At 46.1% G+C, this 72,089-nt stretch overlaps 2 protein-coding genes across 7 annotated transcripts in view; both read left to right on the top strand.

Moving 5' to 3' along the window:
- The window catches only part of LOC126546972 (cytochrome P450 4c3-like), a 70,688-nt gene extending 65,419 nt beyond the window's left edge, over nt 1-5,269 (top strand). For both annotated transcript variants that reach the window (XM_055062928.2, XM_050194709.3), the window contains one exon: nt 4,476-5,269. In XM_055062928.2, the coding sequence (XP_054918903.1) occupies nt 4,476-4,639 (164 nt within the window). In that variant the 3' untranslated portion in view covers nt 4,640-5,269. The remainder of the gene's footprint in view (nt 1-4,475) is intronic.
- A 12,367-nt stretch (nt 5,270-17,636) lies between these two features.
- On the top strand, nt 17,637-59,924 carry LOC126546970 (cytochrome P450 4c3-like). Of its 5 annotated transcripts, XM_072288713.1 has the most exons (13): nt 18,285-18,374; nt 19,948-20,239; nt 21,238-21,430; nt 23,067-23,179; nt 25,321-25,406; nt 38,747-38,940; nt 47,981-48,050; nt 52,054-52,180; nt 53,995-54,189; nt 55,704-55,877; nt 55,983-56,049; nt 56,161-56,340; nt 58,998-59,924. In XM_072288713.1, the coding sequence occupies exons 4-13, from the start codon at nt 23,117-23,119 to the stop codon at nt 59,153-59,155; spliced, it is 1,314 nt and encodes a 437-aa protein (XP_072144814.1). In that variant the 5' UTR covers nt 18,285-18,374; nt 19,948-20,239; nt 21,238-21,430; nt 23,067-23,116; the 3' UTR covers nt 59,156-59,924. The 5 variants fall into 5 exon arrangements, with proteins under 5 accessions (XP_050050660.1, XP_072144814.1, XP_050050661.1 ...); XM_050194704.3 differs by lacking the exon at nt 21,238-21,430; XM_050194706.2 differs by lacking the exon at nt 21,238-21,430 and having other exon boundaries at nt 19,951-20,239.
- The last annotated feature ends 12,165 nt before the right edge of the window (nt 59,925-72,089 follow it).

Below are 72,089 nucleotides of genomic sequence, written 5' to 3' on the forward strand. Positions count from 1 at the left end.
CCGGCAGTATAATTCTTGCTTCTGCCCATAATCTCGATGCCCCGAAGCTGCAGACTGCACATGCAAGCTCGACAATGCGCACGCAAATACGCAATATCGTTGTTTCCTATCGAAAGACCACGTTCCCTTGCATGATCATTAACGCAGCGGCTAATTTGCTCGATATGTGACTACCCACAGTACAGTGGAATTTCTGAAACAACACGAATCGCGCATTTCACAAACGCCTGAACTTGTTTATTGTAACAGGCACTCGTTTTTTTCCACCATCAGAGGCAATTCTGGGGCACAGGCCAGTAAGCTTGCGCGAGGCGGGAAAAAAGGACAGGCACATTGTACCCACACGGGGCTATCTTCTTGATAGTGTGGGAATTCCGACGCATATAAGGCACCACTTCAGGCCGACACCTGCTTTGGAGCAATCCAGGATGCTTCTTACGGACACCTTTTGATTTCTGCAGAAGCATTTCCGCGACCGCCGTCAATGAGGTGCAAGGAAAGCCGGCCGGCAACAAACGGCCTACCTGATAATTGAAACTTTTCTGCATAGCACGTGGGCACGTCTTGAGAGCAGATTCCAAGCAAAGCTTAGCGATTCTTCGTTTAACTAGGACTTCGCACTCCAGGTATACGCTACGAGTATCGCATTTCAATCACTTAACACCAGAAGCCTGAGCGCTATTTTGGAGACGAAGGCTTGATTAAAGCTCGTAACAGAAAGCTCATAACAGAAAGCGCGTAGTTTCCAAGACAATATCCTGGGCTTCTGTGCATAGATCTATATGCTCCAGCTGCCTCCGTGACACAAGGACCATTTATCCTGTGAGATTCTACACTGGTTCGAAAGAAAAAAACATTCAGCCTGCAACACAAAAGCTGGCTAAAACAGGAATTACAGGGTCTGCTTGATGTGAAAATCATCCGCCCATCAACCTAAACGTTCGCGTGGCCAATACAATAGGGTCAAAAGAATACTGAACATTTAGAATGTGCAATGATTACAGCCTCATTAATGGCCAAACTGGTTTATTTCCGCACCCAATGCCACGCACTGACATAACCAACTAAAGAGGGGACTATTCGTAGTTTTCACACATCGATCTTTGCAAGGGCTACTGGCAGATGGAGCTTCAGGAAGAATACAAATATATTATGGCCTTTCTCACACCTTTCGTTTTTTTAATACAACCGATTGCCCTTCGGTTGGATGAATTCCGGGGCATTGTTTCAAAGTATGATGGACAATGCACTTGTCGATTTCAAAGAACATCTCTGCGATGTATAAGTCAATGACCTTATTATCTACTCGAGATCACGGGATGACTACATTTCACATCTGTCACAAGTGCTAGATGCATTGCATAGAGCTAACTTGAAGATAAACACAAAGAAAATGAATTCTGCAATAACGCGGTTGTCTTCCTTGGGGAAGTGTTCGACGGACATACATGGAGTACAAAGTAAGAATCGGTCAAACGCATTTCCCACCCAGTCTTATCATATACTACGCACTGAAAAGCAAATGTCTAATGCGACAAATTCAAAACGATCTTCCATTCACATGGATGGCGGAGTCTGAGTAAGCCAACTAAGCCTTAGTCAACATAATATAACTAGACCCAGCTTTGCTATCCCGGACTTCACGAAACCCTTCGAACTCAATACTGATGCTTCACACTACAGAGGGGGAGCAGTCCTCTACCAGAGGGTTGAAAATGAGCTTCCAGAACCACAAATGAAAGTCATTGGCTAATATTCATATACTTCCGCGAAAAAGCAGAGGTAAGTTATACTACTACAGAAAAAGAAGCATTAGCAGTTGTCATGGCCCTCCGTTACCTCCGTACCTATCTGGAAGGCCGGCACTTCAAGGTATTCATTAACGACCAAGCGTGGACACCCATCCTAAACCTTACTCAACCAAAAAGACGACTAGCTAGGTGGTAGAGTGAAATACAACAGTTCACCTTCGAAGTCACACACAAGCCTGGCGGGAACATACCAGATGGTGATGCAATGTCAAGGCTACACCTGCCGTGGGGAGACTCTGACGAGCATGTGACGCACGTAATATGTGATGGAACGAGAAAGATGGTACGTAAAGATGGAAGATTGCAAGTACCGAATGCACGTATTTCTCGTATTCTCGGACTTTACCATTAGTCTCTCTATTCTTGAAGACATTATGGTTTCCGGAGAATGCATTTGAATATTAAACATAGGTTCTGCTGGGACAACACGAAGAAAGATATTTCGGAGTACGTCCGCACGTGCCACGCGTGTAAGCTCTGCAATGCAAGGTTGGAACCATGTGGTAGCCCTATTATAATAAAGAACACTCGAAGAAACTACTTTCTGTAGTTCATCTCGATTTCGCTTAGCTAAAAGAGAAAGGGGCGGTTGTGCGGATCACTCAGGCCTTCCTCTTAGCTACTGACGAATGCACACGAATGGCAGCGTATCAGCCGAGAAGGCAAGACCCGCAGAACGTATTTCCACTCCTGAGTCAAGAGATATTCGGCTATTTCGAAGTCATAGTTGCACATAATGTGCTTGCATTCCAAAGCGAGCATTTGAGCCGTTCCGACGAAAGGAAGATTGAATTAAAATTTGCCGTATATCATACGACCCAGAAGCAAATGGACTCTCTGAAAGGCTATCCATGATATGAAGCAATTGATCGTCCTCTACCGAAAGTTTCGCGGGGGCTGGAATGCTCGTTACAAGCTGCGGTTAATCAGCACAACCGTTCCCACATGACCGGGCTCGGCTGCAGTGCTTAGTTTGCTTTGCATGGAAATGATTATGGTTGCCGGCTGATCTACTCTTGAGCATTATGAATGTAATACTGTTAGCATAATGGAAAAAAGTGAAACGCAGCAGGAAAAATACAAGTTGACCATGAAAAATAGCCATGACCGCCGCCACTCAACGAAGACACCTGTCATTGAAGTGGGAACCCTTTGCACCATGTGCTGGTGCGAAGGGTAATACAGGAATCGAAAGTTCTTTTCTCCGGAGTATACATAGTCGTCCTGACAAGCTGACAACAAGGAATATTGAAGGCAGTGTGGCACACGGACCCAATGGTGTCGTGGAAACTGCATCGGTGCAGAACATCGTGCCATATCAACCCAGGAGGTTTGAAAATACGCGTACATGGTTGGCCTCTCTAACGTCACCGCGAAATTGGGTTCAAGAAGACAAGGATTAAGTACAAAAACCCTTGCAAGCGATCTTGCGCGTGACAGCCGCAAGCGATACGATGGAGATGACTGTCGTGTTCCCTCGTCGCTACGAGTCGAACCTCACGCGAGCGACAACTTTGAGCGACGCCTCCCCAGTGGTGCCTTTATGAGGGCAGCAAAGACGCGCCGAAACTGGCGCGACGCGTACTTCATTAATTTAAGTTGATGAGTTTTGCTTTAAAGAGCAGCATAAAATATTTCTAAAGGTCTTGCAGTAGGTTCTTATCCATGCATGTATCAAAATTTGGTCGTTTGCTCATTTCGTGCGAGGATCGGTAGTATTTTACTGATGTATATCAAGTTCCGCCTTCGCAGTATTGACTAGTCGCCCATGGCACTTCCGGGCGACCAGCGGCGAATAATAGGTTTCCAGAACTGAGCGATCGAGCGACAAGAACGAGTCATCTGTTCGCGCGACGGCCTGTTCCGTCGCTCGAAGCCGTCGGTCGTCGCCGTCGTGCACAGAATCGCTTTCATGGGCTTTGGACTTTATCAATGGCAACAACAGTCCTTACTGAAAAATGGACAGGGAAGTTATACGGGGTGATCATTTGTAAGTTCTACGGAATTTTTAAAAATAGCCTGTTGTAGATAAAATAATTCTAGTCTGTTTCGTCCCACGCTTCGGGAAATATCTCGAAACTGATTTCACCCTGGAAATTGATTTCAAGTGAATAGTCTTTCAAATTCATCAGCTACAACTCGTAAATAGTATTAGTTGGCATGAAGTAATTAATTATGAAGTTAATTGATAATTTCTTGGCCATTAGTTGAATATGCGTTTCGATTTCTCGTGCTAGTAATGTCCGGGTCTTCGAATTATCCATCTCAAGGACAAGAAAAGGCTAACGGGCACGAGCTATCTTTAAAAAGATATATAAAACTTAGAAATGATCGCCCATATGTATGAATACCTTTGGCCTGGACAAGTGAACGATATTCATGCGCTTTGTTGATTACCATAATTTGCATTAAGGCATCACATGAAAAAAATACTTCTACTTTAAGAAAAGCCACCACAGTGTCAAATGCACCCTAGTGTGCTAAAAAAAAATTCAACAGAAGATTATTTTACTTAAGCACTGGTAGTGATAAAAACACGCCATGTATTCGGTTCTTGCTGGCTGCAGGTTTTTGTCTTATGTCTAATGCCACCTAATGATCTTTGCATGGACTATGTTTTTGTAAATACAATTCAACAAAAGTTCTTTTTTCATGTGTTCACAGGACAAAGATTTGCACTCGCCGAAGAAAAGATCGTTATTGCCAACATTCTGCGACGCTTCACAATCAAGTCACTGGACCAGCGTGACCAAGTCGAGCTTGTCAGTGAAATGGTGCTCAGACCCAGAAGTGGTCTCCGAATTCAATTCACTCCTCGCTACAGTTAGCAACTTCACTGATGTGCAGAAACCTGACGATCGAGTTCTTATCCTACCAAGATGGATGCGTGTGTCCCGAAATGTTTGCAGAGCGTCCGAACGGGGATAGCAAGAAAACCGACAAGCAACGTCCCCCATCCCGTACCCGTCCTGCATGACGCACTACGAAGCTTGCATAATGTGCACCGCCAACTAGCCCAGCGCTCCACTATGCGTGTGTTGTGGGATCTACGAACGCTCAAGATATATTTTCTAATAATCTGACTTCTTCGTTCTGTAATTTCTAGTGGACTTGGAATCACGCTGTCTGGTAGACATAGCTGGTTCACTGTTAGGAAACAACGATGTGCGCGAACTTGAGGTCACTCTGTATACGTAGAGTGTGGCCTCCGAGATCGTGATGGCACACTTGTTACTTTGTGCGTCAATGGCCTGCAATCCACAAGAAGGAAGATGTGGACTGCACTGACGGTCGTCCACAGCAGCCTCGAAAACGTCGCCACCGCCATTAATTCCTGCAGCTCTCCCCTTCCTATTACAGGCTCATTATCGTATCTCCGGGAAGAACGCCGAGGCTCCCTTCCTGCTCAAGCCCGTTCCTTTTTCAAGAAGTTCAAATAAAGCTGCTCTGCTTGGCCATCCTCCTTTCTCGATTTTGTTTCGCCGCTACAGTAAACCTCTTTCGTGTGAAGAAGTAGTTTAATGACTGGAAAATGTAGAGAGGTCGGCCGGAAAATGGAGCGTCTGGCCTGCTAATCTACATAAGTGAAGGGGAAGAAGGGAAGAAAGAGGGTCACAATGGGGGATGATAATGGGAGGAACGAGGTGAAGGACACATTGCATAACTGGTATCACAAGCGTGAGTCCAGGCCCATGTCGCCTGTCTCTTTCGTGTGGATATGTTATGGGCGGGTTCGGTTAGGTCTCCGCTAGCGATGAAAGCACAAGGATAGACCTAACCGGCACGTTGGACCTCACCGGTAAGAGATCCAACCGGCAGGTTAGATTCGATGGGCAGTCGAATTATTGCCAGCTTTTAATAAGACAGCGGCTAAAAGATGGAAACTAGATTTGCTTTGTCTCGTCGGTCTGTGTCCTTTGCATTGCGCTGTCGAGGACGGTGATGGCCGTCATCATTACGTCATCTTCGTAGTTATTGTGCCGTCGTAAGGTCACCTCCTTACCTCAACCTTCAAAGTTATAAAATGGTGAAGAAAAAAATTCGGCAGAACCCATCTCACGATGACTGTCGACGATAATGCGTTTAGCATTAAATCAATACAACCACACGACGTATTGTCACCATCGAAACAAGTTATGTGTGTGTACTGCAACGGGACTCCTCTTTCACGCTTCCTCAAGGACACTCGGCGCCATCTAGTGGCGTCGCCACGAAGCCTGCGCATGGCCTTCGAAATCTAGTGCGCGGCTGTGCGCGCGAACGCTGAAGAATTTGTCACGCGGCAACCCTAGGGCGTTTCTCTCGCGCTTCTTTCTACACACGCTGCGCCATCTAGTGGTGCTGCCGAGAAGTCCGCGCGTGGCCTTCGAGACGAGAAGCGTGGCGCGCCGTTGCGTGCGAATGCTGAGAATTGTTTCCTCGCTTGCCGCACACTCAATGGAGCATACACGGTGACACAGATTGGCGAGAGGTTCATTGCGGAGCGGCACACACGCAGTGTATTCCTGACGCAGCTCGCCAAAGCGCTGGCGTGAGGGACATTCACTGAAAAGCGGCACATTCCCACCGAATTTGTGGCGCAGCCTGCTAAATCACCGGGTTGTTTATTAAAACCCATTTGACTTCGGTTCGATTCCGCCCAGCATCGGAGAAATATAAAGGGTCTTTTTTTTTTTCATTGTAGAATGGTAGGCACCTACTGGCACATACCCCAGTGACCCAAGTTGCCATTAAAGTGGTTCGTTGAAGATCAGCATGGACCAACTCGCACATATGTAGTGCTTCAAGACGGCGTTTCATTTCAAAGAGTTTCATTGAAAAGCGGTACGTAGCCAGTGAGCGAATCTGTTCTGCGTAATTGAGCAATAAATGACGATAAATTACCGGACACTACATAGTAAGTCCATGGGTATTTTGAAAGCGCTCTTGCTGATGATTTACAACATGATATTCAATTGATGTCATTTTAAAAGTGTAATACCTAATTCTCTGAGAGGGATGGTGCCTTTGTATGTATAGGTCAGAGGCAAGAGAAGGCGATACTATAGCGGACGAGGACGACATTGTGCACATCGCTAAGGAGACGTTCTTAAGAGGAAGCTTTAGCTCGGGCCAAACTCCGACGCGGCCTATTCAAATACATGTAAAACGCAAAAACATTTTTATGAGATAACTTCTGGATGGATTTTGATGAAATTTGTTGCATTTGAAAGCGAAAGTTAAATTCTAGTGACTGTTGGAAGCGGAATTTCGATTTAGGGCTTGAATTTTCTTAAAACAATTTTAAAATATTTGACCGTCTGAAAAAAATAGAAGCACGAAGTTTACAAATTCATAGCTCTGCATCAAGAACTGATATCGCGGTTCTGTAAACGGCATCCATTAGATCATTCAAAGCGGACAAATTCAATATGTAATTTTACATCTTACGTGAATTGGTTACGTTGGTTACGATGATTAATTTTTTTTATATTCATGTGTAACATATCAATTTTGTCCGCTTTAGATGTACTATCAGATTCAATTCACAGAATTGTATTATCATTTTTAATGGTTGAGTTACAGAGTTGTAAACTTGATAGTTTCGTTTATTGAAAATTTTCGATTTTTGCCAATTTTTCATGAAAAATTGACAACCTAACTCAAAAATTTGAAACCAACAGTGACTAGATTTTTAGTTTGTCTTTTAAATGCAACAAACCTCGTCAAATTTGGTGCAGGGGTTGCCGAGAAAAACGAATTCTCTTTTTACATGTATTTAGATAGGAGCACTCGAGCTAAAGCTTCCTCTTAAGAACAATGTCAGCTGTGAGGGCTGTACGTCCTTATAACGCCTATGACTACAAAAGTTGCAGCTAATTCCTGCCGTTGTCGACGATGATTGGCTCTGTTCTAATCGAGAAGCGTACTCAAAATATAACTACGGTGGAACATTATCTGCTGGCCCATCTTTTTCACCAATAAAAAATTGGAGGACGCTTGAGCTTCTCCTTCAAGAGTGGAACGCGACAGCGTTCCCGTCGACCCGCCAAGGGGTGTAAGACAATGCGCTACGGCGCAGCGATCACTTACGGAGCGCCCCGCATCGGACTTTGCACCCACCAATCACGCGGTGAGCGTCGAGCAACGCAGCGTTCGGCGCGGCAACGAAACGTGCGCCTGAGCAAGCGGAACGAACCAAAGAACTCGGTGTCTCGGAGGGGAAACGATCTACGCCAGCCAAACGTCATGATCGGCACGGGCAGAGAGATAGACAGATAGTGATCTAAAGAAAGGAAGGACGTTTGATTCTGCAACCCGTGGGGGAGCACGGCGAAGCGTCGTCAGGGGAGAGGGAGTCCGGGCCGCGACGCGCCTCGCACCGATCCCCGCACAGCCCCAATGCGCGCGTGGCGCGCCACCTGTCGGGGCAGCGCTGTACATTGAGAGGAGGGGGTCTTCTGTGATTGCCGCAAGGTGGCTCTGCGTGTGCGGAAAGCGCAGAAGAAATGTAGCGGAAACGCACTTCACTACTCGTGTAACTGCGACTTCTGTAAGTTACATGTTCATAATTACCGATATACACCGCAGTATAACTTTCTACGGCTCGTTTTTAAGGCAACACCGCATTCACTAGAGGCGCTTTTGTACCGCTTTGAAGCATCGAACTCGTGGCTGAGTGGTAGCGTCTCCGTCTCACTCTCCGGAGGCCGTGGTTCGATTCCCACCCAGCCCATCTTGCAAGTTCTTTATTCTTCATGAAGTGCCTCCCGGGATTTATCGCTCACGGCCAACGCCGCCGACACCGACGACACCGGCTTTTCTGCGACACGAGCTCCTTAACGCTGTCGCGTTAAAACGGATTTCGTCGTCGACAGGCATCTCGCGACTCAGTAGAATAGTAAACAAGTATCAAAAAACACTACAAGCGTATCTGAGGCCCATTTTTTTCTTGTTCGCATTCTAACCAGACAGCAGACACCCTCACGAGGGCGTCCTCAACCTCATCTGTCATCACCCTCACTTGATGAGATGAAGGTGAGGTGAAGACTGGCTTCTTAAAATTGGTTAGGTGGCCGAGGGCGGGCGTTGTGAAGTGAGAATGAGGGAGGGGGATAGTGATGATGTGAGGCTAAATGAGGAAAAGGAGATTCATAGTGCTGAGCTGCAGAGAAGTCGCATATAGATTGTGTGCGCTATGGGTTTGAGGTCCGAAGTTTTGAAACGCACTGGCAGGAAGTCTCTCGAGCTCACATGTACGTCGAAGCCCACTTATCACTAACCTCAGTCAGAAATAGCAGTTGATGTTAGCTGTAGCTTAATTTAGCGACTGGAAGCTGTAACAGCAACGACAGTGGAAACATTGACGGTGACTTTTTGGTGTGTCTCCGACGTTTCCTGCTTTTTTCCACAGTTAAGCACACTCCTTTATCCGAAATAAACATCCTGGAATTCACCTTTTCTTGTTCTTATTAGAGAGTGACAAAAACATGAGGCTTGAGGCTTTTGCAAGCATTGATAGCGTTTGCAGACTAGTGAAGGCAACGTCAAAAAGAAGAAAGAACATGATGTTAATTTAGAGAAAGCTCGACTACAGCACGACTAGAACTGATTTGTTTTTTGCTTCGGCTGGCGCATGGCAACAGCGCTCGAGGGATTTTATTCACACTTAGCAAGCAACTTAAGTGTTTTAGCTTAACCATCATAACGTTGGGCTGTTGCGCTGATTCCGTCAACTTAACACAACAGGGTAGTTCATTAATATAATAGGTTGTTGGTTAATATCTAATGACTAATTCTAATAACTGGAGATCGAACCCAACCAAGTACCCCATTCTCAGCTGCCTGGCGAAAAAGTCCTTCACCCAACAGGCATCATCCGGCGATACAGAGAGGCTGTTCTCAACCGCCTGAGCTCTGCAAAAGGCTCGCTGGTCAAGTTTGAAGGTCGACAAAGGGACTAAAATGCTCATGTATCGGGAGTCGCGTCTGAACCAGCTTTTGAAAATAAAGGAGGGACGCATGCTCGAGCTCCTACTGCCATCTCATGCATGAGTGAAATTTTAGTCGTTCAAAAAATAGCGAACAGGTGGTGTTTGTCAATCATATTGAGACACAGGGCAACGTATACGGGATGATAATGTTTAAATTTACCGGCATTTTATAAATTCGCCTATCACAGGTAACATAATTCTTGTCCAAGAGCTGCACTATTCAGAGGTGCACATTACGATAAATCGAAACACATGTTCAACTATTTAACAAAAAATCACAAATTCGTTCTTCATTGATTTTTTACGCGAGATATTGCAATTTACGAATTGTTGCCGGTGAGTTTCCAAGACTTATCCGCTTGTAATGAATCGCCAGGATGACACCCGTTTCGAGATGTTCGCCATCAAACTCGCCGTAAAAATGCACTGTTGTTTCACTTACTTTTTTTAACAAAACGCTCTTTTATACATTGGAGCACGAAAGTAACTGGAACGCCCTCCTATTTAGTCCATTTTTTGGGAAATAATATCTGGTGTCACCCTGGAGATTCATTTCAATTTGTATAATACGTCTTGCAAACTCACCGGCTACAATTTGTAAATTGCAATATATGCCGTAAAGTAATTAAGAAATTAAATGAGGAATTTTTGTTCGTTAATTGAATACGTTTTTCGATTTCTCGTGCTAGCAACGTCCGCCTCTTCGAATTGTTAAGTTCAAGGAAAACATTTATTCTATCGGTGACAGGTGATTTTTAAACATTCCGGAAGATTAAAAAAAAAAATTTCACTCCTCATCTTTTAAGAGGTTCAATACATACAAGCATTTGTCTAGCAAACCAGATTTTTTTCAAGGGAATTTTCCACGTCTCAGTAATTTCTCTCGTCGTATTCGAGTGCTGATTGCCGTGTTATAGTTTGTTAACGAAGCTTTCCCTCAAGTCTAAACATTTTAAGGCAGTTTTTCTAGCCTCTAAAGCCGCTCGAGTTCGCTCTTCTCCTTGAGCGGCCATTTTTCCTAGAAAGTATGCCTTCCAACCGACTATCGCGGACAACATGAGTCTCTTTCCACGTAAGTGTGAGGCTCGGAGGAGGAGCTGTGGCGCTTGAAAGTAGCCTGGGGCCTGACGAACCAACCGACTGAGCTATCTTTCCGGGCAACATCGAAGGGTCACGAGTTCAAATGACCTGTTATGTTCCTTTTTCTTTTTTTTTTTCCGCCCCTTTTTCTTTTTTTTTTCTTTCTTTTAATGTCTTTTCCTTTATTTTATCACTGTACGGGAACCCTCCTAAAAAGAAAAAGAAAAGAAAGATATATATCTTCAAATATGTATGGCCTCACACTCACATGTGCAGGTCATAAATACCAGGTTCTCTAGCCGAGTGCCATCCATGCGGTATAACCGAGCTCAGATTGGTCCACCTTGACTGACCAAGTAGGGCACCACTGTAGGTTAAATGAGGCGTACAACTCCTGCGGGACCCGCCGTGGTTGCTCAGTGGTTATGGTGTTAGACTGCTGAGCACGAGGTCGCGGGATCGGACCCCGACCACGGCGGCCGCATTTCGATGGGGGCGAAATGCGAAAACACCCGTGTACTTAGAATTAAGTGCACGTTAAAGAACCCCAGGTGGTCGAAATTTTCGGAGTCCTCCACTACGGCGTGCATAATCAGAAAGTGGTTTTGTCACGTAAAACCCCATAAATTAATTTTTAATTTAACTCCTACGGGGACGGTAGAGTATCCGTCTCCAGTGCAAGAGGACCGTGATTCAAATCCCGGTGCCGCGCTATTCTCCACCGGAAAATACAAAAAAAAAAAACCGTGTGTTGAGAAAATTGCACAAACAGGCCTGGAGTGCGACCTGATCCCGGTGACCAGAACCGGTAACGCACTCTCTCACCAGAGCAGGATTGGCCACCCTGGTGCAGTACTTGGCCACAACCTCCTATATGAATACAACAATCGAACCCCGGCCCTCAGTCCCCAGCAGCCGCGAAGCAACTGACCACGGCGGCGGTCAGATCTGTGACGCTGCAGAGGGTGCTAAGAATACCTGGCTCCGGACAGGCCGCCATTGGAATCTGAACCTGGCAACGTTTAACGTTAGAACGCTATCTAGTGAGGCGAGTCTAGCAGTGTTATTGGAGGAATTAGAGGGTAGTAAATGGGATATAATAGGGCTCAGTGAGGTTAGGAGGACAAAAGAAGCATATACAGTGCTAAAAAGCGGGCATGTACTGTGTTACCGGGGCTTAGCGGAGAGACGAGAACTAGGAGTCGGATTCCTGATTAATAAGGAAATAGCTGGTAACATACAGGAATTCTATAGCATTAACGAGAGGGTGGCATGTCTTGTTGTGAAACTTAATAAGAGGTACAAAATGAAGGTTGTACAGGTCTACGCTCCTACATCTAGTCATGATGACCAGGAAGTCGAAAGCTTTTATGAAGACGTAGAATCGGCGATGGGTAAAGTCAAAACAAAATACACTATACTGATGGGCGACTTCAATGCCAGGGTAGGCAAGAAGCAGGCTGGAGACAAGTCAGTGGGGGAATATGGCATAGGCTCTAGGAATAGCAGAGGAGAATTATTAGTAGAGTTTGCAGAACAGAATAATATGCGTATAATGAATACCTTTTTCCGCAAGCGGGTTAGCCGAAAGTGGACGTGGAGGAGCCCGAATGGTGAGACTAGAAATGAAATCGACTTCATACTCTGCGCGAACCCTGGCATCATTCAAGATGTAGACGTGCTCGGCAAGGTACGCTGCAGTGACCACAGGATGGTAAGAACTCGAATTAGCCTAGACTTGAGGAGGGAACGAAAGAAACTGGTACACAAGAAGCCAGTCAATGAGTTAGCGGTAAGAGGGAAACTAGAGGAATTCCGGATCAAACTACAGAACAGGTATTCGGCTTTAACTCAGGAAGAGGACCTTAGTGTTGAAGCAATGAACGACAATCTCATGGGCATCATCAAGGAGTGCGCAATAGAAGTCGGTGGTAACGCCGTTAGACAGGAAACCAGTAAGCTATCGCAGGAGACGAAAGATCTGATCAAGAAACGCCAATGTATGAAAGCCTCTAATCCTACAGCTAGAATAGAACTGGCAGAACTTTCTAAGTTAATCAACAAGCGTAAGACAGCAGACATCAGGAACTATAATATGGATAGAATTGAACAGGCTCTCAGGAAAGGAGGAAGCCTAAAAACAGTGAAGAAGAAACTAGGAATAGGCAAGAATCAGATGTGTGCGTTAAGAGACAAAGTCGGCAATATCGTTACTAATATGGACGAGATAGTTCAAGTGGCTGAGGAGTTCTATAGAGATTTATACAGTACCAGTGGCACCCACGACGATAGTGGAAGAGAGAATAGACTAGAGGAATTCGAAATCCCACAGGTAACGCCAGAAGAAGTAAAGAAAGCCTTAGGAGCTATGCAAAGGGGGAAGGCAGCTGGGGAGGATCAGGTAACAGCAGATTTGTTGAAGGATGGTGGTCAGATTGTTCTAGAGAAACTGGCCACCCTGTATACGCAATGCCTCATAACCTCGAGCGTACCGGAATCTTGGAAGAACGCTAACATAATCCTAATCCATAAGAAAGGGGACGCCAAAGACTTGAAAAATTATAGACCGATCAGCTTACTGTCCGTTGCCTACAAAGTATTTACTAAGGTAATCGCAAATAGAATCAGGAACACCTTAGACTTCTGTCAACCAAAGGACCAGGCAGGATTCCGTAAAGGCTACTCAACAATAGACCATATTCACACTATCAATCAAGTGATAGAGAAATGTGCAGAATATAACCAACCCTTATATATAGCTTTCATTGATTACGAGAAAGCCTTTGATTCAGTCGAAACCTCAGCAGTCATGGAGGCATTACGGAATCAGGGTGTAGATGAGCCATATGTAAAAATACTGGAAGATATCTATAGCGGCTCCACAGCCACCGTAGTCCTCCACAAAGAAAGCAACAAAATCCCTATAAAGAAAGGCGTCAGACAGGGAGATACGATATCTCCAATGCTATTCACAGCATGTTTACAGGAGGTATTCAGAGGCCTGGAGTGGGAAGAATTGGGGATAAAAGTTGATGGAGAATACCTTAGCAACTTGCGATTCGCTGATGATATTGCCTTGCTTAGTAACTCAGGAGACCAATTGCAATGCATGCTCACTGACCTGGAGAGGCAAAGCAGAAGGGTGGGTCTGAAAATTAATCTGCAGAAAACTAAAGTACTGTTTAACAGTCTCGGAAGAGAACAGCAGTTTACGATAGGTAGCGAAACACTGGTAGTGTCCACGGATCCGGATCATGAGACTGAAATAACCAGAAGAATAAGAATGGGTTGGGGTGCGTTTGGCAGGCATTCTCAAATCATGAACAGTAGGTTGCCACTATCCCTCAAAAGGAAAGTGTACAACAGCTGTGTGTTACCAGTACTCACATATGGGGCAGAAACCTGGAGGCTTAGGAAAAGGGTTCTGCTGAAATTGAGAACGACGCAACGAGCTATGGAAAGAAGAATGATGGGTGTAACGTTAAGGGATAAGAAAAGAGCAGATTGGGTGAGGCAACAAACGCGGGTAAACGACATCTTAGTTGAAATCAAGAAAAAGAAATGGGCATGGGCCGGACATGTAATGAGGAGGGAAGATAACCGATGGTCACTAAGAGCTACGGACTGGATTCCAAGAGAAGGGAAGCGTAGCAGGGGGCGGCAGAAAGTTAGGTGGGCAGATGACATTAAGACGTTTGCAGGGACAACATGGCCACAATTAGTACATGACCGGGGCAGTTGGAGAAGTATGGGAGAGGCCTTTGCCCTGCAGTGGGCGTAACTAGGCTGATGATGATGATGATGATGATGATGATGATGATGATGATGATGATATTCAATAAATATTCTTATCATTTCAAGTGTCACGTTCCGGATGAGCGAATCTTACTTCGCAAGCTGGTAGTTTTTCGCCGTCGCCTGTTTAGCCTGTAAAGATAGTTTGCGTTTTTCCCATCCATGAGTGCGTTGAGTGAATCTCGTAAGTTGCTCTTAGGTCATACATGTATGCGCAAACAGAAGTCGGAAGTGCAGCCTGCAAGCGATTAGGGGTAATGGGATTTGATCGGCATGCTCATTTTTGCCCGGATTCCCATACCTCCAAACGACCACGCTACTTGCAGATACCCGAACGGCTGAAAAGTATGATAAAGAACAAGCCCATGGTGACTCAAAATTTGCAAACTACGCTTAGAAAGGCGAACTCCCTGAACCTTCCACCCTACTTCTCCTATGTCAGTAGTGTTCACAGAGCAAACAGTGCTTTGTTTAGATTTCTATCGTATCTTTGACGGTAAATGCTTATGTATAATACGAATAGTAAGCACATTCTTTCACGCCGAACAGCACACTCACCGCATGAGCAACGAGCATGTTTGGATGCACAACGTTTTCGGGAGTGTTTGCTTGCAGAATATGTCATACCCGTCAGACTTCTAAGAATATCGGTACAATCCCCGAGTTGTTGTAGCACGCGATGCTAATTCTTCAGCACACCTGTCGATGAAATGTGACAGTCTAAGGGTGTCGCAAGGACTTTGTGGATAACCCGCCGTGGTTGCTTAGTGGCTATGGTGTTGGGCTGCTAAGCACGAGGTCGCGGGATCGAATCCCGGCCACGGCGGCCGCATTTCGACGGGGGCGAAATGCGAAAACACCCGTGTACTTAGATTTAGGTGCACGTTAAAGAACCCCAGGTGGTCCAAATTTCCGGAGTCCCCCACTACGGCGTGCCTCATAATCAGAAAGTGGTTTTGGCACGTAAAACCCCATAATTTAATTAACTTTGTGGATTATGCATGAATGTAGCTCATAACTAAAATAGGCGGATCATGCTAGTGGTTGCGGAAATAACTACCGGGCTGTGCCTTGTTTCGCCGCTTGACTCCAACGTAAAAGTGCACTTGCTTCTAGTAACAAATGCAGAAAGCAAATAAAGGCGGCAGGTGCGGTGGTCCCATCGCGAGCATTGCGGACGGTTTAATCTTCAGGTTAAGTCAATGCTCCTATAAGAAAAGCAATGTGGCACGCTTCGACAATTGGAATGGCACGACAGACATTCCCACTTGTAAACTAAGTTCAACAAACGAGCAAATTGAAATTGTTTATTTGCCATCCTGTACATTTACAGATGGAGGGACTGTAGATAAAAAGCTGTCCTTCAACAGCTTGACGTGTGCACAATCCCTGTTTTCTGCAGGGAGGCAGCATAACATATGCGCACATACATATACATACATATATATAGCTGTATACATAGCTTCAGTCACATGTTACTCACTCACACTTTGCTTCATGTCAACAAAGAAATGCAATAACACAGATACATAACGCTACCAGATATTACATCGAAACCGTATACATCAGTTTCAGTTCCTTGGATGATGACGTGAAAAGATCAAATCGGACTGAATTGTAGTAATTTAACAGTGTTGGTATTATGTATTTAAGGCATTGTTTCCCATAGTTTGAACGTGGTGTTGGTGCTAACCAATCCTCAGAGTGTCTTGTAACGCAATTTGTAGATTTTCTCTGAAGTTGGGCTAGAGTACGCAGGTTGCTGATATTTCGATGGATTTCCAGTTTATATACATGACTCAGACGATATCTATAGAGATTGTGAGCTGGGATCACACCAGAATTATTAAAGAAGGTTATTGTCGATGCTGTGTAGGAAGCGTTATATGCGTGGCTGAGATACTTCTTTTGTAACAGGTGAATATGTTCTAGATTGGTGGATGTTGTATTACCCCATACTAATTGGCAATAGTTTAAATGTGATTGGAAAAGTGAATTGTACAGCAAGAGTTTAATACGCGTGGAAAGAATGTATCTCATACGGCATACTACACCAGTTATTCTACTTATTTTGCTTAGAACGTGTTTGACGTGATTGTCCCAAGACATGTTCGCTGAAAAGAAGACACCCAGACATTTGAAAGTCTCGACTATTTCAATAGTCCTTTAGTTTAATACAATGTCTTGATGGGGAGGTATTTGCTTGTTTTTCGGTCTGAATATAACTGCTTTTGTTTTGTTTGCATTTATCTTCATTAAATTCACTCTCGACCATTCCTCTAAGGATTTCATTGCATTGTTGCATTGTTCTATAAGAACTTGAATAGTATTACCAGTGAAGAAAATACTCGTGTCGTCCGCGTAGATAATAAACCTTGCCTGAGGGTTAGTATTGATGATATCATTCAGATATATATTAAAAAGCAAAGGCCCTAATATACTTCCCTGTGGCACTCCACAATGGACAGCTCTAGCCTTAGAAGTAAAGGTGTCGATTTTCACAATTTGTCTTCTGTCAGATAAGTAGGATTTGACAAGAGATAGTGCCTGTCCTCGTATTCCATAATAGTTTAATTTGTCCAATAAAATTTTATGATCAACTAAATCAAAGGCCTTAGAAAAGTCTACGAAAATACCAACAACTATAGCTTTGTTTTCAAACTCTGTTAGTATATATTCTTTTTGCTCCACTAATGCTAACTCGACTGACTTTTTCTTGCGAAAACCAAACTGGCGTGGTGTTAACAGGTTATGTTTTTCAATAAAATTTGTCATCCTCGAATGCAAAATTTTTTCAAACACCTTCGAAAAGATTGACAAAATAGGTTTATATGACATTGACAAATATATATATGTATATGACAAATAGGTTTATATGACATTGAAGCAAGCTGAAAATAAGATAATGATCGTAGCCTTTTCAAGGTGAGGGTAAACATTTTGTGGTAAGAGTGAGGGAGGGTGGGTAAACTTTTTACATGTGCGTGCGCGGGAGTGCGGGAAATTTATATAACGTGACGGTGATGGGAGAACGTGACTTGCGCCGTAAGTACAACGGAGGAAACCCAAAAGTGAGGGCATTTGCCAACGTCTGATTTTAGCTCCCCAACATTGTGGACAACCCAAAACACATTTAATACACGTGAGGTTCCTGGACATGTGCATGGAATTCGGTTCCTTTTAGTAAAGTATCAGGCACAAAGCCTCTGTCCGTTACTTACTACATTTTTAAACAAGTACTGCAGTCCGTAATGTACGGAATAAACACAAGTTCCCTATTGCCGGTATGCTCCTGACCGGTGCGGCCTTGACACGACGTATATGTGGCGTTATATGGCCGAGCGTTTACGCATTCTACACTTTCCTTACCCGCGCACTCCACTAGACGTTTCCGCTGCGCTGTTCGATTACAGGCCCGTTTTCGCTCTTGCTTGGCGCTCGCTCTCCGCGCACGTGACAGGCAGCGGCTTCAAGGGCGTTTCAGGGTCCGCGCGTAACGACGTCGGTGGAGGAGGCGCTGCCTTCGCTCGATGCTTGGAACGTCGAGCTGTGTTCCGGAGGCGTGCAACTACGGTGAGCCGAACCGGTTGCGTGGCCCCAGTCGTGCCGCGACACACGAAAAGGCAGAGAGAATTCGCTGGCCGAGGCTGCAGACTTTACGTTGGTGACTCACGGCGGTTCGTTCAACGCTACTGCATTGCATCGTGTCGGAAAGGTAGGTGTGAATGTAGTGGCGCGAGAGCCTGCCTTCGCTCTCTCTGTTCCCCCGCCCTTATTGCCCGACTATATCAGTCGTAATCTACGATATGCGGCTCGCATGAGAGGCGCTCGTTTCGCGCTATTCTTGATGTAAATCGCTTAGTGTAAACAACTCCCCGCAGCAGAGAAAGTAGCTGTGACAGATGGCTGTATATAGAGCGGGCAGACCTGAGCTGGTTTATTAAATTATTCTTGGTGTTGCAATGCAAGCGTAATAGCGCCCACGAGCACCCATAGCAACTTGGGCCTCGTTTCCCTTACGCCAATTTCTAAACGCTGCAAACTACGTAACTGTGCAGACCTCTCTGGGAGGCTTTCTTTCGGAAGATTGTGAGATAAAATTTATCCAGGTGCATCTCCAGAATATTTTAGGTTATAATGGAAAGTTTTGCAAAAATAAACTATGGAATGTGTGTGCTACTACTTTTGTGTTCTGCTTTCTTTTTGATTCCCGAAATTAGAGTTGCGACTTAAATTTAGGTTACTAACCTGGGCCAGTATTTACAAAGCAGTTTCTAGCCTAAAACCATTCTCAAAGACATTCACTGACCGGCAAAACATGGTAGCATATGCGGCAGGTCAACGACAAGCACTTAACTCCTACGAACAAAACACTTCTTACGAACGAAAACCTCCAGGCATGCGGCGGTAATTATCTAGGTGTCAAGTCAAAGCTTGTCGGATGCATTGAAAAACACAGAAATTAAGTACATTTGACCTCTTAACGTTGGCAAGGTGCTTGGTCTTTTTAAGCCAGAAAAGTAAGCAATGCTGGATCGTGCTATAACCACCCGGATAAAGTTCGAGCTGGCCGATCTTTTAGGCCATGCTGGTGCACTAGCTGGCAGCTCGGAAAGCTGCCAGCACGTGGTGCTCGTAGCTGAGCTCCTGCTTTCCCTTTCTGTTTTTTGCTTCCTATTTGGTGAGAAAAGGCAGACGCTGGTGCATATTTGTCGACGTGTTTGGAAGCAGGAGCCCTATAACCTCCTGCATCCTAGGGAAACAAGGGATCAGAACGAGTGAAAGTTGAGCAAGTTGGTATTACGGATTGATGTTACTGAAATTGACAGGCATTCAGAGACGGACACAAGTATAGAACGAACAGGACAACGTGAACGTCCATGTGTCTGTGTTTCCACGCCTGTGTTTCAGTACCATAAAATGTGCATCAATTTCCGTTGGACAATTGAACGTGAGGAATCTGGCTTTGTTTTAAGGTATACGAGATTGTACGTCTTAATGTATACGGTAAAGCCTGGAAAGGAATGCTATATTTCGTATGCGACCGCGGGCATTCATCGATTATCTACGTGAAGTGGTGCATTCTTGAGAGACTATAGACTTTTACTAAGACTAAAAACCGAGCACGAAATACGTGTCGGATTAAAACTGTTCTTTTCAACAGCTTTGACATGCGCGTGCCCTGTCTGCTGCCATATGATGGCTACCTTGCGCCGCTAAACGTGCTTTTTATATCTATGAAAGGAATAAGCAAAACAGTTTCTTTCTTTGTTTGCATTTGTTTACAGCAGCAGTGACAACAACCAGAAATGTCATCCTCCGCGGCGTATCACTCTTCTGGCTTTCTGAGCTTGAACGGGGCGGCTGGAGCGGCATCGTTCTTCGCTTGGGCTCTTGCGTGGTGCATTTCAGTAGTGGTCTCAGCGGTCATGGCTGTCCTGCTTATAGTGAAGTTCATTCAGTTGAGAAAGTACCGCAACCTGAAGGGTGTGCCATGCAGATGGGAACCACTGCCTTACGTGAACCTGTTGTCGTTGCGCAAAAGCTGCTCACAAGGAGGACCAACGTGGTTAAGCGCATGTGAGTGCACATGTTCTGTAAATGTTTATTTATTGTGAGCATCTGACACAAATAGTGCACTCATTCCGTGACCGCTTCATGCAGAGCAAACACGCTGCACACGATCCCCCGTGTTTCGAGTTATCGCGGGATAAGACAACCATTCAAAATCTGCATTATTAGCTGCTTTGTAAGAGGCTCCAACTTGTGCATATAGTCCACTGGAAACTCCCGCCGTAAAAAATCTGTTGCCAGCTAAGCCACCTATTCGAGACCGGTGGTTCTGGAGCACCAGTCAGTATCATCTCCACCACAATGCGTGTGCGTTGGAGGCTTTTTGGCAGTGACAACTACACCCCTTTATCCAACTGGCGCCAGTGCATCAATGCACAGCACAATACGAGAAGCAGATGTCGAAAAGTAGCGTGTTTCTGTGACTTGTAATAAACAGACAAATCGAAAAAATATAAAACGTGGTGCAACAAGTACCAACTTACTAACTTCACGTAAAGCAAACCTTATTGGTTTATTAGAGCAATGCTGCCATTTGTAAAAATTTACGCCGACGTAGTTTCAATCACGCTATCAGTTGATCTCCTTACAAACCCACGTGGTCTTGCACCGCAACCGCAACGCAGGCGAATTTGTCAAAGTTTCTAGACCGCAATACCCTTCACCCCGCGTTCATACCAGAAGGTCACACACATGTGCAGTGAGTACTGCGCTGTTAGTCCTCCTAGGTAACAACGCGCTGAGATAAACATCAACTAACTAGGCCAGAATCTTTCATAGTGATGCCACTTCTTGCCCGCAACCGTTCTGTTTCCATTTGGACACCTGAGGACTCTACTTCACGGAATAATTCCTCGGTTACCCTTCGTAGCGAAGGAAACGGCTTAAAAATTCACTCTAGCGTCGTTTAGGGTCCATAGAAAGCTCTGCAATTTAAGTGTTCACGCCCAACCAAAGTGTAAAACAGATGTATGATGATTTTCTATATTATTTTTTTTTGCCTTCAGAGTTTACATCTAGGGAGCATTATGGAGGAGATCGATTGACATAGTATCAATAATAATGCACATGGTAAGAATACTCTATCAAACAAGAACGATGGTAACAATATCAAGAAAAGGACACTTCAGTGCAGAAAGCACTGCAGCAATCGTACTAATAAGTGACAAAGTAAGATAACGCGGGGAACCGACCACAAAAGTAAGTGCGTGTCAGCATTTGCAGCGCGATATGTGTTGATGTCATTAGCGAGCCTGGTGCGAAAACAATGAGGATATGTAATGTTGACCAAAGCTGCAGGCAGATTATTTTAACTTCATCATGTTTTTGGCAGGAATGAGTAAGATACATTACTTTTCTAAGTGGGGAAACGCCTACTTTATGCTGGTGGTTAATACGAGAAGAAACTTAACGGTACTGCTGGGGTAGGATATATTTTATGAATCAGGCAAAGACGAGATAATTTCCTGCGAATGAGGAGAGATAGGAGACTAAGGTTATAAGTTTCATGGGTGGTGCAATGTTACTTCGATAGGAAGAAGAGGACTGAACAGTTTCGTACAGTTCTACATGATGCACGAACTATGTTTTGCTAACGCTCTTTTGGAATCACCTTACATCATTCAATGTTAAACAATCGTGCGAATCCACGTTATGCCCCGGCGCCTGCGCACTGCAAGTAGCTGACAGTGACTTGCGTCAGAGTCACTGTTACTATCACCTTACTATCACCTACATTTATCGACGAAAATGCCGTAACGTATGGTGTACAGTGGCGTTTCAGTCGACATTCATACATTTAAGAAATTTTAGGTATTCAACTGGTATGTGCAATATGCTACACAATATATCTTTTCTTTTTTTTTTGCATTCGTGGATGAGGTATAGGTAGCGCTTCTTCAAAAAGGCACAGTTTTCAAGATATTGCTACAAGTTTAGTTATAAATGTTTTATTTCGTTATTTCCCACATGTGTAGAGACGTTTTGAAAACGTCACCAAGTGTTAAATGAAGAAATTAAAAAAAGTACTCACAGGTCATCATACTTCACTCGAATGTCTAATTCCAGTTGTGATGGTATTGTTCAGTGATTATCTATTGACATCCTCACGGTTATCTACGTCATAGTTATCTGGGAGGTATTATGACATTATGATATAGTGCTCTCTACCTGCTGCTCTCTACGAGCCTATGTCACCCATGGTCAACCAAAGTACAACACTATTGCTGCGTTTTCCGTTTGTTGTTGTTGTTGTTGTTGTTGCACTTAAACACGACACATACACCTCACAGTTATCGCTATACAGTATAACATGCTGGTGTCCGTATAGATTTCCCTAAACGCTGACCATACCTATCGTTATATATGCAGACCAAACCTATCGCTTTATTACAACCACTTTCTCAGAGCCGCAGTGCGGTGGAGGGCTTAATGAAATGCAGCTCCCCTGCGGTCACCTGCCTTGATAAGCCACACCATTCCGTTACTCCTACCTTTCCCCGCTCCATCGGTCTCACGACGCTAGTTCCTTTGCCGTGGACATAGCTCCGCACATCGCCAATGGCCAAGTTTTATTCTGTGTAATGCTACCAGATTAGAACCCTTGCGACAACGCATATTGTGCACTGATGTCATTTTCCGCCTACCTACGCCTTTAAGTACACTGCTTCCAAGTTCCGCCTGTGTTACAAACCCGGGTAAAACGCTTCATATCGGTAATGCTGTTTCATTAACAAGGAATTTATTCTTAAAGCGTGGCAATGCAAACATTGAGTGCGCAGGGTGCTCGTAATTTATGTTGCATCTATAGCTCCCGATTTTGTTTCTGTCTTTCCAGCTCTGTTTGCTGCTGTCGTTGGTTTTCACCGTATTTATAAAAAGCAAGGGATGCATATGTTCTTTATTGGGACCACGCCATCAGTCAGCCTCCAGAAAGCAGAGTTTGTAGAGGTATGCTCCATTTCTCAGTTATTCACATAGCCACGATTCGCTAAACAGTGTGCAAATAATTGCTTGACACTTAACGCTACATAATTCTGGGTTGTCCGTGCCATCTGCTGCATAATTTACAGTGAAAGTAGCATTAGTACAGTGTGCAAACATTGAAACATCTATGGTCCGGAATTGCGGATTGGGGCCTTCCATTTCTTTCCCACTTCATACCGCATAGTGGTGATCCCCCGTAATTTCATTCCTTTTAACTCCTCAGAATGGTGAGAGTTGGGCCATTCACACTCCTGGAGTGAATGAGCTGGCCCATTCCATTCTCCCGATTCCAGCAAATAAAACAGTGTTTTTAAAATTTTTTACTTCTTCTGCTTGGGTGCCTGGTAACGAAAACATATATTTGAATTCTTAACAACGTTCCAAATAATGTTAAGCACTTAATTTCCGCACAAGTAAAAGCGTGTACCCTTTGTGTGCTTTTATCTCTGTATTGCATTTTGTATGTAACCTCTAATATCTACTGTTTTTGAGCCTTTTTTCAAATTTAGCTTGGGCAAAAATCTCTTTGCCTGAAACTTTAGGAGAAACCCTTAAAAGAAGCATTGCACGAACAGTCAGATGGTGGGCACATAAATTTTCCTAGTAGAGCACATGCCTGGTTAATACAGTACCCGTACCTTAGTGACTTTGCTTCTCTACACGTATAGAAGATGAGCACTTCACTTTTCACGAAGGGTTTTATTTCTACCTGAAACTCTTATTGCCTTGACCTTCAAAAAGCATCGACAAACGTGGCTTAGCTGCACGAGTTAGAAGTCACGAATGTATGACGCAATTGCAAAATATGAATTTTTATTCAGTTTTTGCCCTTAAAATATCTCCCTGAGGTGTCAAGTGTGGCAGCCTGTAAGGTGGTCCCATCTTCTGAATCTGCTCTCTAGTCCTTACAAGAAAAAAAAAAAAGCGAAGATACTGAGGACGAGCTCAGTTAAACTATAGGCTTCTTGGACGTCATAATGAGGAAAAAAAATCTTTAATAACTGGTGCTTTCGCAAGAGAAATTTCACCTCGTCGTGTTTATGTGATTTTCCTTCAATTACGAGTAAGGTCTGTTTTTTGTTTTTATTTCTTGCCCAAACATAACGCTAATATCAGACAGCACAATTAAGGCACCTATTTGAGGCACTAGCCAACAGCTGCCCGCTTGTGACCACTGAAGTTAGTTTCACTTTGGTTGCACGCGCGTTACACGGTCCACCACACCATCGCACGCTGTGATACAAGGCCTGAACCTTCAGAAAAAAAAAGAAAAAGCGTCACAGTTCCTAAAATTTGCAATAAAATTACATCATTGCGCATGTTATGCATGCAGCTAGATTATTCTGTCACTTTTATGACGAATGTAGAAGTGAAATGCATTGATACGCTCTGCAAGACCGTCTTTTGTTTCACTTTTAGCTGAAGCGCACCATTTATTTTTCCAGCACACCACTCTGACGATTTCTTATCGCTTATTGGTAGTGGACAGCGTGCGAAGAAAATATGGCACCTGTTTCAAATCACAGTGGGCTCGTGCAGGGGTGCAGCCGCCTGCAAAGTCATTTTGGTCCCCCATCCTTGTGTCCTAAAGCATGTTCTCGGTAAACAGAATGATTTTTCACAACTAAAGGTTGCTGTCTTGGAATGCACGTGAACCTTGTCACGCAAGAATCCTTACCGGACTTCAAAAGCATACATGGGTAGAATACCCTGTTGTAGTCACCTGTAGGTATATACTGAAGCAGCCCAGACTGAATAAAACTTGCGAAATACATGTGATCCATTAACCAAATCTAATTTATTCCAATTGGAAATTAGCCAAATCTAATTTATTCCAATTCTAAATTTTACCGCTTTTCTACTCTCGCTCAAAATCAACATTAGCTGCTGCAGGACCATGTGCCCATTCCAATCCCAGTTCATTCCGCAAGTTTCAAAATGTGCAGCGATACCGGAATCATTCCAACTCGGAGCTGCAATTCCCAACTCTGGTATACTCCATACGCCCAACGTCGTTCTCTCAGAAAATATGATTATGGGGAACTTACGATATCTGAAATAATGAAACACTAAGGAAAATCATTCCTACATCTTTTTTATCGTAGGAAGTGCTCTCGAGCAGTTCACTTCTCGCAAAGGGACCGGAGTACGGACTGCTACACAACTGGTTGGGAACTGGCCTACTTACAAGGTATGTAGCACTACCACTCAGCACATTGCATGAGTACGTATATCTGACGTAGAGGTTTACATCTCCTTGTAGTGAACAATGAATTCTCTCCTTTAGATGATCATGCAGCTTGTACATTAATTTATTTTGTAGGTTTGAAGAGATCAAACTAACAACCAGTCTATTAAATACAACAGCGTCATCGCTGTTGTGTTTCAATCTATATATATATGTGTATATATATATATATATATATATATATATATATATATATATATATATATATATATATATATATATATATTCGGCTGTGCTTATCAGCGAAAGAAAACCCAAGCGCGTCTTCGTGTAACTTTTTTTACGTAACAGTGTTTTCATATTGACCGGAAATAGGTCGCTCGCCATTCATGAGCGCGATCGGTGTGATAACCGGACCCCCACGTCGGCGATGACCAATCCTGCACGGGGCTTATACCAAAGAGAAGTTTTGCCATTACGCGGCCCTGTTTCGCATAACCATCCTGAAAGAGGGAACCTTGAAGTGTAGTAACCAAGTTTGAACCGCGCAGTGAAATTACTAATGTGGAGGTTTTAGGCCTTTACATCAACATACCTTTTCTTGGCTTCGAGGAAAGCTTGTGTGCATGCGTGCGGTCGCGCGTTTAGGTGGCGGGGACGAGGGGGAGGGGGGGTGATAAGTGCGGTAGACTGTTTTTCTTGCAACAGTCTTCACAAGTGTATATGTATATAGGGGCGGAAGCGCTTTTTATTTAAAAAAAAATAAAAAAAGACGCCTAGCTTCAAGGTACCTCTTTTCTGAAGTTCCTTGAAGCGATGCTGAACAAAAATATCAAAAAATGAGGGAAGCATAGAAACTCGACTCGGAATACGGAACTGTTTCCATACGCAGTGTTTATTTCACATATGTTTAACCGAATGGCTGTATTTTTGGAGGAATGTAAGCGCGCGGCGGCTGCGCGCCGACCGCCGTGATGTCATGTGGGCCGGCTTGCAGCCGCAGCAGCAACCGTAGAGTTTCCTGCAATAATTACTAGAGGGAACTCTGGCGCTGCAATCGTTCAGCCACCATGGGAACGATGGGAAGTACGTGGATTTCTCTTATATTCAGGCTTGTGGATTCAGACGGTCTTGTGGCTTTGTTGATTACGCTTTTTATGCCTTAATTGTCGTAAATGACAGAGAAATCTATACTTTTCGAAGTGCAGAAGACGCTGCGAACACGCACAATCGATAATAATTGCGATGATTCAGCCTGTCGAGGTGGCCAAATCGAAACGCGCCAAGCGTATCCAGGCACTGGCTTGCCCGCGATAAATTCACAAGGGCGTTTCATGTAGCTTGTCGATGCGTCCGGGGCATAATGGTTTCATTAATGTCGGGCTTCTGTGCTAGAGGTCTTGTGTTCGAGTCTTGTTGTTGGAGAATTTCAATAATGTTTATTAAGTTATTTATTACGCAGTAGTTTGTTGAAATTGACGAGTTGACAAAGCCGTTTGAAGCCAGAAGGACGAGGTTTATAGACAAATACATGTACTTCCCATAATTCGCATGCTGGCCTCCACTGCAGTGCCCGTAGACACGAGCGCCAGAGTTCCCTCTAGTAATTATTGTACGAAACTCTATGCCAGCAAAAGAGGTGGGCACCCGAAGGAGGCTTTAAAAAAATTTGAGGTTTCATTTAAACCTCCTTGGGGCAGCCGGCGCTTGCACGAGGACCGCGCGCTTTGCTCTTTGCACCCATGTTGGCTACAATGCGCGCGCAGCACGAATCCATATCCTTCGAAGCTTTGGCTCTGCCGTAAAAGTGTGAGACGGCTTGTCTCTCCCGACAATACTTTTCTCACACCCTTGCGCGCAACAGCGTAGAGGCATTCTGCTGCGTTGTGCCAGGTACTTCACTGATCACATTACAAAGCAGCACACAATACAAACGGCGATCTTGAAGACTTGGGCGCAAGCTCCGCTTGCGGAAACAAGTATGCCGCCGCGATTAACTGGGCAATTGAGACGTCGTTCGCTGCCATCCGGCGCCGTCCATGCGGGTGGACAGAGGCGCGTGATGGCTGGCATACCGGTATCTGACACAAAGTCAGGGAAACGTTACTTGCCCTAGTTGGCTGGGAGGCCGCCAGACGCGGTATTTTTGCGAAAAATGCATCAAATTCATTATTTTCCGCTTGTTCCTGCCTGAAAACAAGGTTGTGTCAACCAATTTCAACACCGAAGCTTTCGTTTAGGCTAAATAGCTGGGCGGCAGAAGGTTTGTTCGGTATTCCTTTGACATCTACATAAAAAAAAAATTACGACGTCATACAAAGAAACAAGTTGGGCGGGCTCCTATATATAACTTTGAGCAAAGCATTGAGGCACACAGTCAGAACAATACAAGGCAATGTTGATGTGTTTAGAACCGCAGGGCTTTATCCATAGCCTCCCTTCGTTACAGGCATTGTTAAAGAGTTTCTTTCCTATAAACCTTTTCATCGGACGAGCCTTTCCTCCTCTCTGCATTGTGCTAGCCAGCGCTATAGGCGCGGCGCTGCTTGGATGTGTTGCAGTCGCGTCTTGCGGAACAATTTGGAGATGTTCTAGCTCGTTCTCCGTCAAATTTACTGTATGTAAGTTCATACAAAGTCGCCGAAGAACCACTGCGCAGCCTTTTGGTGCAGCGGTAACTACAGTGTTCGGAAATTTCTCTTGGCTGCGCAAACATGCGACGTGCGACATAGGCCGCGGTGTGTGTATGTGTTGCAAACTATTTTAGCTATATCTTTTTTCACTCGTCGAAGAAAACCGGCGTCTGTGACTTGCAAAAGTGAATTTTAAAAGCTAAACTAATACATACGAATGCTCGTGTAAGGCCAACTTAATGCAACCCCAGAATCATGTAAGCACAAATCGTTATAAAACATTTGCGCTCTGACACATTTCAAGTCTAGTATACTTGAAATCGCTACGCTATGTCTACTTTAACCTCCTCTATGAGGCCGACGGCGTTGCTCAACACAACGATTACTGCAGCTGGTAAATCAGCGATATACATATAAGGTTAGTGCTTTGGCATTGCCTTTTTGCCCTCTAAAGCAGTAATATTCAAAACAGATCGCATCTAAAGAATCCGACAGCTATTTGTGAGCACACAATTTCCGTAAGACGGGTTAGTGCGTCGCTGAGGATGGGACGAACAAGACTGAACAAAAAAAATATTACTGGGTTACAACCTCTCCTGCTGCGAAAAAAGAAAGAACACAGGATAATGCCGCAGTAAGACCTCGAATGATCACGTCGCATGCTTCGTGCGCTATAAAGCGCAAACATATCTATAACCCAGCCTCTGTCACTGCTTCGGACACTCGCGCAGTCCGCGACCGGTCGCTCGCCCACTTGACAAGTGTGATTCACATTGTACTGTATGCTCTTCTTACTAACTCAAGCAATATATTTTATTCGTGGGCAGCAACCTCGTCCAATAGACAAGGCAGTTGCGCGATGCATCTGCAGATAACAGCTAGCAAAAGTAAACAGCACAACTTATTCTGAAGCAGAACTGTACCCGCTGTGCTAGAATCGTCATATGTTTCGTAACTACTCATTGCTGCTAAACCACAGATTATACATGCAGTGAGAATGCTGCAGTAAGGCCACATTAGTAAAATGAATGTTTAGAAATACACAACTGATCTCCGAGGCTGACTGCATGCTCACACACGCACGCGCATATCGCGCTGCAGGTGCTCCGTCCGCCTCAACCCCACCAGAAGCTATTGAGCCATTTCAGTACGGCTCGCGGGACCGTTTCCAACGTGGAAGATGCCAAGTCATGCTAAATAGAGCGTCACCATCCACCAGAAACTGCCGCCGAGCGTATACCTGGCACACATCACGCAGCGCTCGCCCAAGTCAGCATGCCAATGCCAGCATGCCACTGCCAGCATGCCACTGCCAGCATGCCACTGCCTACGCAATGTGACGGCGCCCATGAAGAAAAGAAAAGACGAAACCCTTTGCATATGAATTTCACTACTATTGAGAATTAACGCAAGGCTTCCACGGCGCATATCGACGTCAATGCTAACATTGTTCTAGCGAACGAAGACACGGTCGCGGGAAGAGAGGGAAAGGGAGACGATCGTAATGTGTAAGACAAAAATATATGTCTTCAAGGCGTGTGGCTCAACTTCCCCTGTGGATTGTTCTGTCCACGAGAAGGAAAACGCTAACTGCGTCCTCCTTGTGCGCCCAGAATACGTTGCAGAAAGGGCAGCAGAGACTGTAATAGGAAGACTTGACCAGTGATCCCTATCAGTAAAAAAATACTTGAACCATGGACTACGAGATAGGGGCTGCACCGAAAGGTTAGAGTCCTCTTAAGAGATCCTTTAGTGGACACAGGTTTCGATAAGCCACAGTGGTAGTTGATGCCGTATATCGGTGTATGCTGTTGTGGCGTTTCCCCGAAGAACAACACCGCCTCAAACGCTCGTGTGCCGGCCGAGGCCAACGAGAAACCAATCCTCATTTTTTCAGCTTGACAAGTATACGTATATATCAACGTGTACGTCACACATGCGCCGGGCATAACTGTAGTATATGATGAGTAAAATACATTAGATAATACGATAATACGTGGAATAATAATGACGCATCCGTTGCAAATTTTAATTTGTTGCTGTAAACGGTATTTGAAATAAGCCATGTCGATGGAACTTGATTGTGACTGCACTGGTATATCCTATACCTGTATTTATCGGGCGCAATGCAGGCGTGCACACGGTTTCCTGTGCTTGCATGGTACAGTGAATCACTGTTGATTATTTTTGGAGCTATGCTTGTGGGCAGCTGTTTGTTTTCTTTTTTTTTTCTTTTCCTTTTCTTTTCTACTTTGCTGTTCATGGAAGGCCGGTGAAGTAGTAGTGTTTTATTTCTGCCTCAGTTAATCTAATTCGTATCTTTAATCAGAACAGTTCTGTCAAGGCCCCATTGTAGAGTCTAAAACTTATATAAAGAGCTAAGCGACACTACACGGACGTGGGTGGCCGTGGCTGTATTTATTTAGCAGGAAACATTCATGCACCACTTTTCTTTGACTAGGCTCACTGCATGAATATCTGAGGCGATCAATATACATCTAATTTAATTCAAACCGTATCAATACCGGCTGTGCGAGACTTATTTTATACAATTCAAGGCTCTCGAAAGATCCCCGGTTCTCTGAAGATGAACTTACAATAACATTAATATTGTCGTCAACACCGTCGTCGAGGATCCCGTAAAGTGCTGAAAATACGAAGCTCCTCGTTACAAAAACCGCGACAACTGTCGCATGAACGCCGATGGGCGGCTGGGCTAGAAAACTCTATCTGTCATATGCGAGCGAGGTGCGCCTTGTTGGAACGCCTGGGCGACGGAAGCACTTATAGCGCAGATGAATACCCTGCCGTCACCGTTCGCATCAACGCACCGTCCTTGGGACCTGTCCTTATCACGTCGAGCCTGCGAAATGAACGCGTTCTCCTGTCGTTGCGTACGTGATCAATCGCTCACCTACCCGGCCGTCATAGTTGCAGGACAATGACATCTTTTGACGGCCGCGTGCAAGAAACGAGTTAACTCTCGAACCATGTACGTCTCCTCTACAAGCCATATAGACCCACAGAAGCATACCATTAGGAACCCTAACACAAACTCCCACGGAGTAGGCCACCGTTACGGGCAATTGCAATAGAAAGCTTTCGCTTGTCCGGTATTCGGGTAAACGCAAGCGGACTGGGCGTTTTACCGGCTGAGCGGAGGCGTAAACGTGAATGACCAGCACGGTGCAGTCGCCTGGTGGAGCAGTGCTCAACCACACAAATTCAGCTCATATTGCAATAACCAAGTGGATTTTTACTTTGCTAGCGGTGTAAATTTTGGCAGCAACACGAATACACCGCTTCCAAAAATTTGCACCAGCAGCAAGGTAAAAATCCGCTGGGTACTTCCTATTTTCTTATTTCTATTTCTAACATTATATTTTATTCTGGACTATCAAATGCAGTAATTATTAATTTCTACATTGTGACATTGCCATGTGGTGTTGTGCCTACGCAATGAAACTACAGTGTTCAAGAGCAGAACCTGCAGTCATATAGTTCGTTTCAGAGTTAAATAAAATTAGTGACTTAGACATATTCAAGAAAGAACAGCCCGCAAGCTTAGCGCGAGGAAATTATCCACCGAAAGAAGCCGGCGAAAGTCTTTGTGATAACATATATCAGCCGAATAAAGTAAGCTTTTAGATGGAAATAAAAGTCGAATTAAGCAATGTTTGCCATTTTGGAAAGGTTTAGTTAAACTGGTGTATTTATTTATTTATTTATTTATTTATTTATTTATTTATTTATTTATTTACTTATTTATTTTATAAAGACGTTTATTAGTCTCCGACGTTTGGGACCTACCGTTAGCGCAGGGCACGGACTCTCAGCACGAGCGGCATTCACGAGCAAAAGCGCCGAAGAGGACGGCCCACTAGAAAGCGCTGGAGAGGACGACCCACTATATCGTTCCAATCCTTCTCTGCAATTACCCCCGGCAACGAAAAGGGAGCCACCGGGCGACCTAACAGCTTGTCACTATGAGCGGATAATAGTAGGTCTTGAGGCGGTCGACGTTGACAATGTCTCGCCCACCACGGCGCATGTCTGAAGACGGCTCAAAGGGCTCGATCACGTAGATGACCGGAGATGTGCGTTCGACGACGCGGTAGGGGCCTTCATACTTGGGTAGTAGTTTCGACGAGCGCCCAGGTGCAGTGGAAGGGACCGAGAGCCACACAAGCGCTCAGGGGACGAACGTGGGCCAGAAGTGGTGTTACTGCGAACGCTCTTCTGGCGCTCTTAGTGATTTGAAGTAAAAGCCAGCGCGAGATCGCGACACTCTTCGGCATGTCTGACTGTGGCAGAAATATGTGCACACACAAATGTATCCGGCTTGTACAGAAGCAAAGCAGGAGGGAGGCAACATCGCGTGCTCTAGCCGCTGGAAGCGCGGCAGTTTCGGCGTATCACGTCATGTGGTCAACAGCCACGATGGCCCAGCGGTTACCAGCAGATGTCAGGGGATGAGGCATATACATATCTATGCCAACGCGCCCGAACGGCCGGGAAGGGTAAGGTAACGGTTGCGGACCGGCTGGCGAGAGGCGCTGTGAAGATTTCTGGCGCTGACAATCGGGGCACGAAGCGAACGAACTTCTGAACGTAGCTGTACATCCCGCGCCAGTATAGTACCACTGTCGAATGCGCTGGTAAGTTTTGAATACTCGTGAGTGTGCAAACTGTAAGTAAGTGTGGAATGAAACCAATATTTTAGAACGCAGACTGTGGGGTACTACTAGCAACCACTGGCGGCCATCGGCGGTGTAATTGCGTTGGTGGAGTAGGTGTTCGCGATTGGCGAAATGGTGAGCTTGACGACGTAACGCGCGAGTGGTTGGTTGTGCCGATGGATCGAAGAGCTAGTCTATAAGCCAGGCGATACAGTGGTCCTTGCGCTGTTCGAAAGCGATGGTGTGAAGGTCGATGGAAGAAACGGCAAGCTGGGATACGGAGCAGCGGGCATTGTCGTCGGGCAAGGGAGAGCGTGAGAGGGCGTCGGCGGCCGCTACGGTAGAGCACACAAATATCGTACTCCTGCAGGCTGAGGGGTCCTTCAGTGACGACAACCAACAAAGTGCGTCGTGGTCCGTGACGACGTCAAATGTGCGGACATACAGATATGACCGGAGCTTATTAGGAGCCCAGATGATCGCCAAACATTCTTTTTTCGTCACGGTGTCGTTACTTTCGGCTTTCGTAAGCGTGCGACTTGCATAAGTCACATCGTGTTCAGAAAACCCGTGTTTGCGCTACGCAAGGACTGCGCCGAGGCCAACACCGCTGGCATCAGTGTGCACCTCTGTAGGGCCGTCGGGTCGTAGTGACGCAAAATCGGAGGTGACGTCAGCAAACGGCGCAAGATTGCGAACGCCTCGTCGCATTCTGATGACCACGAAGTGAGGGGCCCGCTGCTCTGAAGGAGCTTCGTCAGGGGCGATATGATTGTGGCGAAGTTCCGGATGAAGCGTCTAAAGTAGGAACACAGACCTACAAAACTGCACAGGTCTTTGATGGATGTAGGTTCAGGGAATTCGGCAACGGCCCGAAGTTTGGCTAGATCAGGGAGAATTCCACACTTGGAGACGACGTAACCTAGATAACCTAGAATTGTCAGCTGTCGAGCAGCAAATCGGCACTTCATGAAGTTTACGTGTAGTCCTGCGTTTGTTAAACACGCTGAAATAGACCGGAGCCGTTGAATGTGCGTGGGGAAGTCAGGAGCAAAAACAACAACGTCGTCAAGATTGTACAAACACGCGTGCGCCCAGAGTAGCGCCTTGTCCTGTCGTCTTTCTTGTCTCTGTCGTTTTGCGCTAAACAAAGTATTCATGGATTCGCGCCAACTAGCCCGCCAACGCATTGTGCCACTTCAAGCCGCGCAGAACTGTGTCTATCATGAGCTCAAACGTTGCGGGCGCATTACAAAGTCCAAAAGGCAATACGTTAAATTCGTATAAGCCGTCGGGTGTGACAAAAGCTGTCTTCGGGTGATCGGCGTCTGCCATGGGTGCTTGCCAATACTTTGAGCGAAATCTAGAGATGAAAAGAATGCTGCTCCTTGTAGACTGTCAATCGCGTCGTCTATGCGCGAGAGAGGGCAGACGTCCTTGCGAGTGATCTTGTTCAGGCTGCGGTAGTCCACAGAAAACCGCAAAGAACCACCTTTCTTCGTAACTAGGACGACAAGGGATGCCCATGGACTGTTGGAAGTTCGTATCGTCTCGCGGTGAAGCATGTCATCGACTTTTTCGTTGATTACACGACGTTCTGCAGGAGATACACGATACGGCCGTTGCTGCAATGGCGGTTGGGGGCCAGTATCGATGCGATGTGTAACAGTTGGCGTCCGACCCAGGGAAGACTGCCCTACATCGAAAGAAGAACGAAATTCTTCTAGAAGGCACAAAATCTGAGACCGCAGGACCGGTTTAAGGGCATCGGCAATAGAAGAACCGAACACATCACTGGGCTATAGGTCACACGTACCAACAGTACTGAGCGCACTGGAATTAGCACAGTAATTGTCATTGTACGTCTTCGATAGCTTCTACATTGCAAAGACATTCCCGTCTGAGCAGCAACACAGGGTATGGAAACGGGTTGCAGACGAAAATGGTGTTGTAGCCCTGTGATCTTGTGTTCTTGTGTCCACTGTCGCAAAAACAGCAGCAGACCTTTCCGAGTGAGAAAGCGGTCAGATGGAGACAGTAGTGCAACAGCGTCTGAGATTACCCTGCAGGAAATGTATTGCAAAAGGATAGAAAGTTGAGCGAGTTGGTACAATAACATGATCTTGAATTGTAGCGCGTAGTGTCACAGATAGAGACTAGAAGCAATAAAGATTTAGTTGAGAGTTAGCGCTCGTCCTGTCTGCTTCTAGTCTCTGTTTATGTCACTTCACGCTACAATTCAAGATCATGTCCCCCTGCAGGACATGGGCACGACCGTTGAGGTGTTAGGAGGAGTGTGGATGTCGGCTTGGACAAGTATTTTCCTCGAAAGCGAAGAATTAACGGTGAGCGGCAAATCTATCAGCGGCGAGAGCTCCATTTCGGCACGTGCGCAATGAACAACGGCATTGTAGCGCGAGAGAAAATCCCAGCGGAGGATAACCTCATGAGGGCATGAGGAAAGAATGATGAATTCTATGGCGTACAGAATGTCGGCAATGACAACACGAGCCGTGCAAGCCGCCAAGAGGTGAACATGCTGAGTACTGGCTGTTGGGAGGGACAATACAGAAAGGGGCGTCGTAACTTTCCGAAGTAAGTGCCAAAGTTTAGCGTTCATAACACACACTGCGACTGCAGTGTCCACGAGTGCAGCTGCGTGAACACCGTCAACAAACACTTCGATTACGTTCGGGGGACTGCGGTGAGGACTTTCACATTGCGACGTTGTCTCACCCTTTGCCTCTTGGACTGCGACGATTAGTTTTCCTCGTCACGAGTTACGGGGCAAGGTCGCATCGGCGACAGTGAGCGACGGCGTCGAGAAGGTGAGCGGCGGGTAGTTGCGGTCGGGCGCAATGTCGCCAACATAGCCGACAGGGGGCCGTAATATGGACAGTTGGACTGGCTTGTCACGGGAGGTGCGGTGCTAGGCGGCTGCAGACGATTACAAAAAACGTGTGACGTGACGGGCGTAGCCGTGCGCAAAGCATATTGGCAGTTTATCGGGAGCACGCCACCGGCTCGCCGGGGCAGCTCCCATCCATGTCACAGGACAAGTTGTACGGGGCCGCTGATGACATTCTTGCACGACGGTTGGCAGTCGGGGTGTAGGCACGAAGTTGGCAGAATGGAGAGGCATACTTGAAGAGAGTGGCTGGGTCCTCACGGCGACTTCAGCGCAGCTGAGTGGTACAGCCGCAAGAAGATGTTGGCCCTGGTCTGGCAAGACCTCGGCACTTTCTTACTCGATCACGCCACGGAGCGGAAGCATAAAATTCGATGTAAACTGTTGGAGATGCGACGGCTGAGTGAAGGATATCAAGGAGAGCTGGCGTGCTACTTCCTCCTGAACGAACGAACGCAACGCTGACTGGTCGGAGATGGTAGCCAAACCAGCAATGAGGTCGTCGCGCGGGGAAGGGCGACGTGCCAACGAGCGCTGCCTGCGAAGCTCCTCGTAGCTTTGGCATAGAGTGAAGGTGTCTGTCACGGACTGAGGATTCTTGGCAAGTAGCATGTTGAAAGCATCGTCCTCTGCTGGAATGCTGCGTTTGCTGGGATGCGTCTTCAGGCATGGTTGAACGTACGGTACGGGATCGAAGTTCCAGGGTTTACGTTGTAGACCGAAGTAACCTCCACCACTTGTAAAGGCGTTTATTAGCCTCCAGCGTTTGGGACCGACCGTTAGCGCAAGGCACGGATTCTCAGCACAAGCGGCATTCACGAGCAAAAGCGCTGGAGAGGACGACTCTCTATTTCGTTGCAATCCTTCACTACAATTTATTTATTTATTTATTTATTTATTTATTTATTTATTTATTTATTTTGACACTCAGGGCACACAATGCGTGAGATAGATATGCTGATAGGGTAACTGATCACTGTCGCTTTTGCAATGAAACAAACGATGGTCATTGTTCAAGCGTGGGAAACGTAATATGAACTGGATGTGAAGTTCCATCTGTCATAAATTATGTGCCACTTAGCCATCGTTCTCAGCAATGTATATATTACGCTACATAGCATATACGTATGTCATTGCTTGTAGTAGTTTGCGTAGAAGTGTTTTTCACAGTCCTCAGAACGAATAGCGTTGTCAGCAAATCAGAATCGAGTCACGTCGTAATATTACACAGCCCAACAAAAACATGCATCGACAGCAGAACAATACTGACACAATTTTATACAAAATAGCAGCGGCTGTGAAACGCTTGTGGGCATTATTTTCAGATGCCACTTCGCTTTCAATAGCCATCTCGTTTCTGTCAGAACACTCAGGTGAAATTAATTCCTGTGGCTAGTAAAAGAAGGAGACCCTGGTGTGGTTGGTTCTGCATGACCTCCGTCACATCGCTGAGGCGGCATGATGGAAATGTGAAAAGCGCACCAGGAAAGGTGACCTGATACTGCAGCCGTAACTAAAGTGCGAACTAACTATGGTAAACACACTGCGGAATTTTCGTCGATATCGCTTTGGAATACTCTACCAACTATAATCAAAAATGCAAAAAAATTTATACCAATTTAAAAGAGAACAACAAGCATTCATAACAAATACTTACTGATATTGTCCATATTTTCAAATTTTATTCAGCTTTTTCTAAATTGTCATGTTGTTAACAAGTGTTCTTATTACTCATATGCTATAAACATGTTTTGACATTACTCTTAGCTCTCATCTGTACTACTGTTGCTTTAAACATTGTATAACGTCATAGGTGTCTTTAACAGGACGTCCCGATACAGTCTGACTATGGGACCTCCTTATGTATACTACGCACATGTAATTATCTGTATTTTTAATAATAAATAAATTATGAAATTAAAAAAAAATAAGGCACCTGATTATCAGGCTCGAGCCTTTAAGCAACATGCATACAATGTTTAGGCATGAGGACTTGAAAACATGATGAGGAAAGAAATGTACAATGACAAATAAAACGCATGAACGACTAAGCACCTCTGAATGACCTCAAATGATTTGGCGAGCTCGATGCGCGTCCGATTATGAAACCAGAATGAACTGAGGCCGGTAATATTTGGACTTGCATCTGGTAATAATTCCCTCTGACAACGTTGCCTGAGAAATACAGACAATGCTTGGAAATTGTAGTACTCAGGAGTAAGGCTCAAAACGCCAGAGTGTTTTTGCAAAATGAAAAATTTAATTTTGGGCTTTTGCGTGCTAAAGCCAGGGTATCATTATGAAGCACGCCGTTGTAGGATACTCCGGATTAATTTTGACCGCCTGCGGTTCCTTACCGGGCAGCCAATGCATGGTACAATGACGTTCTTGCCTTTCTCTCACATCGAAATGCACCTCGGGCTCAGCAGCGCGACGCGTTTTGTAAAATAAAGCACGATTTCTTCATTTACAGTTGAGACATGGAAACAAGCAGCTTTCACACTGAAACTAGAAGTCGTTAAGACACAGCACAAGACAATACGGTACAGTTTGTATCGTTCAAATGATTCGGCTAAACCAGAGCTGCACTCCGTGTCGTGAAACATTGTCAAGGTGCATATCTCTAAGAGTTTACTACCAAATAATGAAATGTATTGGTTCAATAAGGCGTCTGCTGAGATGACTTATCTTTATTTCTTGCTTTCTAATTTCATATATCGCAGACAATCATGATCATAGTTATTATCCTTCAGAGCCAGGAACTTCGATTAGTTCAGTTTAAAAGACAAGCGAAATCAATTTGATTCTTTCTATAGAAATCACATGTCAAGCCTCACAAGTTAAAAAATGTTTTAGAGGCAGCTGTTTTGATCGAGAGGTCTAATGCTTAAACGAGCCAGTTTTGTTTATTCCGTGTCCATTACAATTTTGTTCCAGTTTTTGATTTAAATCAAAGAGTGCTTGAAATAAATAGCTCTTGACGAATCACTGCACAATACTTTATAGCAGCGGTACTCTCCGGGAGTTAATATTGTAAGCTGTAAATGATACTTGTTAAAACGCGAAATAGTGAATATTATGAATAATTGCTTTCACAGCATGCGAATGTATTATGTTTCCCAGTACAGGCAACAAGTGGAGAGCAAGGAGACGAATGTTTACTCCGGCATTCCATTTTCGCATCCTCGAAGACTTCCGCTCGACCATAAACACTCAGTCAACTGTACTTGCCGACAAGCTTGGGAAAATGTGTTCACCCGGCAAGCGCACTGACATCGTACCGTTGGTCACGCTGTGCACCTTAGACATCATTTGCGGTAGGTTCCAGATATTATTCCTTCCTTCAGTAAAGGTATAATTATGCCTACAATAAAAACAGTCTAAGACAAGAATTCGCCGAAAACAGTTCCTAAGAATATCAGTTGGCAAATGGCAAGCAGTTCCAACGAACAAAAAGCTTTGTGATTTCAGTCCTAGATTCTCTAAGGAAGGAAGGAAAAAGTGGAGAAGGAAGGCAGGGAGGTTAACCAGTTTAGCTTAACCGGTTTGCTACCCTACACATGGGAGCGGGATGGGGGGGATGAAAGACGGGGAGAAGAGATAGAGAGCACATAACACGGCACACACATCGTTGGTTACAGTCTGTCACTCTTGCGCGGTACGTGACATCACTGTCACAGCCGCTTGTCAAAGCACGTCTCCTTCATAAACCGAAGTAGACCCTTCGTCGCCTTCACCTGCGATGTCTTCTGTCGGCGGCATGTGAAAATCGTGTCGAGGGACAATGGTCTAGTGTCAAGGTGCGCTAGAACGGATGCCAGGGACTGTCGATGAACATTATATTCAGGACAGTCGCACAGAATGTGTTCCAGCGTCTCCTCGCAAAGACAGGCATTGCAGAGAGCGTTGTCAGCCATTCCAATGCGAAACGAGTAAGATTTCGTGAAGGCCACCCCTAGCCATAAGCGATAAAGCAGGGTGGCCTCACTTCGGCGGAGTCCAATTGGCATACAAAGATGCATCAAGGAGGGCAGGTCGTGTTGACGATTGCTCCGGTTGGTCTGGCTGCTTGGTGTGCACCATAGAGAGAGCGTGATCTCCCGTGCAAGCACTCGAAGTCTGCTGGCTGCGTCAGACCGTGAAAGTGGTATGGCCTCTTCCTGTGCCTCTTCAAGAGCTGTCCGAGCGGCTTTATCGGCGTCTTCATTTCCTATGACGCCGCAGTGACTTGGCAGCCACTGAAACGTCACGTGATGTCCTTTCTTATGTGATGTATGGAGTAGGCATCTAATATCGAGCACGAGCTGTTCGAATGGCCCGCGCCGCAGAGCTGATAGCAGAGATTGTAGGGCTGCCTTTGAGTCACTGAAAATTGACTATTGTCGAGGTGGTTCCCGGTTGACGAAACAAAGTGCAGCGCGAAGAGCAGCTAGTTCCGCAGATGTAGATGTTGTTGGGTGGTCAGTCCTAAAGCTGATGGTAATACCTCTTGCTGGGACGACCAAAGCACCGGACGAACACTGGATGTTTGTGGAACCATCAGTATAAATATGTTCACTGTCCGCGGACCTCTCGTGCAGAAGAAGCAGACAGTTGTTTCAGCACAGGCGACGACAGCTCAGACTTTTTCCCGATTCCTGGTACGCTGAGATGGACTGTGAGGCTGACAAGGCACCAAGGGGGTATCGATGGTTTAGATGCAGCGGTGAAGCCCGAGGAAAGTTTGTCGTTGTACTTGACGATAGTTTTAGAGAATGATGCTTGGTGCCTGTCTGAAGGTAGTGTTGCAAGGTGGTGATAGGGGCACGTGCAAAATGTCTGATATGCGTTCTCAGGGATTCCACCATGATGTGAGTTTGCATTGGATGGTCTCGAGCAATCGCAATAGTTGCCTCAGTTGACGTGCATCTGGGCAAATCAAGACAAACTCTGAGTGCTTGAGCTTGTGCTGCCTGCAGAACACGAATATTTGTCTTGCAGGTGTTGTTCAGTACAGCTAGACTATATATTAAAAAACCGAGAAAGAAAGCTCTGTAGAGTCTCAGCATTGCGTCTACTGACATCCCCCATGTCTTTGCTGTCAAGTATTTAAACAACTGGGAGGTTGCTGTCAGGCGCCGTTTCATGTAGGCCACGTGCGGGCTCCAACAGAGGTCTCGGTGGATAATTACTCCAAGAAATCTGTGGGTTCTGACATAGGAAATGGTCCGCCCATTGATTGAGATGACATAACGCGTCATTGGTTTGCGAGTAAATGCCACTAGGGCGCATTTTTCTGGTGATATGCTGAGACCTTGTTCACACAAGTAGCTCGCTGTCAAAGTAGCCGCTCTTTGAAGCCGTGCACGAATCTGAGGACGTGTGACTGCCGAAGTCCAGACACAGATATCGTCTGCATATATTGACATTTTGGTGGTAGTTGGCAAGTATTCACCAAGCCCAATAAGAGCGAGGTTGAATAGCGTCGGGCTGAGAGCACCGCCTTGAGGAACGCCCCTGCTGGTATAGCGTCGCGTAGTTGGGCCATCGTCAGTTAACACATAGAATGATCTTGCAGATAGGTAACGCAATCCATAAAAATACTCGACCACCTAGGTCAACCGTCACAAGAGCGTCGAGAATGGCCTCATGTAATACGTTATCGTATGCCCCTTTCACGTCTAAGAATAAAGCTGCAGATAAACGTTTACGGGACCTTTCGTGCTGGACATATGAAACGAGATCAACTACATTGTCGATGAAAGAGCGGTCACGTCGGAAACCAGCCATCATGGAATTCGGATAAATCTTGTAGTGTTCAAGGTACCATTCCAGGCGGCCAATGATCATTAGTTCCATTGTCTATCCTACACAGCTGGCCAACGCTATTGGGCGGTAAGAGGTGAGCTCTAGCGGGGATTTGCCCTGCTTCAAGATTGGCACCAGGCGGCTCACTTTCCATTCGTCAGGAACATTTCCCTCCTGCCATGAGGTGTTGTAGAGACTCAATAATGCTATCCGTGCGGATTCTCCGAGATAGCACAAGGCTCGGTATGATATACCATCTGGACCCGGAGATCATGAGCGCCTGCAGAGAGCTAGTGCCGCCTCGAGCTCCTCCATTGTAAAAGGAAGGTCCATGCGGCAATCACGGGAATGGGGGACGTCATCTCAGGCTGGAGGATCTGGACGTGTCGCTTGGTCTGCCATCCACACACAAAAGTCTTCTGCGACATCGATGTCTTGCCGCCCTTGGAAAAGCGCGAGCGCCTTCAATGGAAACGCTGTTCCGGAAGGCAACGCAGGCCTTGCACCGTTTTCCAAATGTGAGACAGTGGCTTACGGGGGTAGAGTGTCTGGCAAAACGTTGTCCAACGTTCCGACACTAATCTATCCATTCGACGCTGAATCTTCTTTTGCATCCTCCTGGCTGCCCTAAGGTCATAGATTGATATTGTACGCCGATATCGACGTTCCGCCCTGCGACGAAGTGCTCGAAGTCGCTCTAATTCTATGTCGAAGTCATTTCGCGTGTAAGAGATCGTCAGCATGCGAGTGGCGTTTTGCATCGTATCTTTAATTGTTCGTTGTAACCCAGAGGGTAGGACCTCGCGGCAGGCATCTTCCATATCAGATTTGAAGTTGGCACATTGAATCGTCCGAATGGTATTCCGTGGGTCAGATCTAGACGACAAGCCTTTGATGTTCAGATAGGTGGGAATGTGATCACTCCCATGTGTCTCAATATCTGGAAGCCACTTCACACATCTGGCGAGACAGTTGGAGACGAAAGCAAGGTCGAGGCAGCTGCCGTGTGTCACGCCTCGAAGAAAGGTGGGGCTACCATCGTTCAAGAGAGTAAGGCCATAGTTGTAGGCGATGCTTGCTAATCTTCGTCCTCTTGCATTTGTCTTTGTACTTCCCCATGCTGGATGGTGTGCATTGAAATCTCCTATGACGACCCATGGGGCGGGACAAGCACTCAAGATATCCGCTAATCTTCTAGTATCGAAATTGCTTGAAGGCGATATATACACGCCTATGAGAGTAAACAAGAGTTTGTTCTTTTTAACTGTGATGCATATATACTGATTGTCGTCGTGGGACGCAATTGGTTGCAAAACATAGGTGAGTTCACGACGAACAAAAACGATGATTTTGCTGCATGCACCATTTGTTGATGACATGATACATTCGTAGCCTGACAGTCTGATTGGTTTCGACAAGTTGGGCTCACAAATGACGATGAGTGGAAACACGTTAGTGTAGACATACTGGCGGAAATCTGAAATTCGTCATTTTAGCCCTCTGGCGTTCCACTGGATGATGGACGCTGCCTTGACTTCTTTTCGGAAGGATAGGGTATGGGTAGCCATCTTTCTAGTTGAGGGATTCAAGCACTGGGCTTATGGCGTCCAGCACTTTAAGTGCGCTTCGGGTAGACGGTGTCCCCATGTCAACTAAAATCGTTCGGATGGCCTCCATGAGGGAACGTAGCACCGAGATGACTTGACGATCTGTTTTAGGTGAATCATCAATGGCCGGAGAAGGCTCCGGTGGGGCCGTGACCTTCTGAGGTTCCTTAGCAAGGAAGCGGCTCGGTAGCGTAGGCCATTCCTCTAAAGAAAGAGTCTTATCTGATTCCCTCGTGGAAATGGTGGGCCCTTTCCCGGCGCGACTAAGCGGTACCGTAGTGGAGCGGGTACTATCGCTTCGCGCATGCGCCTTCTTTGAACACGTATGACGGTGCCGATGTCGACGCCGACGCCGGACTACTTCGGCTGCCTCCCTGTGGGCCGAATTGTCTCTGGCCATTTGCTTCAGAACCGCGCGCTCCCTCTTAATGCGGGCACAGTCTTTCGACGAGGCTGCATGAGTGCCGCTACAGTTGGCGCACTTCAGAACTGTGGCACCACAGGTCTCTTCTGCATGAGGTTCAGCGCAATGCGGACACAGTAGCGAGTTGGGACACACGCCCTTGACGTGTCTTAGCCTGAAGCACTGATGGCATTGAAGCGGCTTCTGGATGAATGGTCGAACCAGATGTCGAAAATGTCCGACTTTAACATGGGATGGTATACAATCCCCCTTGAAAATAACCTTTACGCAGCGCGTATTCCCAAGACGGCGCACTTGCGTAATGATCGTGCCCTCGTTTGCCGGCTTCATGAGGCTAGGTAAATCATCATTGGGAATGATAATGTCAATGTCGTAAATTACACCTGCTATCGATGTGTCGTCGATCGGGATGAAGGGGCGCATTTTGATTCCGCCTAGCTCCGTGATTTTTTGAAGTTTTCCAAGCGCACTCGCGTTGTACACGTCTATGGCGCGTATATTCTTGCGTGGGTTTATTCTGATGTCTTTAATTTGATCCGGCACCGCACATTCCAGAAAAATGGATAGGGCTTGCCTGTTCAGCAACCGTAGGTTGCTTGACGGTTCTTCCGGCATAAAGATGATGACGTGTGGTAAGCGCGCAGGCCTTGACTTCATAGTCGTAGTGCTCGCAGGAGTTGACGGTGCTGTGTTGGCGATCTTTCTCTTCGCCCTCTTACTCCGGACGGGTATGAAGCCGTCGTCGGGTGAGTCGTCTTCCGACATAGAGTACAGCTCGGTGTCCTCGGTGTCGCTGGGGGAGCCAACTCGCTTCCTTGCGGTTGACGGCCGTGATGACTTCTGGCCAGGCGGGCCTCTGGCATGCTCCGCGTCCATGGCCGCAAGACGGGGAGGTGAGGCACCCCGAAAGGTGAAGATTTCACCAAAAATTCAGAGAGCACAGAAACAAGTGTTCTGTCAAGAAGACACTTCGTCGTTTTCTCCCTAGATTCTCTAGATTTCTGTCGTACTATATAATGTGGTTCGTAACCTGCGGCTGTCTGCACTACTGTCTCATTCTTGCTTCATTCACGGTCATATTTACCGGTGACTCACTACTTACCTCCAGTATAGCATAAGGACTAGGAAATTTGCCTGGGTGTCCGGTGGGAAGAACGGGTTGCTTTGTCAGCAAAGTCACTGCCGACGGTGCAACAGAGAGCCGGAAGCCACTGAAAAATGATATTGTTCCCTGTTACGAGTCTATTTCATGTCTTTGTTTCGAAGCCCTTGTTTTCTTTCTGCCTCTAAAGAGAGAATTCGTGCGAAATTATTTTCTGTTGAAGTTTCTATAAAGGGCCACCTATTTTCATTGAGAAAACGTTTCTAGATAGTTGCAATTATGAAAACAATTATTCTGCTCAGCTTTAACATCGAAACTAAATTTTCTTTGCCCGTCCGTCCATCCATTATGTTACGCTGACAAAAAGCCTGGTTGCCATCCATGTTATTATGTATTTGTCAGCCCTCCTCCTCATCGCCGCTTTCCCCATCGCCATAGGTCTAAGAAAAAAAAGAGCTTTGTCCTCCACCGCTACTACATTACTCAAGCTGCAGATGAGGCAAGCTTCAAAAATCTGGCTTTTATAGATCAGGATTTTGACCCACACCATGCTTGCAGTGATCGCGTATCTGTTTGGTGTATTCAAACAATAAATCACGACATAATCCAACATAACTTATAGTCAGCTCGTAGGTCTCTCTAAAGCACACACACACGTAGAGATAGCAAGGAGAGGAAAAGAAGGGAGAAGCAACCAGACGAATGTCAGGTTTGCTGCCCTACACTAGGGGTAAAGGGGGAATATAAAGCGGAAAAGGAGGATAAAGCGAACACTGAGAGCACACGGGAGGATGCACAGGAGAACTATAATAAACGGCCCCTCAGGCCGGTGCACTTGAAGAACTGCACCAGTGCACGAATAGCGTTTTGAGTCAGCGATGGTTGGGGCCATGGTCCGAGTATCTTTGACTCAGAAAACGGTCTCTAGTCGAGCCGGTGTAATATTGTCTGGAGAAAGCGGCGTTTGGACGTCGTAACGAGAACAGACACACGACAGGCTCCTAATCATCTCCTCAAACTTCGCACGTCGGTCTATGAACCATTCCAATGCGGTAAGGGTAAGCGTTCGTGAACGTTACTACCAGTAATAAGCGGTACAACAACGTTGCTTAGCAGCCGGAAAGGGTAACACTTGTAGCAGCACCGATGGGGTCCTGCTTACGCTGCCGGCAATTGGAGTGACTCGGAGAAGTCCAGAAAACCTAGTGTGTTTTTGCGGGCAAACAGACGAAGTTCTCTGACAGCGTGCGTACTAGCGAAAGAAAGTAAAAGCGTCAGGGTGTCTTAAGGTGGGCAGACGTACCGGGCAGCCTTGTCAGCATAGTGGGTGTCGACAATGCAACAGAGAGCCGGAATCCACTGAAAGATGATGTCGTCCGCCGTTGTCAGAGCATGTGGTGTATTTCCTTGATATCACCTGCCCGTATTTTCTCTGTCTTTTAGCAGACTGGAGGTTGTAAAGAACTGCTTTAGAAACACAAAAACATGACCCTTTTGTATGCCGGTTTATTGGTTACGTAGTTCAAAGTGTTACGTAGGGCTGCAAGTTATGCCAAAGTATATGTAAATACGTAGGACACCTTTAATTTACTTGTGATCTGCTTCGATGGAACCTCGAAAATCACTGCTGAGCTGGTAGGTGAGGTCGAACCATTGGTACAAATAAGTATGCGTTCTCGGTATGTCTGGTGCAGTAATAGCAGCATTGCTTGATAATCTAGCAGCGCTCGATATTCAACTGTTTCGTAATAGAGGTTAGTTTTTGCAACACTACACCTTTTGAGTACGAAAGTAGACAAAACGCACGGAGGGTAGCCAGAGAAACTCATGTCAGAGCAGCAATGTGCAGTTAGGAGCTGGACACACTAAGTACTTCGCTGCGAGGTTTTTCGCTCCACACATACTCTGAGATTGATAGTGACTGTGCTTGTATTGGGGAAGGCCACAACAGTCAACATTGTAGGGGGCGAAGACGAAGTTGAGTTAAACGCGAAAGGAAGTTCCTTAGAAGATGACGCTGCTAGCGGTTAAAGCCTGCTTTTGTCGCATCAAGAGGGTTCAGTACAAGAGGAGCCGCTGAAGTCCAATTCGTTATAAGGTTGTACAGGCTGCACCATGGCCAAGGCATCGCCATTGTCGTAGCGGCAGAGACGCACGGGCTCGATCTGCGGTGCGTTCGCGCAGGTGTTGGCCGGCGCTCCCGGCCCTAGTGCCACAGCCAGAAAAAAAAAACTAAGAAATAAAATCATCTGGTGGTTTTCGTTTGAGCCTGACGCCTCTTGTCAACGATCCGTCCGAGGCTCCACAAGGTAAAGCAAAGCACGATATATCGCGTGTTTCACGTAACCAGAACCAAAGTTCAAAAATGAAGTGGTGCACTTTAGATGGATGAATCATGAGTTACTCGGACTATTTGTGATGTGAGATTAGTTAGCTCATCATTATGTTTAATTATAAACAATTTTTATTGTTTGCTTAAGGGCATAAGTCGTACTTGCAAAGCCGTAAATCCTGTTGAGAAGCAACTAATGAAGTTGTTTACATGGCGTTATTTTTTACGTGGCTTTTTCAGGATTCTGAAGAAAGGCCCCGAATAAATAAATAAATAAATGTCGTCACTGCACGCTTGCCCGTCTAGATCGCAGCGTACTCGATGGGGGCTTCAAAAGAACGAAGCCCACATGCCTGTCGAAAGCCGACGACTGTGTTTATACTCATGTTTAGCAGCGGCTTACCGCTAATTATTTAGGGCCGTTACACGCCGTGGTCAGTCGCTTTCTCACTTTTCAAACTGGTATGCAAGCTTCGTTCTTTGGAAACCCGATTAAGGGCGCTGAAATCCAGGGGCGCAAGCGTGTAGTAACGCTCGTGTTTTCGCCTTTCCCGGGCTTTCTTCATTGCCCCGGAAAAAAGAACCATGTAAAAGATAACGGCATGGAAACAAATTTATTAATTGTTTCTGAGCACGCTCTGCAATATTTAAAACAGGACTTATGCCCTGAAATGGATATTTAGAATTCGGCGTAAATAACCGTAACTGATTAGCCGATTAATCGCACGTCAAAACATAATCTGAGCGACTCAAGACGAGTACAACAATATGCCGCTGCTCAGATCCGTCTAAAGTGTACCCCTTTGTTTTTAAAGTTTGCTACCAGTTGCGTGAAACAGCTGGCGTAGCCAAGTACTGTCCCACTTTAAATAAAACATTCCGAACTGGCTCTTGTAGTTTAGACATAAACAACAAACACATCCGTGGTATGTAGCGCAATGCAACAAGGATTAATATATATATTTTTTAAATTGTATCTACTAGTGTCTTTGAAATAAACAACAAGAACACCTCAACCCTGCGTTATATGACTAATTCATAGTTTTACTCTCATGTACGTGCATTAACTTAAAATACCCAACTTAACAGATTTCTCCTTTTCCAGAGACTATAATGGGGACATCAATTCGTGCACAACATAATGAGCATTCTCCGTACGTAAAGGCCGTGAACAGGTGGGTTTCGCTTTGTTTATTCTTTGCTGCACCGTGTTGCTGCTAGTCCTGTTCGTCTGTCTCCCACTTCATGCTTACTTAAGTAGCCACCCGCAACGTCCCTTTCTCTCTTCATCGTGTCGGCTGTTCTTAAGCTGGCATATTCAAGCGGCGGCACTCAGCCGGAGCAGTCGTTGCAAGACTAGGACCTCTACCAACCGGCAGCCTCATCAGCTTCTATCAAATCTTTGTTTAGTGTAACACTCTCGTACGTATTTTCTGGCCTGAGTAAAACGCGTACGGGGAAAAAAATCGCCAAAACACGTTTGGATTCTTGAAAATGAGCCACCGCGGTGGATCAATGGCTATGGCGTTTAGCTGTTAAACACGAGGTCGCGGGTTCGATTTCCGACCGCGGCGGCTGCATTTCGATGTGGCGATGTGCGAGAACGCCCGTGTATCATGCGTTGAGTGGAGGTTAATAGACCCCATGTGGTGGAAACTTAGTCCGGAGCCCTCCAGTACGGCATCCCTCATAACAAACTGTGTAACTTCGGAACGTTGACCCCATAATTGAATTAGATTCTGGAAATGCGATGACTTTTCGCTACGAAGCAACTCCACATACATTGCCCAGTCGTAAACAAAAAATTGACCGCCCTTCCACTACTGTGAAGAGGGGTGCAAACGAAGCTCGGGATCCGCGGCTCTTCGTTATCGTAACACCTCGGCTTCGCGCTCCCTCACGGCGAGGTCGGCACGTAGACGATGACCCCTTTCTCGAACGAGTTCCCGGAAGCGTTCATCAAACGCCGCCTGTTCTTCGGCCGAACACACGACGCGCGGCCCGTTCCCGCTGGCGTTCCTTCAACGCAGCCTGCTCTTAGGCAGAACGAACCAAATGCGACTTACCCATCTGACTGGTGGGCCTGAACTGGCGGGAAACGGCGGGCGCGGGGCGAGCGAACAAGAGATCAAACCCTTTCCCTCCTCCTCTGGAGGGAGGGCACGCCTGCAATTATCTCGCGCCTTGTGTTGCGTCTACTTCTACGTGCATATAAAACCGCGCTTTAAAGGCCGAGTATTACGCTTGTGTTTGTTGGCCCCAATTTTGAACTTTCATTGGACTGCGTACCATGTGTGCATTTCTTTCTCATGTATGTTCAGATGTAATGGAACAATTTCGGTAGACACTACTCATAATTCAGTGCAATAAAACGAAAACGACAGTGGCTGAATGGGTTGGCGTGGTGATTTCGTAACGCAGTGGTAGGTGGTTCGAATCCGCGGCCCGACAAGCAATTTTCATTTTCGCGCGGCGTGAGCTTCTTGTACGGCAGCGCCAACACCGACGCTGACGCGAGTGAGGAAATACAAGCTTCGCTTGAAAACAGACAGGAAGATTACGTCAAGCGATCGCGCCTGGTTCTACCTGCTGAGCTCGGCGGCCGATAGGACACGAAAGGACATCAAGCGACGAGAGCCGGACATGACAGATCTCAGCGCCGGCATTTTTGTCAGCATGGGCTGATGTTTTGTCACTTGGCATAGGCAAACAGAGCTTTTGCCTTAAGAATAAGGAACCAACACAAACAAGAAAAGTTGGACGGTCATCAAAGTTACAGGCCAAATGCATGGAATAACGATATTGGGGGACTTGCAGCTGTTGGTATTAAGATATCGCTAGCCAACATTTTACGCATGCGCCCAATCACTGCAATCCTCTACGTCTAAATGTGCAGGCATTGATCAAGATACTTAAATTCATCATTGGTGAGCATGAGAGACGTTCACTGAAACGTTCTGTATTGTATGTTTCCAGAGGCTAGCGCTTCAAAGTCGGTCGTCGCTTTACCACCACACGCACATGATAAAATCTTAGGTACAGTCGCATTCAAGAAAATAAAAGAGTAAGTGGCCATCTATTATTCGTGGTCAGCCAAGGGAGTTGCCCACGTATCCTTTCATTGATAAAGCGATTTCTCTGGTCCATGTAAACCTTTCTTCACGTAAAATAAATCCTGTAAATTACTCCGTGGCCCAGTTGAATGGCAAGTTTTGTCACGTAGCTGCTTTTCAATTTGTTTTTGACGCTATGGCGGCTCAATCCAGAAAGCTTGCTTGGTGCTGTGAAAAGCTTATTACCATGATGTTATGTCGAGACTCGCCGAGGTTGGTTAGTGGCTATGGTGCTGGGCTGCTAAGCGTGAGGTCGCGGGATCTAATCCCGGCCACGGCGGCCGCATTTCGAAAACACCCGCGTACTTAGTTTAGGTGCACGTTAAAGAACCCCAGGTGGTCGAAATTTCTGGACTGCCCTACTACGACGTGCCTCGTAATCAGAAAGTGGTTTTGGCTCGTAAAACTCCATAATTTAATATTTTTTAATGTTTTGTCCTCACATGAGACAGTTCCAAAATGCCTGCCAACACGAGATTGCTTCTGCGTTGGTCTTGTCTTTAGTTATTACTTTTTTATAAGTTGTCGGTGCTCAGCGTGTTCTTCAGAACCGAGTCAGCGTATCACCTCTGTGATCTCACTAGTGGAATAGCCAGTCGATTTCAAAGGACTCACTTGCTGCTAGTGCGATCTTTTATGAAGCTAGTGCTGACCTTCTTCAAAAGACAGACAAAAGCACGACTTGATGCTCTGATTTTAACAAGCGTATACGGCGAAGATGCGAAAGAAAGAATGAATTTATTTGCGCGCGGTGCATACGTCCAGAAAATTTTAACTGCGGGACGTAAACCGAACGACTTCGTACAGGATCATTGATGTAAAGTTCAGGCTCATGGTGCAAGACCAGAGACACCTAAATCATCCCTTGCCACGGTAGAAAGGCTGCCGTTCGGTGTTAGCTGTAAAACAAGTAAACAAATTATCAACGTATCTAAACACTTAATTTCTTACCGTAGTTGCGCACATCGAACTCACCACGCAAGAAGGACACGGCATCGCTGCGATACACGAGAACTGAAAAAGAAAGTTAATATCAGTGCGCTTCTCTTGCACAAAAATAGCAGCCAGGACGGACGCATGGAAGAACGATGGCTTTGTCAGCCAGACGTCTGACAAAAGAACATCAACAAAAAACTGACCTTGCAGCCCAGAGCGCGTGACTTTCTGCGGTAGTGCGGGTACGCATGCGCTTACACATATACCAGACATTAGCTAAAGAAACGTTTATACTGCTCTCGTTGTATCTTTCTAATTCAAGAATGGTACCCATGCATGATCACTTACCGCTATGTCTGTAGAAAGTGGACGCAATAGAACGTGACAATATCAAACGTAAGGGCTAGGAAGAAAGAAGAAACTGTTTTACTATCTTACGGCGTCCCCTCGGTGACCGGAGTAACCTTGATCTCATACAACTGATCGTGTTAATGCTAAATAGAATATGCCGCACTTCTAGACTCTTTTCATTGCATTGCCTTCGGGATCGGCACAGTTGGCTCTATGCACGACCTTCGGCTCAGGTTGTAATGCAACAGGTTTTAATGTTCCTTCGTCGGAGCACGATAAATCAGCTACGTACATCAATTGAAATAGGCTAAAGTTCATGCACAACGTCGAACAAGATAACTGACATTTAAGGTTGGGAAGATATGAATCGTACTTTAGTAGACGCAGCTCTCTAGTTGCTGTAATGGACATTGAAGCACCTACGGCGCGAGACATTCTTTGCCTCAATCCTGCGATTTGCTGATAGCTGCCTGTCTCGCCTCGATTGCCAGTACACAACCTTCGAACTGGCTGGCCTCATGCCATCGTTGTCGTGTCGTAGTCTTTTCGTCGTCACCATTCCCCTGTCATCGTTGTCGTCGTCGTCTCCATTGTCGCCATGCCTTTTTTTTTCTTTTTACACGTACAAGCTTGAGCGGCATGGCAACGCTTTGGAGAACCCCTAACGAGTCTAAATAGCCGGCTACCTGCTGCATGCTTCGGATACCATTGTTTCCCATAGTGCGTGATGTCTGAATACCTTTTCTCTGATGACTTTTATCTTTCTTTTTGTTTCCAGATTGGGAGAGTTGTTTTTACTCCGAATGCTGAACCCATTTTTCAGTAGCGAGTACATATTCAAGCACAGTTCCATGGGCAAGGAGTACTACGATTGCCTGAACACACTCCATACATTCACAAGAAAGGTACAAATACGTTGTTATCGTGCCGGCACTGAATGCCTTAGCACATCTGCATTTTGGCGCCCGATCCCAGCCGCTCAGTGAAAAACCACCGAGTGTTTCTATTGAGTAGCCCTAATATACGACACTCAACTTAAAACACTTCAGGTCTGTTCGAACAAAGAAATCGTCATAATAAATTTAGTAGGAGTAACCATTGCGCGACGCACAGAACTCGGGATATCAGAATAGACACTCCTTCGTACATTCAGTTTAAACGTCTTGAGAGTGAATATTGGTCCCGAATATGACAATCCAAATTTATAGGCTCCATTTAGTCGCTGAAATGACTATCCAATACGACTTCCGAACGTTTTGTTGGAAAATATTATGAATAACGTGATTACATTGGAACTGCGCGAACAAACGGATGATGTTTAGACAGTATGAGCGCACTGGTTTAAAGGAACGCTAATGAGGAATATTAGGTTAAGCTGTATCAATTTACTACATTTCAATAATGTCGAATAGGTCGCTCTTACCGCGAGCGGAGGCTTTATTGGTACGCCAGAAAACATGCAGAAACGAAAGACTAGCAGCCACACCTCTTTGAAGTTCTCGCATAAGATTTCTGTGAAGTCGCAAAGTTTGTCAGCTTGTCGTCTTAGCTTCTTAATAGTTTATCGATAGAGAGGAAATGCATTGCATGCTAAATGACATAGTAAGTTTTGATTACTTCTTTTCTGCTCGAGAAGGACCAGGATACGAAAATACACTAAAAATTTGCGATGCGGCGCTAGCATACAGGTGCGGCTGTTTGGGCGCTAAATTTAAGAAATAGAAGTATGCTCTTCATTTTTTGGAGCGCAGCTCTTAAGCGCCCGTTCCTTCGACGAGCGTCGGCGGCGGCGTAACCGAGCGAACGAGCACAGCGAAAGATGCAAGAGCGAACGCGGAGCAGAAGATGAACGACGCGAGCCGCGAATGGCGGATACCAATGAGAGGTGCGCGCGGGAAACTGGTGTCATGCGGACCCACCCAACCGCTCAATGCGTACTCGTATCTGGCCTCAGCCGGACCGCTCGTTTCGTACTATCGTCTGCTCGCATCATCTCTCGTTGGCGCTTGTTTGGTTTGCTTGGTTTGGTCTCGTTCGCGCTTGTTTCGATTGTCATGGTTTGCGATCATTTTGTAATCTGATTGCGTGCGCGACGCTAATTGTGAAGTACTTTCTGGAAGCCACGTGGCATCAGCCATTACAGTGGAACCTTCGACGAGTCATGTATAACAGCCGACGCGCTTGACCTGCGGATCAGATTTTCGACGATCGCCTGCTCTGCTACATGTCTCTCTCAAATCCTTTGCTTCAATATATCGCGAAATGAAAACACGTATAGAGCTGCGCGCAAATTTCGCATTAGGGAGTATCGTAATCGTCGGGGAATTTTTTTGTAATTGTAATCAGCATTCTTAATTCCGCCTTATGAATAAAAATATAGTTTTAACGAATACTTTGCCAATCTAAACTTATTCAACGTTTCACTTTAGCGGTCTCTTTGAAAATTAATAGGACAACAATAACAACAGTGCCATGAATCATAATAATAATCATTTTTTTATGATTAATACAATTTCATGCCTCAGGAAGTGCAGCTGATTTGGCGCGTGTTTCCAATCATTTTGACTCATATACAAATTTTTATAGCATAGATATAACATCTGACGCTTAATATTAATTTTTATTTATATTCACTGCATTCTTCTTCAATGTAGTTCTTATATTCTTTACGGTCATGAAGAAAATTCTTTACATGCGATACCGTGCTTTTTTCCACCAGGTAATAGAGGAAAGAAAGAAACTGCTGCAAAAGCAAAATCGCCTAGAAGGTCAGACGGATGTCGATAGCGACAATGTAGAACAACAGAAACGGAAAAGACCATTTCTGGACCTTCTCCTTACTGAACACTTGAGAGACTCAGCGAGTATCAACGAAGAAGATATACGAGAAGAAGTGGACACATTCATGTTCGAAGTAAGCCATCATGAAGCTGTCGTTCTAGCCGCTTATCAATCAATGTACACAACGACAAGTATGGTTGAAAAAAAAGAAGTCGTTTAAGGCTTGCATTCGTATCAGTTGTTAAAAGTTTTTTTTTTTTTTTTGATCGCCTGGTTTGCCTACACTAACGTCGTTGACCGGATTACACATTGCTCCTCGTCTCATGTGTATTGATCGGAGTAATTCAGTGTAATCAAAAACCCTGTAAGATCGGCAAGAACGTTAGCCCACGGCCACAGGCGAAGACCCAGTCCACCTAATATCTCTCATCTTTCTTGAGGCGCGAAATGAAGCTTACCTTGTTTTTCTTTTTTTTTTCGTTTCTCTCTTTGAACGCACTGGAACACTCCAGCACATTCTCATAACTGTACCTGTGTCTGACCTAAGGAAATGAACTTTAAAGCAGCAAGCAACAAGGCCCGTTTTCACATATTGTTTATTTATTTTTCTTTATTGAACTAGTTATTCATGTATGCATTCATTTTTCTCCTTCGTAAGAGCTTTCTCATTGGCTGGCACTCGGCTGCACCCTTCATATAGTAAAGTGGTGACAACAAGATGATCGCTGCAACGGAAACGAATCGTGCGCGTCCCCTATGCGTTCATGGAGAGATATAGAATGTACTTTATTCGAAGTGTGAAAGACCTTTGGTCCAGGGCTTCTCTACTACTTCGCCTAGTACGTCGTCGACCTTCACGACTTTGCAGATGTCTTCCCATAAACATGCCGAGAGGCTTCCTAGATGTATGAGGTCAGGAACAGACATTTTGCGAATATCGACCAAAATATTTGTGTTTTTAGCTGTTTCTAGGACTCCGTCTGCCGCATGCGATCACTCTTGTAATTCTACTTATTTTACACTTTGTCTTTGATAAGAAGAGTATCGCATGCATTAGCGCCCAAGTAACGGGAGCTGGTACAGCGAAATCGTAAGAAACTGAAAGTAATGTGCCAATATCAAATTACTACTTCACACTCGTTCATTGGAGCTATTCAGTAAAATTAGATCCTCAAGGAAATGAGTCGTTTAATCGTGTGAAGTATATTTATTGTCATCTAAATTTTCCTGATGCCATCCAGTTTCACAAAAGCAGACTTCACACCTAGTGATGTATCCTGGTGACAAAAGGCGAAATAACAACGCATAAACGTGGCACTGGACGACACGACCAATGTTTGAGCAGAGTCTTACCAAGAGCAGCTGCGTCAGCAGAGCTTTAGCTCAACCATTGAACACAAAATATGCAGATTTAAAGACGTCGCCTAGACCAAATACTGTAATTTAAAAACTTTCCAGTATTTCTCTATCATGATTCGTTGTTTCACTAAATATCAATTTTAATACAATATTTAATGGAAGTTGGAGGTGACTTAATCGCTTGATATTACAAAGCAATTTTACATGCTTTGTTACGAAACAATGTAGACTGCTTGCCGAACTCAAACTTCTACATTAAATAAAAGCGTTGCCCTGGTCATGACGCAGGGGCACGACACAACGGCAATGGGAATCAGCTGGGCTTTGTTTTTAATTGGCCACCATCCAGCCGAGCAACAGAAAATACACGACGAATTAGACGCAATATTCGGAAGTGATAAGCATCGACCGGTGACGGCCGAAGATTTGAGAGAAATGAAGTACCTTGAAAGCTGCATAAAGGTATTTTTATTGTGCTTTCGAAGATATTGTCTTCATGCCTTGAACAACTTGTTGTAATATAGCATATGAATGTGATGTGCTTTACTTATTTCCCCTGTTTTGTAGGAAGCACAAAGACTATATCCATCAGTCAGTTTCATGACGAGAACATGCGAGGCACCATTTCAGATTGGTATAATATTTTAAATCCTGCTTATATTTTGCAGGTCATTAGTAAACTCGTTTTTACCAGCAAAGAATTGGTTTGAGATTATGCTTATGATCTGCTTTTACCTCCCACCAGGAACCGTAACATTTCCAGTGGGCACCATTGTGAGAGTGCCTGTGTACTGCCTTCACCGGGATGAGAATGTGTTTCCAAAACCGGAGGAGTTTCAGCCCGAAAGGTTTTTCCCAGAAAATGCGAAAGGCAGACATCCTTTCGCTTACATTCCGTTCTCCGCTGGTCCTCGCAACTGCATCGGTAAGAGATATGCTATATATACAAAACTTTATGTTCAAAACCGAGAATTACATTATGTCAGAGTAAATATAAACAATCCTATTTTTTAATGAAGGATATCCACGTTGGCCAAAGCTGCCCAGTTATCGAAGCGCGGTTGAGCAAAAATAAGAATAAGAGAAGAAATGTAGCAAAGCTATTCAAAGCAATATATCTGCCCTGTCGTACTTCACAAACGGTGTAACAGGGAAGGGAAGGTGGCTGAGAAAAGAAAAAGAGAGAGCTGAACGGAAATGTTACTGCTCCAGAGGCAGGCGAACAGAAAAGTAAATTGCGAAGTCAATAACACCAGCAGAATCCCATCGACCTATAGAGGCTGCCACTCTCACTCATTTGGTGTGACAATGTGACCGTCTCAGTACGTTGCTGTGCAAACAGGGGAGACGGTTGAGTGAGTGGTAAGGTTTAATGTCTACGACAGAGGCCGTATAGAGGTGGGCTGTTGATTCATTAGGCCACCTGAGGTTCTTTAACATGCACCCAAAGCTCGGTACATAAGCTGTTTTTTTTTGTATTCCGCCTTGATCAGAATGCGACCGGCGTGGCCTGGAATAAAACCTGTAGCCATGTGCTGAGCAGCGCTATTTCACAGCAACTGAGTTACCGCGGCGGTTCAGTGGAGAAAGTCAGCATTAATCTCGAATCAACTAATAGGTGTATGTGTGTCAGTGTGCAAATTGAACCATATACGTGATTTAAAACTTTATGTATGGCCAGTTTCAGTCACACTCTTGAGATCTACATGTGTTTGAGTCTGTCATTTTACCGTCATTTCATTGATCTATATAGTAAACGGCTGTGGTGGCAAACGTAGATATTCAGTACTACCCGACAGATGAGGCCGCTCTCACCAAAACTCTTCAAATGAAAATCGAAGTTAAAAGAACTAACGCGCACAATGAAGCCGCGCCTGGGTGAAGTTTAGCGGATTCCGAACAACTCGGGAATGTGAGCTCCATGTAAGCCAGCAATCTCGTATCGGACTTACTATACGACCATCTCTGTACACATAGGCATATAGATGTGGATTTTTATGTGGTCACTTTCCCGACGTGGGAGCGGCCCGCGGCGGGCTAACACGCGCCCTAAAGGACGACCTAAAGTTCATCCATCCATCCATCCATCCATCCATCCATAGAGCACTTTGATCGGCATATTTTTCACTCAATGTGATGTCGTGTATTTTTGTGTCCAGAAGGGCAAAACACTTTCCGGCAGCTACAGCTAATACTAGCAGCGTCCCCACGTAATATTCCGTTCCGAATGGTTTATCCACCTACGCACGCAATGCAACCCAAAGCTTGCCAGCAAAGTACCTCGATGCACGCAATGCAATCCAATGCTTGTGAAGTGCTCTTACCTGGCTTCTCTGCCACTTCACAGACATCCTCTCCACGGTGAGTTGATAGCTTAGTACACAACGCCTGACAATACTTCACATCTACACAACGCTGTACTAACACTATGTACAGCGTGGTTAGTCAGATTACGAAATAGCAGAGATGCCAGGTCATCCCGCTTGTCTGCGTTCCGATGGAAATCTCGCGGGTTTTGTATTCTCCAAGTCGGTGAGGCCTCATCGTACGCGTTCAATGCAGCTAGAACGTGGTGCCAACAATTGGTTGTATCATTATTTGGAGTTGTTTGACCAATGAGTTCATTTTCAAATACGTTGTTAATCACTAAACAAAGAAAACCTACATGATATGTTACACCTCCTGATATGATTCATAAAGCAGGATGCCTTGAATTTCGGTTTGTGAGACCTTCAAACGACCTTGACGAAGCCATATCCTCTTTGTCAGACAGCGAGCCTGACGAAGGGGGAATCTACAGTCCCTGCGATGTCAGTAAGGAAAAGTGCTCGAGAAGAAGTGATGGCGGGTGATCAGTCACTTAAATTTCTCACATAATACAGGGCACCTTAGTGTGCTACGCTCGCTCAGTGGCCATACGGCATTCTGCTGAGCACGAGCTCCATTCGATCTCCGGTCAGCGACGGCCTCATCATGATGGAAGGCAGAATGCAAATAAGCTATCGTTCGCTTATATTTATTATACGCATGCACGTGAAAGAACCCCTGTTGGTCTAAATTAATCTGACGTTTTCATATACAGCGTCGCTCATAGCCAACTGTGCCAGCTTAGGGACACAAAATTTCATCAATCAGCAAAGGTGCTGCTGACAATTTTTATAAGACACAAGAATGTTGTGTTGCCTTGGGCAGAAGTGTGATGACGAATCTATAACTATCAGTTCTCAAATTAAATAAAGCCATTATTTTTTGTAATCGAGACACTTGAGTTTAGAGCGAATTGTTTTCCTCTTGTTACCCCGTTGTTGCGCTCACTAGTAACAAACGCACTGTCCATATATCTCTCAGATTAGCTTTTCTTTTTTCAATCAGTAATACCTCGCCTTTGATGTTGTCTAACTGTCTTTCCGAAAAGTAAATAGAAATGAACGACTTGTGGATCCTCTGCAGTGGACGTTTATGAGGAGAATACCGCCGGCTCTGAACCGAACATATTTCTAATTTAACTTGCACTAAATGCTGTGGTCTTCCATAAAACGGCATCTAAATCTGTACTTTGCTTTTTTGTTTTTCTCGACGCAGGTCAGAAGTTTGCCTTGTCAGAAGAGAAGATTGTCATCGCTAATATACTACGTCGTTTCAAGTTGAAATCACTGGATCAGCGGGATGAAGTCAACGTAGTTTCCGAAATGGTCCTTAGGCCAAAGAGTGGCTTGAGAATGCAATTCACACCCAGGTGATGCCCATGATGAGTTGGAGGAAACATACAATAGCCCATTCCCGTTGAGCTTGTGTGCGTGTGTGTGCGTATGCGTGTGCGTGCGTGTGTACGCGTATATGAGAGAGAGAGAGAGATTACGCCTTAGATAAAATACTTGTGGCATGGGCGACTACACTGCACGGGTATATGCTGGGACCTTCGGCCTACGTGCTGCTGCATTGCAATTTGAAAAATACTAGGTTTTGTGCTGAAAGTCGATAATGACAAGATAAATATAAAAGCACGCGGGACATTCATAAATGCCCTAAACACCAGGCTCAAAACTTATCGTAATCCGTCGCCTTACACTGTAACAAACTATGCTGCGAGTACCCGAAATACAGATGGCATGACATCTGCATCTTGTTTCAGATGGCATCTAAGTCAACACCTGGCCCCATATTCACAAAAAGTTCTTGCGCTAGCATGGTTCTTCAGAGGAAATTTCAGACAATCCTGGTGCAGGAGATAGTATTAGAGAAGGTGGGCTGCTGACATCAAAGCGCACGTACAAACGAAAAGCTCTGTCAATTCGGCCCCTGGTTATTCGGATATTGTTCACAACATTCGGCTGTGTGTCTACCCGGATTATTTTCGTCCTTATTTGCCCGTCCCTCCCAAGGTGCCCGCGCTCCTTTTACGCACTTCTTGCAGGAACGTCGCTGGCGGCTTCACTATTATGCAGACAGGAGTGCGTCGCTCCAGCGCATCTGTACGTGTATGTCAAATAAAACGGGTTCGCAACTACGTTCACAGCTTATCTATGTACGCGTGCAATTCTATCACCACACACTGTAGTCCTTATATTAAACAAAAAAGAAGAAGAAACTCCGAGCATAAAGTGTTGAGACAGATTATGTGTTATAACTCGACAAGCTGCTGATGAAAGATCTATACTTAGGACGATACGATTGCTGTTGGTTTAGTGCGACCTACGCACTCACTGCATTGCCGAATTCTGTCTCCCTGACGTACCCTCTTAAGTTTTCTTTTTTAATTACGGCAGCAACCATCCTCGATGGTTATCAAGTCATTTTGAAGCATTTTCCCCTGCACCTGGCGCAAAGCCCGAACGAACTCACGTTCTTCCGGGGAAACGCTCGAGGACCGCCACATGCGCAGGTCGCCACACCCTGACGTCGTACGATCGGAACCACAGGCGGTCGCAGACGCTACATGACGCACCCAATTCTTCTTAGACACAGTGCTTTTGAAAGCACGCGTCTGTGTCCCGCAAGTGGTTGTCCTCCAGTCGGCGCATTAGTCTCGGCGGCCTGTTCGGCGGCGGTTCGCTTGGCTTGCAACTGTCGTTCTTCCGTGCGTATCTCATCGGCCCGTCGCTTCGCCTACCGCCTCGCCCCTTCGGTACGCATCGTATACCTCTGTAGTCTCTGCGGGACCTTTGCGCTCCTCTTCCGCTCGATACTTAAGCGGGGGTGATAATTTTTAAGTTTTACGGATTTTTCAAAAATCGCCAGTTTAGCGTATTTAATGTTCTTGAGCTGCAATATTCGAATAGGTGGACATGCACGAGAAATAGAAACACGTAATCAATGAATTAACACAAATGCACTAATTACATTTTTAATTAATTCTTTACCTTAATATTTTTTTTTAATTTTTCATTAATTACTCAACAACGCAACACAGTCTACGAACTGTAGCCACTGAGCTTGCAAGACCTATCCTTTCGAAGTGAATTCCAAGATTACACCAGTTGCGAGATATTATTTCCCACATTGGGGATGAAATCCATAGGCATTTCAGTTATTATTGTGCTTCAACGCACAAAAGAGCGTTTTAATAAAGAAAGTTAATAGAACAGCAGTCTATTTTTACGGCAAAGTGCGATGGCACATATCTCCAAACTGGTGTCATTTGGAAATTCGTTCCAAGTTGATCGCCTTGCAAATTAACCGGCTACAATGAGTTAATTAGCATATGTGCCGCAAAGTAAATAACAAGTTAATTCGCTCAACATGTGTTTCCATTTGTTCTGCATGTCCGCCTCTGAATAATCCGGCTCAATGACTAGAATTGTGTTATCTGTAACAAGCGACTTTCAAAAACTTCGTAAAACGTAGAAAGTCGCAGTTTCACCAGGAAGGCGCAGCATCGATTGCGATAACGAATTATTAGACAGGTTTACGGAGTATGAATAGGAGTTTTATCGGCCATGTAAACTTGCCAAAATTTGTTTACTAACAAAATTAACAAGCATGGTTTCACGTGCCTACAAGCAACCATAAACACATCTCACTCGATGACCGCGGAAACTCTGTCAAAACGCTGACATCAAGAAGAGCGGCAGCAGCAGCGAGCGAATTGACCTTCGTGCTGCCTCTCGTTCTAACGCGAACTAAGCGGCGAGCACACAGCGCACACGATGCTATCAGCCCTCGACTCACCTAGACTCTGTACCCATCGCAGATCGCTTTCGAGATAGGGCCCGCATGGCTGCGCTCAACCGCGCCATACGCAGCCTCCGCCGCACTTGGACTTCATACGTAACGTCACCGCGACGACGACGGCGGAAATACGCCTGGGGTGTTCATATAATTGCTATCGCGATAAAAATGATCACCACGTATGCTCTTCTCACTGCCAAAGCAGTAACAACGTTTTCTCTAACAATAATGCAGACCGCGCCTCTTGGCTGTGCTTTTTATAGACAAATCATTTGCAAATGTATTTCTGCCTAAGTGTTCCTAGTGTCAGAGAAGCTTCGCTCTACATGTTGATCTCGACAACTCATACATATTTACACCTGTAATACAGTGTTGCATTGATTAACAGTTTATTTGCCTCGTTAGTGCATTTACTACTTTTATTTTAATAAATTTCGCGTTTTCGTGGTTCCATTTCGACAAAGCAGCAGTATCTTCATCCTTGCGAAATTAATATTGTCAAGTCAACTTCTGTGCCTATCGCTCCATTCACGAGAATTATCACGAGGTCACATGTGCAGAATGTTTAGCAATGAATCTAAACAGGCAACTTTTTTACGCAATCTTCGTCCAACTGGACCCAACGTTTTTTTTTTGTTTTTTTTGTTTTGACTGCGTAAGCCTTTAGTGGCTCATGAGTGTCCGGGCGACATCCGTGGTGGACGCAGGAAAGCGGTGATCAATGGCGAGGGGAGCAAGGAGAGGAGGCGCCATGCCAGTAGCGCTGTGCGAGTGAACGCGTGGGAGAGTGCGGACATGCGCGAGGGGGGGGGGGGGGGGGGTGCGCGCACATCGGCGACAAACCTTGCAGCCATATGGCTGCGATTGCATCCCATGGTCGCGGCCACGGCGGCATCCATTCGCAGAACAGTTCAAACACCTACAGAGGCATTCATAGACAGGCTTTCACCTATCGCAGTTTAGCTCAGCAAAGTGCCCATAATTTCTTCTTTCGCCTTGTTTCAAATTTACCGCCTAGGTGACAGCCTAGTTAATCGTCCATGGCATGCTAATTGTGCGCGGGTTTTCTTGAGGTCACTGAAGGTAAGGAGCGTTGGACATGGTCGTGTGAGGGCGAGCACCTGGGAACGCACAAGGGCTGCTTCTCAACCCGACGTCGTGTTGACTGCTTCGAGGACTGTTTCAGTGTTTCCGCTGGGGATTATTCTCCACTTTTAGCAACTCCACATACATGCTCCTCCCCTCCAACACCAGCTCCTTAGCCTGGCTTCCTGCTGCTCCCCGATTAAACAAGCTGCAAACAAGAGCGCCCCCGATGTCGCCGCGCACGGTGCATACCGATGTCACGGCGCGTGGCCGCGATGACATGAGGGGCGCCTTGATCCAAGTCGTATTTCCCGCGTTCATTGTTATTCGCTATCTTTACATGAACCTGGCGAGAGTGGGTTGAACAATGAATGGAGCTGAAATAGCGCGATGTCACCGCTTTTATAGCGATAGCAACTGTATGGACACTCCAGGCGAATTTTTGCCGTCGCCGTCGCCTTGATGTTTCGTATAACGTCCTAGGATGATTACACCGTCGCCGCGCGTCTTACGCTGTATGTGCGAGTGAAAGCACGCGAAGGAAGCCGACGATCGCGGCTCAATCTGGCGCGCGCGGACGAAGAAAGCGGAGAGCAAACGCACCGTCTTCTGTCGCGAGAAAGGCCATGGAGGGATTGGAGGGAAGGAGGGGGGGGGGGGCGGCGTTGTGCTCCGGCACCAACTGCGCCTGGCGCGATCGTACGCAAGGGAAACTGATGGTCGTGGCCATGGTCGCGGCTCAATCTCGCGCGCCATATTGGCCTCGAGCTCCACAACTGGAAAAGCTGGCGCCACCGTCGGCGTGACGTGCTAGGAGGGATCACGTGGACATAGCAGCCGCGTCGGCTGCTTCGGGAGCGCCGAAGCGAGCTGAAAACGAGAGTTTCAATTTCCTCGTGCGCTGCGGTCCTCACTTAGTGGCGAAATTTTCCCGCTTCGAGTGTCTCCTTTACAACGCTTGAAAGCACTACAATAGGTAGTGGCTGCCTTTGAAGGCGCGCAACATGGTAGGCTACTGCTCGGTGCCGCAATGCCGGATGTACGCAACGGAGCCCGGAGTCAGCCTTATTCACACGTAACCGCAGGACAAGCTGCGTGAAGCTTGGCTCGCGAAACATAAAACCGGCAAACATCGGCTACAACTCGGGTATGCAGCAAGCACAGACGCGAGGAAGATTTCTGCTACGGCGCCAGGTCTGCGATCTTAGGAAAACGCGCACTGAGACGCTCGCCCGAGTCCGCTGCCCGACTAATGTCAGGACGGTTAGGTCTATGAACTTGTCGATGCTGTAGATACTGGCAAGTTCACTGGAGTGGAAAGGGAGCGGTAAGAAGCACATTATAAAAAGTATGACATATGGTCATGTTTATGTTATGAATTAATGCACTGGATTAGAAAAAAGGAGCAGCGGGAAATCGCACGCTGAGAACACCGATAAACATACAATGCGACGCAACTCGACAAATAATATTGAACGGTCAAAGAATTTAGAAAAAAAAAGAGATTTAATCGTCGCGACGGCACATCACAGTCCCCGTAGGCGTTGGAGTCTCTAAAATGAAATGATTTGTGAACAGCTCTGACAGCGCCCACGCAAAAATGGTTGCTTGTATACTGTCAAATGCTCATATTCTGCGGTCTAAAGCTCATGGCACGGTGCGAAAACGCGCACGCGGCGAAAGCGAAACAGTGCGCGGACAAGCATGCAGACGAACTGTGCGATCGCTGCATCGAGGCCTCGTTCTATTACGCTCCATTTAGTTATACAAACACTATAAGAACATATTTCACATAGTTTGCGTTCAGCATTTACCTACCTTTCACGCAAGAAGCCGGTTCGGGAGACTCCATCGCGGCGACCGCGCGCAGTGGCGTTCACTGTACGTTTTCGGTAAAGAGATAGCGTCTGTAAACGTTTGTGTGCTTTCAGTTTACCCAAGATTATTATTTAGACAGTAAAAAACTTCTCTCGTTTCGAAAGTACTTACATAAATGTCCTGGAGAGCTCGCGCAACCCGGGGTGTTTTCAGTGAGCGCTGACAGCGAAACCTATGAGGAGCGCGCCGCGTGATCCCTCATACTACGCCAGCAAGGCGCTTCCGACAGATGGCGACTCCGTAACTCCTCGCCGCCAATATGGACGAAAGCGGGAAGGCAGCGCGGGAGGGAGAGGAGGGGACGGCTTCGACTCCACCACCAAGTGCGTACTTTCCACGGCCGCGCGCGGTCGCGCACGCCGTATTAATGCGACAGCGTTAAGGAACCCGTGTCGCAGAAAATCTGGCGTCAGACGTCGCATTGGCAAAAAGATTATCGAACCACGTATACCCAGGCCTTCCATATGATGCAAGGAATTGACTGAACTAATTGAATTTCTGAAGCTAAAATACGCAGAAGAGAGAGAGGAATATACGAAAGCCTACGCTAGGGAAAGGGAGAAGGGGAAGAGAGAGAATGGAGAGAGAAGGTGTATAGACGAGTATGGACAGTACTTGAGGGAAAGCCGCTCGTGCTAACCAGACGTTCCGAGAAAGCACAAAAGTACCTTCACTGCCTTCTGAGCCAATGATCGATGGGGACGGTACTCTAGTACTGTCTGTTCACTCATAGGACGTTCATCTAATTTCCTCAATGCGTTGGACAAAGATTGACCTTGTGCTTGAAAGTGAGGACAATGGCACAATAAGTGGTCAATGTTTTCCTCGCATCCGCAAACATCACATGCAGGACTATCAGCCATTCCAGTTAGTGCTGAGTAGGCATTCGTGAAGGCAACTCCACGCCACAACCGACACAGAAGAGACGCTTCGCGTCGGTGCAGACCGGCCCGAGGTCTGAGTTGCAGTGACGGGTTTAGTCTGTGCAGTCTTGTGCGCCTTGTATGTGCGGTATTCCCCTCTGCTAAGGAGATCGTGCGTGCTAGAATGCGAAGGTGACTCGCGGCGTCGGTCCTTCAGAGAGGAATGGGGACGCAGCGGTGAAATCATAAACTGCGACTTGCACACAACCTACAGACGTGATAGCCCTCGGACTGTAATTTGACTATCGAGAAAACATAATTCTGTTACGCGAAAACTCAAAGAAATCCCTTCACCCACACAAACCAGCCGCTCCGTTTACAGACCGGCCGCGGCGTCTTCCGTTCTGCGCGCGCCGGCGCGATGGGTGTCTTGGGGGCCACGGAAGGGCGCGCCCGGTTCCTTCCATTAACTCCAGCTGGCGCTCGCCTCCGTCGCATGGCGGCCCACGTTTCCAGGTATCTCAAAGGGGATCTGCAGACAGCTGATACATTTCCGCGCGCTGTGTTCTCACCGCTCTTGCGTTGAAGCTCGCTGCTGCCGCCGCGCTTGCTCACACCAGCATTTTGACAGCGAGTGTCCGCGCTGTGTTTACGTTTCCTTGTGCGCGGTGACACCATGCTCGTTAATTCAATTAGTAAGTGAACGTTTCGAAGTTTACACGCCTGATAAAACTACTACTCTTACTTCGTAAAGTTCTGTGCTAATTTGCTATGGCAATCGATACTTCGCCTTACTGGCGAAACTGCGACTTTCTACATTGACTCGCTTCGGACTGGTCCTGACAACCGCGGCATGCAGCGTAGAGACGAAACATCAGCGCGTCCGAAACAGGGCTTCCTGTTCTTGCTGCCGTTTGGAACAGATACATTTCATAGCTCTTATCGTTGAATGGATGAGATCGCAATGCACAGGTGCTTGTCTTTGCCTTGTCCTGATACCATTACCGCTGGCGGCAGATACAACATTGATAGTTAAGTATCCCTAAGTGATCTGAGTGCGTAACCATTCGGACTTGTCCATGTTATCACCTAAAATTAAAACAATCTTAACCCACCTTGCTGTAATTTGTACCAACCTTAATCCACTTTAGTCCACCTTAATCTACTTTTGAGAGTGAGCCACGGCGTCCGTCCGATGCCGTGGCTGTTCACCGTGGGATTTCGCGGTGCGACCCGCAGCAGGTGCAGCGCCGGAAACGTGACGCCATCACTTGGTCACGTGGGTTTTCTTGCCATCCGATATTAGGGCCGGACGCTCGCCGGATTTTCCGCTTCATGGGGCATATAAGGATGTCGCCTTAAATTGTGCATCAGTGGTCTCGCGCAAGTCTCAGCGCTGGATGGTCCGCCTCGCTGTCGCTTACATACGCGCTCAAACTAGGTCGGGCTGGGTCTCGGCGACTCGGCGCGACCCGATGGTGTGGCCAATTCCAGGCTGACAAGCAGACTCGACCCGCTTGTGTCTTGTTGACGTAAACACCCTCATTATGACTCTCCCCGTTTCCCCCATTTCGCTAACTTTTATTTTCGTTTTGATCTCATTTATCATTACTAAGACGTAAGCCTTACTTACCCCCGTTTAAGAAGAGAAAATTATCATTACATCGTCATTATAATCAAAATCATCTAGTCACGCGATAACAACTACTGACCGCGAGATCGAGCAGAGTCGCCGCCTCGCGGGCACTGGCTGAACCACCGTAAGCGCGGACTTCACCGTGTGTCGTCTGCAGGTCCTGCGTTTTCACATGTACGTGTACGGCGTGAATATATTTAGAGACCGTGTCTTCCTCGGTTCTAGCACATTCGTAAATGCTATAGTCGGCTTTTTGTTTTACTGTGTACAAAAGCATTTAGCCTTGCTCTATGTCTTTGTGCTGTAGTATAACCAGTGACTGCCCTTGTCGAGCGGGCAATTGCTACACCCATTGCTACACATTATTGCTACACCCTCCGCTCGCCTCAGACTTATGAATTTTACTGATTGAGAAAACGTATCAACAAAATGGAAACCAGAATATGCTATTATATGAGGATCACATGTGAAACTGCAGTCTCTAGCCACAGAACGTGATAACACTGAGTTGAAAAGCGGCTATTACAACGCAATTGCGTTGAGTTGAGTGGTTGTAGGCTACTGGTGGGATTAGCCTTGCAGTAGCTGCCGGCAATTGCTCCACCATAGCGACGCCTAAAATACATAAATCATATAAATCAGACACAGACCTCACAACTACACATAGTCACTCCTAAGGTCACCATGTGGAGGCCAAATCCGTGTCCTGCAGGTAATATAAAAGAAGGCGAGAAACCTCCTTCCTATCTAACTGGTTCCCGCGTGGGAAAACAATGTCCTGAAGAGAACTGTGGGGAATTCCTGTCTTTTTGAGGGACCCGAATAACACGCTCCTTTCCGCGTTATACAGAGTACAGCACATAAGGTAAGGTTCTATGTCACCGCACACACCACACGTTGAACATAATGGAGACAACGCCAGGCCAGTCTTACACATCCACGCAGGGGTACGAGCAGAGCCCGTGCGAATGCGGAGCAGTAAAGTGGCTTGGTTTCTTTTGAGACCCTTAGTCACACATGGCTTGTGAGGTGAGCTCCACAAAGAGCTGAAGTGGCACGACACCGCTTCTCTGAAGAGTCTCTTGTCCTCTTGAGGCGCTTTTCTCAAAGAATTCCCAGACAGCGCTCTATGGGCGAGGCTGTCCGCCATCTCATTGCCTATGATACCTATGTGCGAGGGCACCCATTGGAATCGTATGGAGAAGCCTTTGATATGGAGATTGTGCACCGAGCGTAGGGAGCTTAGACATAAAGCATCAGTAGGGAACCCATGCTCTAACCTTTGAAGGGCGGATTTCGAATCTGTAAGAATGACAACGGGTTGAGGCGTACAGAACCGCAGCTTCTTTAGAGCTGCCTCAATGGCAACGCTTTCGGCCGTTGTGGAGGATACGACTGCAGTGAAGCGAACCGACCAATCATACTTCAAAGAGGGAATGTGAAAAGCTGCTGCACTAGATCCTCTGACCTTGTCCACAGAGCCATCAGTAAAAATGTGAAGATGACGTGCATATTCAGTTTCAAGATGTTCCAGTACGAGCGAACGCGTTGCCGCCAAAGGAGAACTCCGCTTAGCACGAACGTGAGGAATAGTCAACGAACAATCGAGGCTCACGAAAGACCAAGGTGGTTTCAACCTCTTAGTTCGACCTCTAGCGTCAAGACCCAGGTAACCAAGAGTATTAAGGGCCAAGTAAGCTCGGGACTCGGATCTCTTTCGCAAGCTCTGTAGAAGGGCTCAACCGGCTATCGTCTGTTTGAGGCGGCCAATTTGCATCAATAACCTTTGTGAAGCGACTAGGCTAAGAGGTCTCGATAGAGACTCATAAAGTACTGCATTGTTAGGAGCAGTCTGCAGAACGCCAAGAGCCCTCCTTAGGCCCTTTCTGTGCAAAACCTCAAGTCGTTCCAGCTGTGATAGTGAGGGGGAAATTAAAGGGAGCTGGTACATTATTCGACTCGTCACTAGTGCATCGTGCAGCCTGATCATTGAAGAAGGGTGATTTCCCCATTGCTCACTTGCAACTCTACGGATCACATTGAGACGCGGAGATAGTGATGTCACAATAGAGTCCACAGCTCGTCGCCACTGTAGACGGTAGTCAATAATGACACCCAAAAAGCGCTTGTGCTTCAATTGACGAAGGCAAGATTGATCAAGGTCTATCTTCAGCCGCGCATACCGTCTTCCTCTACCTGGAAACATGATGAAGCCAGATTTTTCCACCCGAGAGAGTCAACCCTACACCTTGAAGGTAATCTTGAACTGAAAGTGATGCCTGTCGAGCTATCAGAGCTAAACGCTTGTGTTGATATCCGCTTAACCAAATACATATGTCGTCCGCATATATCGACATATGGATATGCCTGCAATGTTTTTGCACTTCAGCGGGAAGACCAGCCATTACAACATTAAACAGCGTCGGGGAAAGAACACTTCCCTGAGGTACACCTCGCGATACCGCCCTTTCGGTGCCTATGGTACTTCCTAACCGCACTTGAATTTTACGTTGACTGATAAGTGAGTGAATGAATCGCAGAAGATAGCCCTGTACGCCTATGTCCATCAAGCTATTTAGTATTGAACTATGAAGGACGCTATCATAAGCCTTTGATACTTCTAGGAAAATAGCTAGTGTTGAGAGGCCGAAAGCTCTTTGATGTTCAATGTGGCTTATCAAGTCCAAGACGCTATCTTGCGCGCTTAAACCTGTGCGGAATCCAGTCATGCATGTTGGCAGAGCCCTTCTATCTTCGAGCCACCATGATAAACGCTTACTTGCCAGCTTCTCCATGAGCTTAGCCACACACGACGTCAATGATACAGGACGATACGAGGCCAAGTCTGTCATTTCTTTGCCGGGTTTCAGCACTGGGACAACACAAGCCACCTTCCATGAAGGAGGAACGTCGCCAGTCTCCCATACTCGGTTGAGAAAGCTTAGGAGCATCTTCCGGTGTTCTAGAGGTAGGTTCTGCATCATCTGGTTGGTAATGCCGTCAGGACCTGGTGCACATCGACGCCGCAGGCTGCTGAGTGCTGTCTGTAGCTCTCGAAGTGTGAACGGGGCGTCCATAACAGACGTATACGTTGCAGGCCGAGCACATGGATGAATTCCTGAGCTTGCACGTACAAATGCATCTGCAAATTCCTCTGCCAAGCAAGCGAGAGGTTTCTGCTTGAGCAGTGCAAGCGCTTCGAAAGGCTTACTAGGACGAGAATCACCACCAAGGCTACCAATGACTCGCCAAATTCTCGTCATCGTTGAAAAAACAGACAAGCTGGCGCAGAAGGACGCCCACTGCGACCTACAGAGCTTGTTCGTATGGCGACGAATGGCAGAGTTAAGCCTCTTGAAGGTCGTCTTCAAGGATCTGTCGTCCTTCTTCAGCATCAGTTGTCGCTCCGCCCTTCTGCGCGCTGCGCAAAGGTTCCTGAGTTTTAAATACGGAGTCGGAAAATGATTAGGCAAATTTACTGCCGTGGTAGCAGCCATCTTACCATAAATCATTCTCTCTATCACATCTCCAGAAACACTTGCAAGTTGCTCCCTGTATTTGTCCCAATTAACAACATGGCTCCTTTTAGTGCCGCGCGTATGGAAGTCGGCAGTAAACACTACGCTCTGCATTGCGGCGATGTCGGCTTCACGCGCGAGATGGTGGGCACTATTGACTGCAATAAAATAACCTAATGATTTTCGCTCATCAAATGTTTAAAACTTTGACGCATCGCTATCGTGCTCGTAGCCGTGCAAGGATGATAAAAACAATCGTGTCTGAAGCAACTTGATGATCATTCTAACGGGCTGTCACTCACAGTGCCCTGGCTTGCTTAATTAATATTTACATTTCGCACCGAATAAAGAAAAGAAGCGGAGGCGTATGCGTACAATTGGTATTGCATAGTGTCCGCTAACTTGCTACTTTACCTTCGTTGTGCAGAAATAGAAACTTTATTAAACCGGTGCAAGATTTGCAAGGAATGAGGTGTTAACTTGCGCAACAATATTAACCAGGCGGAACGCAACCGAAACATACACAAAAAGCCCCTAGAAAGTACCGAAACAGAGACTATGTGGCTGAGTGCCTGTCCGTGATTGAATGACCAGTTTGCGTTTCTTTCAAGTAAATAGAAACCTTCTGCGCATTCTGAGCAAAAGGTGCGCGAATTGAAGGCGACATGAGATTATATCGATATAAGCGGTATAAGGCAACGCGTTCCATTACCAGGAAATCGAGGCAAATCGTTCACAGTGGTACGCCGCCGTGTTACATTTCAATGCGAGCCACCGACCGCCTATCCGCACTAACGCGGTGACTGTGCTGCCACCTGTGGTTCAATCTCGTGGCGAATTGTGGGCCTTCGCAGCGCTCGCAGCGCGTTCCTGTTCACACCGGTTCGCACTCGGCATGACCGCGAACTACGTGATTCTCGAAATATATCCCGTTACCAGGAAGGCGTCATTTCCGCGCTTATCAGACTGCCACAGGCATTCCAGTTGCTATCGCGCGTCGGCGAAATCCTTCGTTCGAGCGTGTGGTGACACCGCAACGCTCCCTGCTATACTGCCTAGGTCGTATACGAGTGTTTAGCAAGCTACAAGTAGTCTTTTTTCTTTTGCCTGCCTCTAATATTCGGTGTTAGCATTGTTTATCAGCAGTCTTGTTGTGGTACATCTTCCAGAGGCAGAAGCAAAGCATGCGCGGTACACTGAGCGTTAGGGGCGTTTTCCAGACCTGCCGCGTCAGCGGTACATAGCGTCATGGAAGCTTACGTCAAGACAAAAATCTTGCAACTCACTTTGGCCATATATTTCATGCGTGTAATTTATATACTGGGTTATAGAAGCCACGAATAACAACCAATTCTTTTCCGTGGATTAGACTTGTAAAGGATCAGGTAATTGTTGGTTGTGGTGCTAATGACGATGTGCAGAATTGCAAACGCACACACACAAACGCGCGAGCGTTCGCTCATTTCGATAATATAGCAGGGACGTCGGAAGTTGGCAATAATAGCCGCCGAAATTCCAGGCGAAT

This window comes from Dermacentor andersoni, chromosome 1, assembly GCF_023375885.2.
Source record: "Dermacentor andersoni chromosome 1, qqDerAnde1_hic_scaffold, whole genome shotgun sequence".
NCBI classification, from domain to species: Eukaryota; Metazoa; Arthropoda; class Arachnida; order Ixodida; family Ixodidae; genus Dermacentor; species Dermacentor andersoni.

Excerpts from the sequence above, each read along its gene's own strand:
- LOC126546970 (XM_050194703.3), top strand. The coding sequence starts at position 17,981 with ATGTGGCGTTATATGGCCGAGCGTTTACGCATTCTACACTTTCCTTAC. Across the intron at positions 23,180-25,320 it reads AGAAAGCAGAGTTTGTAGAG|GAAGTGCTCTCGAGCAGTTC; the intron begins GTATGCTCCATT and ends TTTTTATCGTAG. Across the intron at positions 52,181-53,994 it reads TCCATACATTCACAAGAAAG|GTAATAGAGGAAAGAAAGAA; the intron begins GTACAAATACGT and ends TTTTTCCACCAG.